This window comes from Zingiber officinale, unplaced genomic scaffold, assembly GCF_018446385.1.
Source record: "Zingiber officinale cultivar Zhangliang unplaced genomic scaffold, Zo_v1.1 ctg173, whole genome shotgun sequence".
Lineage (NCBI taxonomy): Eukaryota > Viridiplantae > Streptophyta > Magnoliopsida > Zingiberales > Zingiberaceae > Zingiber > Zingiber officinale.
The window spans coordinates 9,357-81,445 of record NW_024589863.1 but is presented as its reverse complement, the minus strand read 5'-3'; the positions used below and the strand labels follow the sequence as shown (position 1 = coordinate 81,445).

The following is a 72,089-nucleotide window of genomic DNA, read 5'->3' as shown; positions in this document are numbered from 1 at the left end:
TTAAAATAATTTTTAATGTTAATTTAATTTTAAAATAATTTTAATGTTAATTTAATTTAAAATAAATTAATCTAATAATTTTAAAGTTAATTTAATTCAAAATAATTTAAAGTTAATTTAATTTTAAAATTAATTTAATTAATTTAATTAAAGTTAATTTAATTTTAAATTAATTTTTAAAGTTAATTTAATTTTTAAAGTTAATTTAATATTTAAAATAATTTTTAAAGTTAATTTAATTTTAAAATAATTTTTAAAGTTAATTTAATATTTTTAAAGTTAATTTAATAATTTTTAAAGTTAATTTAATATTTAAAATAATTTTAAAGTTAATTTAATTTTTCAAAATAATTTTAAAGTTAATTTAATTTTAAAATAATTTTTAAATTAATTTAATTTTTAAAATAATTTTTAAAGTTAATTTAATTTTTAAAATGATTTTTAAAGTTAATTTAATATTTAAAATAATTTTTAATAAAAAAAATAGTTTTAAAGTTTTGATATTATAATTTAAATAATAATTTTTAAAAATAATTAATTTTTAAAAATGATTTTAGAGTTAATTTAATATTTAAAATAATTTTTAAAATTTATTTAATTTTCAAAATGATTTTTAAAGTTAATTTAATATTTAAAATAATTTTAAAGTTAATTTAATTAAAATTTTTAAAGTTAATTTAAAATTTAACATAAATTAATCGTAGTTCATTTTAATTATTTAATTCAATGTTTAATTTAATTAATTTAATTCAAAATTTAATTTAATTAATTTAATTCGAAATTTAATTAATTTAATTTGAAATTTAATTTAATTCATTTAATTAACTTAATTCAAAATTTAATTTAATTAATTTAATTCGAAAATTAATTAATTTAATTCGAAATTTAATTTAATTAACTTAATTTGAAATTTAATTTAATTCGAAATTTAATTTTGATCCTTAGTCATCTCACCCGATCTAAGTTTTCAATCAGGGAATCCTATAATTTTGTGAGATGAATTAGATTTAATTATAGAGTTTGGTTTAATTTGTGTTAGATTCAGGTTTAGCTTTGGTCTCAACAAATAGGCATTATTTGGATAAACTTCTAAGCTTGGTGAGTCACTTGGACATCATTAGAAGTATCAACCTTTCGAGGTTTTCCGAATAGTCCTATCCATGGAGTTTAGTACTAAATCTTGGTCTAACTAGTTAGGATCCATTTAAGGGTAGCTTCGGTTAGTTCCACTTGGCCAAATGCACCAGATCGAAGCCATATCTTTCTAGACATGTGATGCCCAAGCTTCCCTAACGTACTATCATCCAAAAACTTCACCAGTACCATGATTCAAGTTAAACTTGGTCTCTTTTTAACTAATCCTAATTACCCTGCCGGGTTAGTTTGTTTGGGTTACCCTATCGGGTAAGTTAGTTTTGGAGGTGTCAGCTATTACGGAGCCTCCCCTGAATCATTGGTCTTTAATTTAAGATTTTTGTATAATTAGAGTTGGTTTTAGTTAAGTTTTAATGTTTAATTTGTAATTTAAATTTAAGTTTTTAATTTTGAATTAATTAAATTGGTCAAATTATCTTTCTTTAAGAGAGTGTATTTAATATTTGAATGTTCTTTCAATTTCAATTTTATTGGGTTAATTGAATTATCTTTCTTTAATAGCTTATTTTTAAAGTTTAAGTTTTTATTTATTTTTAAATTTGAATTAACTAAACTGTTTGAATTATATTTTCTTAACGGTTTATCTTTTAGCTTTTTATTAATTGTTAATTTTGAAATTTCTAGATTATTTTTGTTTAATATGTTATCTTTAACATTTAATTTTAAGTTTGTTAAATTCCGTTTTGATTTTATCAAAGTGTTTGATTTTATCCTTACATTTTCTTTGCCTTTTAAATTGATATGGTTAATTGAATTTATTAGATTAGTTTTATCTTTAAAGTTTAATTTTTTATTAATTAAATTATCTTGGTTTTGGATAGCATTTTCTAGACTGATTTTATCTTGATTACTAAATATTTTATCAAGGTATTTATTGATTTTATCCATTTTCTCATTTTTAGCATTTAAATTCAAATTTATTTTAATGTTTGACTTATTTATGTCTAAATGCTCACCTAGTTTTAAATTTTCTGAATTGATTAAATTATTTGAATTGATTTGGTCATTGTTCTGTTTGACCAAGTCAAGGTTGATGCCAAATTGATCAGAGTCTTGATTGACTTGATCAGAGTCTAGATTATTTTGTGATTTTGAATCTAAATCATTTAAATCTAGATTATCATGCACCATACTTGGACTAATTTCATACCTATCATCATGTTGATTATTTAAACTACTATTAGCAGGGGTATTTTGGTAAATATTACTAACCTTGAGCGCAACCCCTAATTCAGTAGGCTTCTCCGTTGGATTTGACTCGAGTCCATATTTGACTTTAACTTGATCTTCTAGCTCCATCGGCGTCTCGTGAAGCTTGATCAACTGGGTCCACAGCTCATATGCATTCTTGTACTTTTCTAATCTGCATAAAATATTGTTAGGTAAAACATTACAAATAATGTTACTTACCTTTTTGTTCAGTTCCGAGTTTTGAGAAGGTTTCCTCAAAATTAGCATATAATCGATGTCTACGCTTCCTAAGAAGCATTCCATTAATCGCTTCCAGTAGTTGAAGTCTTCATGATCGTATGGTGGTGGTTCGCAGGGGTTCCGTCCTTCTAGAAGAGTCATAATTTCACGACAAGAGAAATAAACAAAAAAATCCCAAGACTTGGTCTTGGATTAGCAGTGCTAGAAAAGGAATATAATATTGCACTAATTTGAAAAAATAATAAAATATTAATAAAAAAAATATTATTCCAAAATTTTGAAAATGTAATATTTTATCAATACTAAGCAACGGTGAAAAGATGATGATGTGTTTTTCAAAAACGGTTTTGGAGGGAAAAAACGAAAGACGTAAGGTTTTATTTAAAATACAAACAATATCTAATTTTTTTTCTTTAAAACGACCCCCCTTTGCTTGATTGGTGGTTGCATCAAATCAGAGCGGTACTTGTTCTGATACCACTTGTTGGATCGTGAAACGTCGATAGAGGGGGGGTGAATATCGATTCGAAAAACAGCGTTAATACGAGTTAAGCGCAGCGGAATAAAAACTTAGACAAATGAACACAGTGTTTTTACTTCGTTCGGAGCCTGTGACGACTCCTACTCGAAGGCCCGTACTCCGTGAGTACTTTCGTTGGGCAATCACTATCAATTCGAATATTACAGAGTTAAGTACAAGAATTGACAGATAAAGAAAATACCGACAATAGAATTAAAACAAAACCAGCACTGAGTCGGAGAGCTTTTCGTGGCGTCGCAAGAGCACAGAGCAGCAGATCTTGGATTCTAAGTTCATATCGAAGCTCTACCCTTGCCCCTTCTTTTATATGAAGCTCAGGGCGCCCCGGATCCCTTCCAGGCGCCCTGGTGAGACGTGGCAGGTCCAACCAGTGAGCTCCACGTGGCGACGCGCAATCGGGATAAAACTTGCCTCCCGGGCGCCCGGATCCCTTCCGGGCGCCCGGACCACCTTTCTCCAGAACAGGTCCTTCTCCTGCAAGACAAGGTTAGTCCGAGGCAAGTATAATAAATTTCCTGCAAAACAAAGTGTTAGCACAGTTCATGAGTTTGACATGAAAAAGTATGACTTAGATTCCGTCTTTCCGAGACCGGAATCTAGTCACGATCTCGACTTAGATATCCGAAATGGATCTAAGCCGGATCGACGCCTAATGTTCCCTTCCCGGGAACGCGTCCTCACAGTCACTCCCTTCCAGTGACTTACCTTTACTCACCTGCCAGACGTCCGGTCAGCCCTTCGACCTGTCTGGACTTCTCGCCAGCTATCCGGTAAGCCCTTCGACCTCACTGGACTTCTCACCAAGCGTCCGGTCAGCCCGTCGACCCACTTGGACTTCTCCCCACCGATCCGGTCAGCCCGTCGACCTAGCTGGGCGTCGTGCCAGACATCCGGTCAGCCCGACGACCTGTCTGGGCTACTCCTGCACACTTGTTCAAAGTGTCAGACAACAACAAACTAACTTAACCTGATTTGTCATTCATCAAAACCTAGGTTAAATCATTTCGCTAACCGCACCAACAACATCATCTCCAAGGATGGTATTATGGTAGACCCCAGTAAAATAGAGGCTGTGAGTAACTGGAAAAGACCTAAGAACGCCAGTGAAATCAGAAGCTTCCTCGGACTAGCAGGCTATTACAGGAAATTTGTAGAGGATTTCTCCAGGATAGCCTCCCCACTGACAGCTCTTACCAGGAAGAACAGAAAATTTCAGTGGACAGAGGACTGTGAGAATAGTTTCATGGAGCTCAAAAGAAGATTGACCAGTGCTCCCATTCTGACTCTGCCAGAAAACACAGACAGCTTTGATATTTACAATGACGGCTCTAAATTGGGATTAGGAGCAGTACTGATGCAAGAAGGTAAGGTGATCGTCTATGCCTCCAGACAACTCAAGGACTATGAGAGGAACTACCCTACTCATGACCTTGAGCTTGCAGCAGTTGTCTTCGCCCTCAAAATTTGGAGACATTACTTGTATGGAGCTCAGTGCAAAGTGTATACAGATCATCAGAGTCTGAAGTACTTCTTCACTCAGAAGGATCTGAATATATGACAGCGCAGATGGCTCGAGCTAGTCAAAGACTATGACATATACATCATCTACCATCCAGGAAAAGCCAATAAGGTGGTAGACGCACTTAGCAGGAAGTCCAGTGCTACCTTACTATCCCTAGCAACCATGTCACCGCCCCTACAAAAGGAGATTATAGATTTTGGTCTCGAACTAATAGTTGGGCAACTCTTTACTATGACATTAGTAACTACCTTGCTTGGTGATATCCAGACAGCTCAAGATCAGGACCCTGAAATTCAGAAAATCAAGCAAGGGTTAGCAGAATCAGAAAGTGGAGAGTTTCGAATATCTGATAGTGGGGTATTACATTTTGGTGACAGGCTATACATTCCGGATCAGGAGGAACTACAGAGGAAAATCCTAGACGAGGCTCATAGGACTCCTTATGCGATGCATCCTGGCTCCACCAAGATGTATCAAGACCTAAAGAAACGTTTTTGGTGGCCGAGGATGAAAAGAGACATTGCTAGATATGTCAATACTTGTCTGACTTGTCAGAGGGTCAAGGCAGAACACCAGAGACCAAGAGGAGTTCTGCAGCCTATTCAGATTCCAGAGTGGAAGTGGAAGGATATTTCTATGGATTTCATAGTGGGACTACCCAGAACCACGAATGGTTTTGATGCCATTTGGGTAATAGTCGACAGATTGACTAAATCAGCCCACTTCTTAGCTATCAGGATATCCTACTCCATGGAGCAGCTAGCTCAGTTGTATCTCAAGGAGATTGTCAGACTGCATGGAGTTCCACGGACCATCATTTCAGACAGAGACGGTAGATTCACATCACACTTCTAGGAGTGTGTACAGTCAGCATTGGGCACCATTTTAAAGTTTAGCACAGCTTTCCATCCTCGGACAGATGGTCAAACAGAGCGAGTAAATCAGGTACTCGAAGATATGCTCCGAGCGTGCGCCCTAGACTTCAAGGGAAGTTGGTGCAAGTATCTGTGTTTAGCAGAATTTGCATACAATAATAACTATCAGACCACTATCGGTATGGCACCCTATGAGGCTCTTTACGTGTGGAGGTGTAGATCTCCAATCTGCTGGTATGAAAGTGGTGAACAAAAAGAACTAGAACTTCAGACAGATCTGGTAGCAAATACCACAGCAGCTATACAGCAGATCCGCCAGAGGATAGAGACAGCTTAGAGCCGTCAGAAAAGCTATGCTGATACACGGCGTCGACCCTTAGAGTTTTTAATTGGGGACACAGTATTCCTCCGAGTGGCTCCCATGAAGGGAGTAATGCGTTTTGGGAAGAAGGACAAATTAAGTCCCAGATATGTGGGACCATACCTTATCACTAGATGTAACGACCCAATTTTCCCCATTAGGAGTTCTAAAAGTTCTAAAAATATTTGGAAATATTTTAGAAATATTCTAGAGATTTTTAGAAATTTTTAGAGTATTTTTACGTAATTTTGGAGGTCGTTTGGTATTTTTACTAAATGAAGGAAGTTTCGACAAAAAAATGTCCAAGCCAAGGCTCGAACCGGCAACCCCTGACCCAAGCAAAACCTAACTAACCAACTGAGCTAGCAGTTGTTACTTAATTAAATAAGGGTCGAAATTGTACTTAAGCCGTAGTTAGGAAATCGAAATTAATTAAAATGAATAAAGGCTGGGAATCGAACCAGTGACGGTTTGATTTGATCAAGCGGTGACGGGTGATCCAACGGGAATTTCGTAATAAGAAGGAAGCGAAATAGTCTTAAGCTATAACGAAATATTAAGGTTATAAAGGGAGGAACTTAGGGTGGGATAATTACGGGTAACCTAGCTTTTCTCTTCCTCCTCTCGCGTGCTCGGTGATTTTGCCCGAGCGAAACCGAAGCCAAGATTAGGGTTTGCTCCGGCGTCGACTTGAGGTTCTCCGAGGGGTTTCTTCACCTCCTTAAGCTTTTCTCGTCGAGGAGAAGCGGAGAGCACAAAGAGGAGCCGGAAATTTCAAGCTTCCGAGCCCTAGAAGCACTAGAAGGTTTCTCCTTGGCTTCGATCAAGGGAGCGAAGGTAAGAGCTTCCTCACTGCAGTAGAGTAGCTCCGGATTCTAGTTTTGCCTTGTTTCGAGTTTTGCCGTGGAGATTTCTGGGTTAGGGCTTTTAGTGAGGTTTTGGATGGTTGCTAGATTGGATAGGGCTTGCTAATGGATTTTCGCAAGATTTTGGAGCGTTTATGATTGAATGTTCTTTCTGTTCTTCCCGAGCTAGCTACGATGTAGAAGACAAGCCCTTTAAATCCTACCTTGCTTTTCAAGAGTTCTTGCCTTAAAGGGGTGCCGTGACTCCTATTTGTTTAGATGAGATTTACGATGGGTTGTCTGTGTTGTTTTCATGATAATGTCTTACTTGGTCCTTTGAGTTTCTGTGGATTTTCTGGATCGGTTGAAGGATCTGAATTGGTTATTGTTGCATTCTATATTCGATTGCTTCTTTGTAATTTCTGTTGTAGCTTTGCTTGAAGAAGGCCTGATTGCTCTTTAGTGTCTGTTGTAGCATGTTTAAAGAGGATCAAGTTGTTTCCTTGTGGTTCTGTTATAGCAAGCTTAAGGAAGATTTGATTGGGTTCTTGAGGATTTGGATTTCGGGTTTTTCCTTCTGTACAGCAGTGGGTGGCTGCATTTCATTTGATTGGGTGTCTAGTAGCTTGCAAGAGATGAGTTTAAGAACACAAAACATTAGATAAGCGATGTTTAGAGTATTAGTGGTTATAACTTAACTTTAAATGACACAGAATATTGATAGGTTCTGTTGTAGAATAGAGAAGGGTAAGTTCAAGCATGCGGGCGTGTTACCTCCAAGCTTTGTAGTTCAGTTTGTAATGCGTTGAATATAGCTGTACCTACATCTTGAGTTGCAATTAGTGTTGCATAATTCAGTTTTAAGGTTGTCTTGGATTCTTGCTTGTTTGCTACCGTGAATCACAAAGAAAGGAAGCAAATAGTATAGTTTAAGCATGTGATTAGATGGTTCCTTTTTGTTAGATTTGCAGATTTAGTTTAGTTTATGTAGCCTTGTATTAATTCGGATTAATGTGGCTGGTAAGGTTTAGATTTTTCCTTGCTGTGCATTATGTTTTCATGTATGCAAATTTGGATTGGCATGTCATGAGTTTTATGCCTTAGTTTGGGTGCATGTGTTATAAACAGATAGTTTAGTTTTAGTTCTTAAAGTATGCAAATTTTTATGTTTTACAGTTTTAGTTTTGTTTAGCATTGCAGTTCTCGATTAAAACATGCAATTTAATATAGTGCAGATCTTTTTATAAGTATTGTACGCAAGATTTTTATAAGTATTGTTTGAAGATTTTGATAAGTGTTGCATGCAGAACTCTAATCTTAGAACGATTTTTTTTATTAAGCTTATATGCAGATTTTTGTTAAACATTTTAGTTTTAAAGAAGCATTCTTTTGTTAGAAGTATTAACAAGTATAAAGAAGATAAAGAAAAGAAAGAAAAAGGCCAAGGCCTTAAGTAGATCCTAAAGTCAAGACTTAGGGATGTTGGCACACAAGGTGCTAAAGAAAATGCCGAGGCATTATATAGAAGTATTAAAAGATAACAAGTATTTTACTTTTATCAGTGGCACTGTACTGGACTCTCAGTTGTCCTTGGGTTGGGCTCCCATAGTCGTCCCTAGGTTTAGATAACCTAGTAGTAACGGCACGGCCGACGGTCGACGGTCGACGACCCGAGGGTCGCCAAATGGGCCGCCAAATGGGTCGGGTCGTTACAAAAGTAAAAGCAAGTACAGTTGCCGGGCCCAAGAAGAAAGTTGATTATTATTTTAAAGTAATAAAGTATAAGTTTTGAAACAAATGAAACAAGCACCATTTATGCTTAGAGTTAGTAAGTTTAGTTTCTTTTAATTTGAAGCATGCAGTATTAGTTTTATTTGTTTTCTACTTAGTTATTTAGCATGATTAGCTTTATTTTCCAGCATGCAGTTTTATCTTGTATAGCATGAATCCTTAGTTTTCTTTGCTATTAGTTTGACATGAGCAGTTATGTTTTTGCTTTACTTTCTTTTAGAGCATATAGTTTCTAGTTCTTTCAGTATATTCACATGCATATCGAGTTTTTGTGAGTTAGATAGCGCTTACTAAGCATTTTGCTTATAGATTGCATTTCCTCTTACTGCAGATAAAGGAAGACGACGAGGAGGTGCGGATGGTGTGTGATGCCAGGACTATGGAAGAGACTTGGGACCTAGTTTAAAATTTTGTTTAGAGTAATTCTTTATTTAGATTGATAAGAAAATTTGGAGTAAGAAGTTGTATTTTATTTTGCTTCCGCTATTCATTACTTGCATGATTTGATTATACTGCGTGGTGATATTATTTCTTTTGTGTGTGATATATGTTCCACCACATGTGGCTGATGTATATTATGTTTGTATCTCGGTTTAAGGTCACGTACAGGGGAGATTCTGCGAAATTTTCGGTAGAGACTCCTCGTGGTTTCGATCATACAGAGTTAAGTAGAGTTAGTAGTTAAGTAACGGTCATCCTTAGAGTGTAATAGTATAGATAAGAAGGGTGGTCTTTCTGATTGATATCAGAGCAGTTCCCATTCTCCAGATCACACATCAGCACCATCTTTGTCGTCTTCAAGTAAGAAGGTATTTAATTTTCTTTTATATTGCGGTATAAAGTATTTGCTTATATGCAGTTAAGTAAGAAGAAAATTCTTGTTTCTATGTTTGGATACATATGCTTAGGGGGAATAGAGATGATTTTAGTTTTGTTTCTCTCCTACCTAATTAGATGTCAAGAAGAGGACGCCCCCGTTACCGTTCGTACCGAGGGCCGAGCACAGGAAGACGAAGAGCCCAGAATAGCTGAACCAAATCTCTCTGAAGTTGTTGCTCAACTCCAGAGACAAGTGGCGGAGCAGCAACAAGTGATCGTCAACCTGATGGCAAACCAGCATCCACCCCCCATCACTCCTCACACTATCAATGTGGAGACTCCAGTAGTGACTGAAGTTCCACCAGCCGCTCTGGAAGTCCCCACAGCACCTAGAAGACAAGAAGCCTACCTGATACAGTGGTTGAAGCTGAAGCCAGAAAGTTTCTCAGGCACGACTGAGCCCTGGGATGCTCAAGCTTGGTTTAAGACACTGGAGAGCACCATGGAGCTTCTTGACTGGCCAGAAGTTGAGAAGGTCAAGTGTGCCTCTTTCTACCTATCAGGTGATGCTCGTATGTAGTGGGAGAGAGTTAAGAGCATGAGGTTGGTCAATCAAATGAGCTGGGTTGACTTCGAGACGGAGTTTTACGAAGAATTCTTCCGTCAACGGATCACCAATAAGCATTTTGAGGAGTTTATAGAATTCAGACAAGGAGACCTGTCGGTGGAAGAAGCAGTACAGAAATTCAATAGGCTAGCTCGTCTCTGCCCAGAGCTAGTGAGTATGGAAAAGGAACGAGTCAGAATGATACTCAGGATGCTGAGACCAGTAATAGCACTTAATGTGAGTAGTGGAACTCACCAACCCCAGACTGGCGAAGAGCTGGTCAGTAGAGCATTAGTCGCTGAGTACTATCTGGACAGCATCAAGGCGCAACGAGAGCAACACAAGTCAGTCAAGATCGAAAACAAGACAGTGGGAAGCCAGAAACCTCAGTCAAGTGATCAGAATTGGAAGGGCAAGGATAATAAAAGGAAATGATGGAATACAGGGGATAGCCAAGAGGGAGGTCCAGCAAACAAGCAGACCAAGTTTCCTCCCTGCCCTAAATGTGGGAAGATACATCCAGGAGCCTGTCTTTTGGGAACAACCGGATGTTATTCCTGTGGCCAAGAAGGACATCTAGCTAAGGCATGTCCTAACAAGTTTAAGGCACCTCAGCCACTGTCAGTGCAATATGGAGACGAGCCTGCACAGTTACACCACATGACAACATCATTAGAGGGACCCTATCTCAGTCAAGGACAGTTGGAAGCCCCGCCCGTTCCAACCAATGCCAGAGTATTTTCTCTCACTAAGGAAGAAGCTGCCGGTACCCCACGGTAGTCACAGGTCAAATAACTATTCTTTAGCATTTAGCTACTGTCGTATTTGATACTGGTGCTGCCCACTCTTTTGTGTCAATTTCTTTTGCCAAATTTAACAAGTACCCACTGTCCAAAATTATTCTAAGTTCGAGGATGAACTTTTTATAAGGTATGGGGGATTGTAACGACCCAATTTTCCCCATTAGAAGTTATAAAAGTTCTTAAAAATATTTGGAAATATTTTATAAATATTCTAGAGATTTTTAGAAATTTTTAGAGTATTTTTACGTAATTTTTGGAGGTCGTTTGGTATTTTTACTAAATGAAGGAAGTTTCGACAAAAAAATGTCCAAGCCGATGCTCGAACCGGCAACCCCTGACCCAAGCAAAACCTGACTAACCAACTGGGCTAGTAGTTGTTACTTAATTAGATAAGGGTCGAAATTGTACTTAAGCCGTAGTTAGGAAATCGAAATTAATTAAAATGAAAAAGGGCGCTGCGGGGGAATCGAACCAGCGACGATTTGATTTGATCAAACGCGGCTGACCAGGTGATCCAACGGGAATTTCATAATAAGAAGGAAGCGAAATAGTCTTAAGCTGTAACAGAAATATTAAGGTTATAAAGAGAGGAACTTAGGGTGGGATAATTACGGGTAACCTAGCTTTTCTCTTCCTCTTCTCGCGTGCGCGGCGATTTTGCCCGAGCGAAACCGAAGCCAAGATTAGGGTTTGCTCCGACGTCAACTTGAGGTTCTCCGAGGGGTTTCTTCACCTCCTTAAGCTTTTCTTGTCGAGGAGAAACAGAGAGCACAAAGAGGAGCCAGAAATTTCAAGCTTCCGAGCCCTAGAAGCACTAGAAGGTTTCTCCTTCGGCTGTCAGTCAAGGGAACGAAGGTAAGAGCTTCCTCACCTGCAGTAGAGTAGCTCCGGATTCTAGTTTTGCCTTGTTTTCGAGTTTTGCCGGGGAGATTTCTGGGTTAGGGCTTTTGCCATGAGGTTTTTGGATGGTTGCTAGATTCGGATAGGGCTGCTAATGGATTTTCGCAAGATTTTGGAGCGTTTATGATTGAATGTTGCTGTTCTGTTCTTCCCGAGCTAGCTACGATGTAGAAGACAAGCCCTTTAAATCCTACCTTGCTTTTCAAGAGTTCTTGCCTTAAAGGGGTGCCGTGACTCCTATTTGTTTAGATGAGATTTCTGATGGGTTGTACCGTGTTGTTTTCATGATAATGTCTTACTTGGTCCTTTGAGTTTTACTGTGGATTTTCTGGATCGGTTGAAGGATGCTGAATTGGTTATTGTTGCATTCTAGATTCGATTGCTTCTTTGTAATTTCTGTTGTAGCCTGCTTGAAGAAGACCTGATTGCTCTTTAGTGTCCTGTTGTAGCATGTTTAAAGAGGATCCGGTTGTTTCCTTGTGGTTCTGTTATAGGAAGCTTAAGGAAGATTAGATTGGGTTCTTCAGGATTTGGATTTCGGGTTTTTTCTTCCTTCTGTATAGCATGTTGGGTTTTTCGGGCCGCGAAAACCGCTTTTTCGCGTCACGGAAACCCCGAAACCCCCTAGCCATTGGATCCGTGCGAAGAAAACTTTCGAAAATACGAGTACGAGTTTCAAACTATGATCTACAGTAGATCTACAAAGGAAAAACATTTTATACCTTCGATGTGTGCCCTTTGCGAATCCCGCTCGTCCAAGGTACGCCAGATCTCGTGATTGTCAACGTAGACAATCCTCTAGAAGTATCCACACGAACAAGATGTGTTCTCTAACACACAATGATGGAGAAGAGAGAACCACAAGTGTGCTAGCACTCTCTAGGGCTCTCGGGTAGGATTGGAAGTGTTGGTTGCTACTCGGAAAACCTATAGGTTCCACTGTACAAAAATTTTGTACAAAGGTCTGAACCTTTTCCTAGCTACCATGTGTTCTTTTAAATTAAATTTTGGATCGCCTGCGGAACTTTACACGTTTGATCCAAAACTTAATCTATTTGTTCTTTTAGGTTTTGACTTGGATCTCCTGCGGAACTTAACACGTTTGACCCAAGTCTCCTTAAGTTATTAATTCCATTAAATATTAATTTCCATAAAAGGTTCCCAGTACTGACGTGGCGAGGCACATGGCCTTCTTGGATATGGGAGCAACCACCACCGACTAGACAAAACCTTTAATAGAAAGCTAATATTTAATTTCCTAAAATAACTTTAGGTTAACCAAAGAGAACAATCAAATCACAAGGAAAAGAAAGAAACAAAAGAACACAACTTCGAAAAACCATATTCGAAACACTAGAACGTAAGCCTCTTGTATTTGGTATTATTTCCAAAAATAACTAGCATGATGCGGAAATAGAAATTACTAGTTATACCTTGTAGAAAAACCTCTTGATCTTCTATCGTATTCCTCTTCTTATCCCGGACGTCGTGTGGGCGACGATCTTCCGAGATGAGAACCACCACGCACCTTCTTCTTCTCCAAGCAAGGTTCGGCCACAAGAAGAACCACCTCCAAGGAAGAAGAACTTGATCACCACCAATGCTCCAAAGGATCTTCAAGATGAGGCTTCCTCCTCTTCTTCTTCTCCTTCCTAGGTCCGGCCACCAACAAGAGCTCCAAGAGATGTATGGTTCGGCCACCAAAAGAGAAGAAAGAAGAAAGCCTAGGGCCGGCCACAAGAAGAAGAAAAGAGGGAGAGAAAAATAAAAATATTGTCTCTCTTCAAGGCACCTTAACCCCTCTTTTATAATCCTTGGCCTTGACAATTAAGGAAACTTATTAAAAATAATATCAATAGCTTTCCTTAATATGAATTAATGAGGAATTAATAAAATAAAAACTCCCCATTAAATTCATATGGCCGGCCACAATTTAAAGAGAAGAAAAATTTCCAATCAACAAAAATTTCCTTATTTGTTCTTGTAAATTTAATTTCTCTTCAAAATCCCTTCATGGTTGATAAAAAGGAAATTTCTATAATTTTAATTTTATCAACATGTGGATAATATTTAAAGAGAAAATAAAACATCTCTACAATCTACAAATAAGGAAAGAGATCTAATCTTTTTCTTTAATCTTTTGTAGATCTATTACAAGAGAGATATTTTAATTTTAATTCTCTTTAAATTATATCTTCCACATAATAATAAAAATTAAAATTAAATTTCTTTTTAATTTATTTTGGCCGGCCCTACTAGCTTGGGTTCAAGCTAGGGCCGGCCACCCAATTTTATACCTAGGCCGGCCCTAGCTTGTTCCCAAGCTAGCTTGGCCGGCCCCTATTGGGTAGGTTTAGAAGGTGGGTATAGGTGGGTATAGAACTCTATAAATAAGAGGCTACGATAGGGACCGAGAGGAGGAATTGGTTTTGGTCTCCCGATAAAATTAAGCATCCCGTGTTCGCCCGAACACAACTTGATTTTATCAATGATAATTCATTCCACTAGAGAACTATTATTGAACTACCGCACCAATCCCAAATTACATTTTTGGGCTCCTTCTTATTATGAGTGTGTTAGTCTCCCTGTGTTTAAGATATCGAATGTCCACTAATTAAGTGAGTTACTGACAACTCATTTAATTAATATCTAAGTCCAAGAGTAGTACCACTCAACCTTATCGTCATGTCGGACTAAGTCCACCTGCAGGGTTTAACATGACAATCCTTATGAGCTCCTCTTGGGGACATTATCAACCTAGTATCTCTAGGACACAGTTTCCTTCTATAATCAACAACACACACTATAAGTGATACCATTTCCCAACTTATCGGGTTTATTGATTCATCGAACTAAATCTCACCCATTGATAAATTAAAGAAATAAATATCAAATATATGTGCTTGTTATTATATCAGGATTAAGAGCACACACTTCCATAATAACCGAGGTCTTTGTTTCTTTATAAAATCAGTATAAAAGAAACGACCTCAAATGGTCCTACTCAATACACTCTAAGTGTACTAGTGTAATTATACAGTCAAGATAAACTGATACCTAATTACACTACGACCTTCTAATGGTTTGTTCCTTTCCATTTTGGTCGTGAGCTACTGTTTATAATTTATAAGGTACTGATAACATGATCCTCTGTGTGTGACACCACACACTATGTTATCTACAATATAAATTAATTGAACAACTACATTTATCACAAATGTAGACATTTGACCAATTATATCTTTGGCATCTAAAGCTAGGTTATATTAACTTAAGTAGGATTCATTGGTAGCTGATGAACTTTTGTGTTCATTAGTAGTGGAAATCTTTCCAACCTACAAGTCTTACTTGAAAGGAAAAATAACCAAGAAGCTTTTAAGTCTAAGGGGAATGGAGTCAAAGATATATTGGAATTGGTTCATTCTGATTTGTGTGATCCTATGACAATCCAGACAAGAGGTAGTATCGAATATTTCGTCTATTTTATAGACAACTATTCAAGATACAAATACATTTACTTAATGTACCGCAAGACTAAGTGCTTTGATTAGTTCAAAGAGTACAAGGCTGATGCGGAGAAATGTTAAAGTAAAAGTCACTATGGAAAATCGTAGTGGCAAGTACCTCTTGAGAGATTTTAGGAGTCACTTATCAGAAGTTGGATTTCAATCCCAACTAACTGCATCTGGAACACCCCAACAGAATGGTGTAGTAGAAAGAAGGTATAGGACTCTTATGGAATAATTAGATAGATGATGAGTTATTCAGAAAATTACCAAATTTGTTTTAAGGATATGCTCTGGAAACGGAAGTGAACTTTCCAAAGTCAGAACTCTCTACTCATATAGAATTGCTGAATAGGTGAAAACCTATTTTGAAGCATATTCAGATTCGGGTAATCTAGCACATATGAGAGACAATGATAAGTTGGATAGGAGTTCACTTGTTTGTAAGTTATCCTAGATAAACAAAAGTAGGTTTATAGTCTTAAAATCAGAAAGTCATTGTTAGCATCAATGACTGATTTTTAGAAAAGGACTATATAATGAACCACGTGCTCATAAGTAAATTTGTTCTTAAGGAAATAATAAAGGACATGTCTAACCTAGTACCAACTGTACAAGATGAGATACCACAAGAAAACTGCAACACGTATCACAAATGATACACAATTACAGAAAGTGCCTTGTCGTAGTGGGAGGGTTGTTAGGCAACCTAAATAGGTCATGTTTTGAGAGAGTTTTTGGACTCGATCCCTGAAGGACATAAACCTGATCTCCGGACATATGACGAAGCACTCCAAGATAAATATGCAGCATCTTGGCAAAGAGTAATGAATAATAGAATTAGAATATATGTATTCTAATAAAATCTGGAAGCTTGTAAAACCACCAAGCGGTGTAAAAGCCTTTGGGTGTAAAAGGTCTAGAGGGATAGACAGGAAGGTAGAAACCTTCAAAGCAAGGCTAGATGAAAAAGGAAACTTTTTCACTGGTAGCCATGCTTAAGTCTATTCGGATTCTTTTATCTATTTGGCAAGTGGATGTCAAGACAACATTCCTTAATGGAAGTCTTGAAGAAAACATCTATATAAAGCAACCAGAAGGGTTCATTGCAAAGGGCTAAGAGCATCTTGTGTGCAAGCTCAATCAGTCTATGGACTGATACAAAGCTTCAAGGTCTTGGAATATCCGGTTTATCAAAGTAATCCAGACCTTTGGATTTATTGAGTAAACGGATAAGTCTTGTGTATACAAAAGATGTGATGGAAACGCCATATAAATAATGTCTACACAAAGAGATCTTTGAGACTCTTATGGTCGGTGAGAATCTCAAATGTAACGCCATATAAATAATGTCGCCAAATCTTCATGGCAAAAATAATGGCGACTTGCCCAGATCATGTACAGGGTAGATCTTCTCATGCTCCTTCAACTGACGAGAAGCATAGGAGACTACCATATCGTGCTGCATCAGAACAACGCTCAAACCCTGAATAGATGCGTCAGTGCAGAGGACATATCCGTCCTCTCTAGAAGGTAAAACCAAAATCGGAGCCGACACTAGTCTCCGCTTCACTCCGACTGGTCTTGCCATCCTCGGTCTAAGTGAACTTCACACCTTTCCGGTCAGGCGTGTAAGTATCATAGCAATCCGTGAGAAACCCTCAACGTATCTCCGGAAATATCGAGCCAAACAAAGGAAATTGCGAGCCTCTTCTATAGACTCCGTCTACTCCCAACGGTAACAACCTCGTTCTCCTGTGGAACCATGGTATATTCCTACTGGTGACAGTGTGTCTCCAACATCTCACAGAAGACAACCAAAATACGCACTACTAATCTTCACATCTAGACGTTTCCACCGAAACATCTCTAGAACTATGCAAAGCTGATGTGCGTGACTCACCGTAAATCCGAAATAGATCACAACATCATCAACAAAGACAAATGGAAACCGATCCAAACATCCTGGGAATACCAAAATCATCAAGTCTCCGAAAACATCTAAGGCTTCCCAAACCCTAATGGTAAAATCATGACCCATAGTGTATGTATCACGGACATGTCTAACCATAAGATCTCTGACAATAAGTCTGAAATATAATCACCAACAATACAAATCACCAAGAATAGATCCACCCGTGTGAGAGCAACGCTCCATCACAGAAAATACCACATATGTGGGAGCAACGCTCTACCACAAGAAATCCTCAATATGTAGAAATAACACTCCACTACAAATAATCCATAACATGTATCTGCAATAGATATGGGAGCAATGCTCCGCTATAAGCAATCCGAAATATGTATATGTGGAAGCTCCGCTCCACCACAAATGATCCCTAAGTGTCCAAGACACCTAACTATCCAACTAGAGGCTGCACGAGACCACTCAACCACATATCACTGTGGGCAGCCAAAGGTATAAACAACCTAGTCAACAAATCAAATCCATAGTCAACTCTATCATCATCCTAGTGGGTTGGTCACCCACTAATAAGAGAATTAGTTGACAGGGTTATACAACCAATAACATAATGTAGACACTCAGCATTCTACATTCAACATAGGTAGAATCATCATGATGCTACCAACAAGACACCTGGCATACGTGCACACACAACATAGGTATGATCGACATAATCATCCAATTAGTACATACCAAACACACTCATAGCACAGGTATAAATCAGTGTGATACTGCCAACAATACCTACCGAACCCGTGTGCATATATCAACATAGGTATAATCGACAATACACCTCAAACAACCTCACCTGGCATATATACACCTATGCCAAGAATATAATCAACATAATACTTCCAACAAAGCCTAATAAACACAAGTGCATCCACATATCAAATATAATAAACAAGATACCTCAAATATTACACCGAACGCATCTGCACATATCACAACTCAGATTAAATCGATAAAATACATCCAATGAAACACTCAAACATATGTGCACATTCCACAACATAGTTTTTAATTGACAAATACCTCCAATAAACAATCAGACATGTATGCCTATCCACTCGGGTATAATCTACTAAAAACCCACAATAATCCTATGTATAATTGTGTACGACCCAAAAGACAAAGTCAGAATTCAAGAACATCAAGATACTCTCATTTTTTTTTTATCATCTTGTTAACTAATCACCACTAACCAGATTTATTAAAATCTCATAAGCACACTCAACCGTAAACTCTCTAGCACTCAATTTATAATCTGATCACCAACTATAATCATCAAACCTGTGAATATCATACATGACACTTACTATGTCACCATCAAGGATAACTCAAATAATAGATCATCAAAATAGTTATCCACTAATAGATCATCAAAACAAATATCTAGTAATAGATCATCAGACAACCACGTAACCTTTACTCTCACAATTATTAGAAATCAACACATCACAATATCTGATCTCACAATATTCCTTAACCTCAAATCTTTCTCAACAATGATCAAACATGATAACTCCCCAAATGAACAATTTTCATCGTATCGGATACCCTAATATCCAAAAGATATGAGTATAAAAACTCTACTGGCTAATTCAACAGGATTATGTAGGTACCATCCATTAGCCAGCTAACAATAGCAGAGGCTGATATGTGTCTCCATCTCCTACTAGTAGTAACAGAAGCTAAAACTACTGATGGTATGATATGAAAAATCACCAGAGACTATAATCCTTGATCTCTATTAAGGTCAACCATGCTCAATGGCTAACCCATCACATGTAATATGTGTTACAACAACCAGATAGGTACTAAATAAAGAATGCTAATACATGTCATAAACTATAAAATAAACATCATACCTATATGCCGTCTGGAGATGTTCCATCGTGTCCGGTCCCCAATTTGACCTCAACATTCCGAACGAGAAAATCACCGGAAATCCATATAAATCCGAAACAGAAGTCCGAAGCATAAACATAATGGAAATTCATAGCTCCGAAATAAATACCCAAGTATACTAGTAAACTCGGGCTAACTCCAAAAATACAGAACACCATAAGCAGGTACCATAACCCGCTCTGATACCAATAAATTGGTATCAGATAAATCTCAAAATCCAACACACGGAAACCAACCAAGTATCGCCAAACTTTGGCGCTCTGATACCACTAAATTGGTATCAGGTTATCCCAAATATCCAAGATACAAAGACAACGATCGTAAAACTTAAGCTCTGATACCAAATAAATTGTCACGCCCCAGAGGAGTCCCTATCCGAAGAAATTTCGGCAGCATCTCCCCTGTACGGCGGACAATCTGAAACTTCTACATAACACATATACCTCAGCCACAGGCGGCTGGAATTATAACAATAAATAAAAACAATCACCACGCAGTTTATATAGATATTCAGCCTCTGGCTGTCACAACCACGCAGTTAATAATAGTAATCACAAACAATAGTACTCTGACTCGAAATCCACCCTACTCAACTACACCCATAAAGCTCAAATCTGACGAACTCACCTCTTCTGCCGTCCAGGCAGGCATGTAGTAGAATAAAATCCAAATCATACCAAAAGTCCATCAAACGGAAGGATTCCATAAAATATCCATATGTAAAATCCAAAACAAGACTAAAACAAAGTCTGATAGAGAAAAGCTAAAATAAAATAACAACTAAAAACTAGCAGAGGACTAGCACTACGTGCTGTGGGAACCAGCGATTGGAACTGCTCCTGACAGCCTCAACCTGAAAATATATCAACAATGGAAGCGGGGTGATTCCAACACTCAACAGGTACAACTGATATGCATAATAAAACAAATAACAGACAACACTAATCATGCGTACAGTCTCCTGAATATGAGAAGGATAAATGCAACTGAAACGAAATCAGGAGATAACTGTACTAACCGTAATCAAAGCACAAAGGTAACAGGGTCGTCAGACCGGGGAAGTCATAATCCTGTATGCTTGTCAATCATATGCATCCATATAAATGCAGCAAGTAAATGCAGCAATCACAAACAATAAATGCAATAAATGCATATGGTGACCGTACACTCTGACATCACTGCTCCTGATGAGCGACCGAGTGGACGGAATGCTGTCGGAGTACTCCTGTCCTCTGACCCCAAATCATAAATGGGGGAGCTCAATGCTCTCATCTCCCGATGCACGATGACAGGGAGGATATCTCTGCCGGCTACCACGCTGAGTCAACTGACCAACGGAGCCAAACAGAGTCCACCATCTGCCGGCTACCACGCTGCTACACTAAATGCCAACGGAGCCAAACAGAGCGGAACTGACTGCCGGCTACCACGCTGAGTCACCTGACCAACGGAGCCAAACAGCAGAACCGTCACACACCTGCCTGATATACCACTAATCTATGGGTGGTGGTGTGTGCAGTACATGTAACTGGCGATGGGCTCAACCATAGTGGAGTCGACAATCGCACAGCATGCAATCATGATGCATGACACTAAGCATGGCTATCTCATGAATAACATAGTAATGATCATATAAATAATACAAAGTGTGTACCACTGGAAGATGTATCAGATAGAAGGTACACAAATCAGATAGGGCATCAAATAAACCCTAGATCCAGAAGATAACATAGCATGTGGTTGGGTCACTACCTAAAGCATATATGATCAGGTAAATAATATGCAATGCAGAATAAATAAACAAGCAACCACGTAACTATCATATAGTGACCAACCGAACAAAATGATTACACAATCACTGCTATATGTTAAACATATTATTATGCATATCAAAGACATAAGTCAAAGTACCCGCCTCCAATAGGAAAAATAAGATCGGTTCGGTCCAACTCGGATGTCGAGATGCTCGTCTCGAATCAAAGTCCTGTATCACCAATACACATATATTTTTATTTAGCTACAATTCTTCTAAATAGCTAATTAAAATCTCTAATCATAAATTAGGGCAACACCCTAATCATATTACCATCATCCTTTCTATCAGAATTAATCTCCTCATGATGATCTAACTATAATACATATTCGAATTCCTAATCACATTAAGAAATCCCAAATTATTACACCTTACCTCAAAACCACAGTCGTGATCACTGATCCACTGCCAAGACTGTTGCTGCCAGCACAGATTGATTGTTGCTGGAACCCAAGAACAACCCACCGAACAACACTTCCTGGAACCCTTCACTGAACGAAATAGGAGATCAAAAATTCAACCAGATAATCTAACACCAACAAATTTCTAGCAATAATTACACACATTACCTCTTCCCTCTAACTGCTTGTGATGACCTAGGATCCAACAAAGTTGCTGCCGGCATCAAAACAAACAAACCAAATCAACAATTCATCAAGATCCTTGAACCTTTAGAATTTCCAACCAAACTAAACCTCACCGTGGATTTGATCAAGGGCATAGGGCACTAGGCAGCGGCGTCGGCACTGTACAGAGGTTCGGCGGGTCGTGAGCACAGGAATGAGAGGAAGTCGGGAGTCAGCCTGACCTAGAGCGGAGGAAGTCGCGGCAGTGTAGGCTGTGGCTAGGGCACAAACACCAGAAGGGAACTCGGACTGCCGACGGTGGAAGGAATTCGGCCAGGCAAAGTGGCAACGGCTGTGGCCTAAATCTAGGGCAGAGGGCGTCAGGAAGATAGTCTGCTAGGGCACTCGAGTTGGAGGAAGAGGAGGTTTCAGTGTCGGCAGAGGAGAAGAAGGTTGGCACTTCTCGGCGTCGGAACGACGGTGGCGCGCGTGAGGAGATCAGAGAGAACGTCGGCGGCGTCGGCACTTAGGGCTTGGCGTCGGAACAGCGGTGGAGGAGAGGAGGAAAATCACAGCGGCCGGCGGTTAGGGCTCCGGCACGCGGCATGCAGGGAAACGGCACAGTAACGGGGAAAAGAAAAAAAAAATAAGAGAAAGGATTTAGGAAAAGGAAATAAATAAATAAAACTTTTCCTCGTTTAATTGGGTAGCCTAAATAGGTTTTCTCGGGCCTCGTTTTTTTATCCTCGTTAACTCGTCCGTACGAGCTCCGAAAAATTCTCGAAAAATTTCCAGAAATTCCGAAAAATTCTCTTATCATTATTTCTCTATTTTTTCCGGTATTTTACACATTGGATCCGTTCGAAGAAAACTTTCAAAAATATGAGTACGAGTTTCAAACTATGATCTACAGTAGATCTACAAAGGAAAAACATTTTATACCTTCGATGCGTGCCCTTTGTGAATCCCGCTCGTCCAAGGTACGCCGGATCTCGTGATTGTCAACGTAGACAATCCTCTAGAAGTATCCACACGAACAAGATGTGTTCTCTAACACACAATGATGGAGAAGAGAGAACCACAAGTGTGCTAGCACTCTCTAGGGCTCTCGGGTAGGATTGGAAGAAGAAGAAAGGAAAAGAAGAGAACACACTCCTTTAAAATCTCTATTTGACTTTCACTAACCTTTCTTCTTGGATTAGATTCACTCTCCTTTCTTCTCCCTTGCTTGAAACCCACAACCAAGAGAAGAGAAGGAGCAAGAAGAGAGCTTAGGAGGAGGAAGATCACTTGAATGAGAGTTACCCTTGCAAAATGAAACTCTTTTCATCTAATTAAGTGGTTTGTAACTTCCATGGGATACCAAGAGTCACAACTCTTGGTAACTCTCATGAGGTGGCACTTCACTTAAGTAACCATGATGATGTGGAGAATCATCATTGGTCCACTTAATACCAACTCACCAATGAGCTGGCATAAAGTCAAGTCAAACTTGACTCTTCATCTTCCTCTCAAGTCAAGTCAAACTTGACTTAATCTCTCTCATAGTTGATCTAATCCAACCATTTAATTCAAGCCAATTTAATATAATGAATCTAATTCATTTAATTAAATTGATTCAATGAGTCATACTCTAAATTAGACTCATTGAACACATGAATCAACTTGAGTCCAACTCAATTAGCCCAATTAGGATTACTCTTAATCCAATTTGATTCATCAAATGAATCTAATCCTCTTGGTTCATCATATGAACCTAATCTCCATCCACTTGTTCTTTGTGTGTGACCCAATAGGTTCTTGTAACGTTGGCAATGCCCCTAAACTCATTTAGAAGCATAAGTAATGAGCGGTATCTAGCAATACATCATTACTACCCAAGTTACAAGAATGTTGAGATCCAACATCACCTTGTGACTACTAATTGTGACTCCTCACAATATATGACAAGTGTCCTTCTATCCTAGACATCTAGATTGATCAATATGAGGCATAGACCGTGTCATCCTCTACTCAATCTAAATCTTGAACTCCAAGTAGACTCACTATAACGCCCGAAAATTCTCAAAACTATATTAGAAATATTCTATAATTATTCTGGAATTTTTAGATGTTTTTCCGGAATTTTTAGAGTAGCAGAAGTAGCAAAAATAAATAGAAAATGAAAACGGCCTAAGCGGGGATTGAACCCGAGACCTATGGCTTAGGGATAATGCTAGTAACCAGTTGAACCCAGCAGGGCCGTGCTGAAAGGAAAGGGGAACATTTATATTTAAGTTTAAGTTGGGTCGAAATACCCACTTAATATAAATAGGAAATTAGAAGAGGAGTTATTAGATTTTTATTCGTGACTTTCTTCCCCTCACCCTAACTCACGCCGACTCCCCTTCCCTCTCCTTCTCTCAGCGCCAACCACAAGAAGAAACCTAGGGTTCCCTTCCTAGGGCTTCAAGGACACTTTCCGGCGACGACTTCGACACGAGGACGTTCCCCTTCGCGGGAGGAACGCTTAGACGCGAGAAGATCGTCGAAAGGATCGTCTCCTCCGGAAACCTAGCGATTAAAATCGTAAGAAATTACGAATAAGAGGTAAGAAACCCCTCACCTGCAGTATAAGTAGCTTTCGTGTGGTTTTCTATGCATTAGTTTAGTTATATGCAGATTTTTCGACACATAGGGTGTATTTAACCCTCCTCGCAGGTTTAGGGATTTAGTGAGTACCTTTAGATGGGCCGGACACGTCTTTCCCCCTTCAGTTGGAGGTCTTAGATGTTGTCGGGTGCCTAGAGGTAGTCTCCCTAAAAGAGGGGAGAGTTTAAGCACACTAGATGTTCGATTAAATGATTAGCTCAGTAAAATGCAACTTAGGCATTTTTAATAGCTTAGTAAATGCAATAGAAGCATTTAAAATAGCTTAGTTAGCCTTACTACAGCTTTCATGGGACTACGGTCCAATGGGTGGGCTCCCACAGTCGCCTCTAGGTTCAGACAACCTAGCACTAGGTTCAGATAACCTAGTAATAGCAAGATAAGTAAATTCAGCTATATCAGTATTTTATTTTCAGTGGCACTATACAGGATCAGATATCCATTGGGTTGGACTCCCACAGTCGTCCCTAGGTTCAGACAACCTAGTAACCCTACTAAATTAGGGACTTGCAAACCCGGGTCTAGTTAGGGATGCGCACACAGCACGTACAGTTGTCGGGCCCAAACAGCAGCATGATTACTATTTTCACTTATTATGATAATAGCTTTTAAATTCGCAACCTAGTTATGTGAATATAGTTTTAGCTCAGTTTTAGCTTCAGTTTCAGTTTAGTTCTCCTAGTTGATACCAGGAGATAGCTCCATGTTTAGATTTTATTATGCATGCCATGTTTCAGTGTTTATGCCATGTAATTTCAGTATGCCATGCTTTAACAAATTCAGTGCATGTTTTAAAATAGCATTCTTTAAAAACATGTTTGCATCATTGCATGTTTTAGTGAGGTAGCTGGTTTCTTACTAAGCTTTAAGCTTATAGATACTTTTTCCTTATACTGCAGATAAAGGTAAAGGGAAAATGGATTAGCAGAGGAAGCTGAAGGTCAATGCAAAGATGGTGTGTGTGGCAGGAACCTGGAATGAAGATCCTTAGGGAGTTTAGCAAATTAAGAACTTAGTTTCTTTTCTCAAGTACTTTTATGCACTTTTAGACCTTAGAATGTTTAAACCATGGAAGATTTGTTTTAGTTGTTAGTAATTATGTTGGAATGCTAGTTAATAGATGCTAGAACTTATTTCCATTGATTTTAGAACTCTTATATGAGATTTTGGCACGAACTAGTGCTGAAATCAGGGTTCTGATTCGAAATCAGAACCCAGATCGGTCTACAGACCGATCAGAGTGGGGGTTGTGCCGCTGGATCGGTCAGCTGACCGATCCAGATGCGAACAGAGAGTTGGCATATGTTATGGATCGGTCAGCCGACCGATCCAGATGCGAACAGTGAGTATCGAAGCTTACTGATCGGTCAGCCGACCGATCAGTGAGCCACTGGATCGGTCTGCCGACCGATCAGTGTACTCCTGGATCGGTCGGTAGACCGATCCAGACGCATACAGAAGCAATTGAGTTCAGATTGAAATACTCCGTGCCATGGATCGGTCAGCCGACCGATCCAGAGTCTTCTTCCGTGCCAGTATTAAGCTGGATCGATCACTGGATCGATCCGACAGCCCAATCGATTCATGGATCGATTGAAATGCCTGATTACAGCTAGCAGGACATCCGAGAGGCATAGATTATCTTCCCTAGCATGTGTACAACTCCTAGGTACACCTAGAATACGAAGTTCAGATTTTACAGTAATCAGTTTAGTAAAATTTTAATCAATCCAGATTTCCGCAATAGTAATTTAGCACAGCATAATGTAGCGATCGGCCTTACAACCTAGTAGTAGAAGGCGGGTCGTTATAGAGTGGTATCAGAGCAGTGTTCCATACTTCCTACACACACATCAGCATTGAACCTGCAGCTTCCAAGTAAGAATACCTCTACTTTATTTATGTATCTTGCTTTCTTGTTATAGCTCATGTTTATAGATATCTGATGCATGTTAGTATGTGATAATATATAACATGATAGCAATAGTTATACAATTATAATTGTATTAGTTATGCATGTCCTATCCTCCATGTCTTTAGAAATGGCACGAGGATGCCCAGCTAGAAGGACACCAGCTACTGAGCCTCAGCATGAGGCAGGCAGTTCAGTGCCTCCCCCAGACCTTACAGCGTTAGTGGCTCAGTTACAGCAGCAGCTAGCTGAACAGCAACAGGAGATAGCCACCCTCAGGGCTAATCAGCAGAATACCCCCACAGTCACCCCGGAACCAAATCTGACGACTCCAGTGGTCTTAGAGGTTCCACCAGTCCAGCCTACAGCACCAGTAGCCCCAGCAACAGAGGCAAGAAGAGAAGCCTATCTGATCCAGTGGCAGAGAGTCAAGCTAGAGAACTTCTCAGGCACTAGTGAACCATGGGATGCACAAGCCTGGTTCAAAACACTGGAGAGTACGATGGAGCTTCTGGACTGGCCAGAACACGAGAAGGTGAAGTGTGCCTCCTTCTGCCTGACAGGGGATGCACGCATGTGGTGGGAGAGAATCAGAGCGAAGCGCCCAGTGAACCAAATGTTGTGGGCTGACTTCGAGAAGGAGTTCTTTGAGGAATTCTTTTACATGCGGGTCACGAACCGCCATTACGACGAGTTCACAGAGTTTCGTTAGGGCAACCTTTCAGTGGAGGAAGCCATGAAGAAATTCAACAGGTTGGCTCGTCTATGCCCAGAACTAGTCAGCACAGAAAGAGAACGAGTCCGGTTGATGCTCAAGATGCTGAGGCCGGAAATAGCAATGAACGTGGCTGGCGGCATCCACAGGCCGCAAACCACCGAAGAACTAGTCAGCAGCGCCTTGACCACTGAGCACTACCAGAATAGTATCAAGCAGCAGAAGCAAATCCTCTCAGAACCTAAGGGTCAAGGAGGCTCAGGTACCCAGAAGCAGCAGGGCCACAGCTCTCATGGCTCTAACTGGAAAGGGAACTCCAGCAACAAGCGCAAACCAGGGAGTTACCCAAAAGGAGGACCAGCCAGCAAGCAGCCCAGTTATCCAAAGTGTGCTACTTGTGGGAAATTCCATCCTGGAGTTTGTCGTAAGGGCACACGAGGATGCTTTGAATGTGGACAGGAAGGGCACATGGCCAAGCAGTGTCCAAACAAGACCAGTCTTCCTCAGCCACAGCCGATTCAGTATGGAGGCCAGCCAGCTCAGTTACATCGGATGTAGGCCGCTTTAGATGGTCCACATATCAGCCAGGGTAGATTAGAAGCCCCTCCAGCTACGACAAATGCACGGATCTACTCACTGACCAGAGAGGACGTAGCAAATGCCTCGACAGTTGTTACAGGTCAGATTAGTATTTTACAGCAAAGTACAGCTGTCTTATTCGATACTGAGGCAACCCATTCATATATATCCAGGGCATTTACCGAGAAGTTAGCAGTACCTCCAGAGGTACTCAGCAGTCAGTTTCTGACGACACTGCCTTCAGGAGAAATTATGGCATCCACGCACTGGCTCAAAGTAGTGCCAGTCATTATAGCAGACAGAGAACTCTTTTGTGATCTGATAGTGCTAAATATGACTGACTACGATGTCATCCTTGGAATGGACTACCTGATCAGATACGGCGCTTATATAGAGTGTCGTAAACAGAAAGTCGTATTCCAACCTGAAGCAGAAGCACAGTTCGAGTTCGTCGGAGAACCGAACAGAAAGGCCAAGAAGTTTCTCTCAGCTATGAAGGCACAGAGGTTGATGGATTCAGGATGTACGGGGTTCTTAGCACACGTAGTCAGTACCAGTTAGGACAAGAACCAACAGCTAGCAGAGGTCTGAGTCGTATGTGACTACCCAGCAGTCTTCCCTAAAGAGTTACCAGGATTAGCACCAGACAGGGAGATTGAATTTGAGATAGAGCTCATCCCCGGTACAAATCCTATCTCCAAAGCACCTTACCGCATGGCTCCAGCAGAACTAAAAGAACTTCATGAGCAACTACAGGAGCTGCTTGACAAAGGCTTCATACATCCTAGTCACTCACCATGGGGAGCACCTGTATTGTTCGTGAAGAAGAAGGACGGGAGCATGCGCCTGTGCATAGATTACAGAGCACTGAACCAGGTTACGATCAAGAATAGGTATTCCCTTCCTAGAATAGATGACCTGTTTGATCAGCTAAAGGGAGCAGCAGTGTTCTCTAAGATAGACCTCAGATCAGGTTATCATCAGGTGAAAGTTAAAGAAAGGGATATACCCAAGACAGCATTCAGGACTAGATACGGACACTACGAGTTCGTAGTCATGCCCTTCGGCGTGACAAATGCTCCAGCTACTGTCATGGACCTCATGAACAGGATATTCAGGGAATATTTAGATAAGTTCGTTATCATGTTCATCGATGACATTCTTATCTATTCCAGAACTCAGGAAGAACACGCAGAGCACCTGAAGACAGTATTGCAGACCCTTCAGCAGAATCAGCTGTACGCCAAGTTCACCAAGTGTGAATTTTGGCTAGATCAGGTGTCCTTCCTGGGTCACATCATCTCAAAGGATGGTATCATGGTAGACCCCAGTAAGATAGAAGCTGTGAGCAATTGGAAAAGACCCAAGAACGCCAGTGAGATCAGAAGCTTTTTGGGATTAGCAGGTTACTACAGGAAATTCGTAGAGTACTTCTCCAGGATAGCCTCCCCACTGATAGCTCTTACCAGAAAGAACAGAAAATTTCAGTGGACAGAGGATTGCGAGAACAGTTTCAGCGAGCTGAAAAGGAGATTGACCAGTGCACCTATTCTGACCCTACCAGTGAACGCAGATAGCTTTGACATATATAGTGATGCCTCGAAGTTGGGACTAGGAGCAGTGCTGATGCAAGATGGCAAGGTGATCGCCTATGCCTCCAGACAACTTAAGGATTATGAGAAGAACTATCCTGCTCATGACCTTGAGCTTGCAGCAGTGGTGTTCGCTCTCAAGATTTGGAAACATTACTTGTATGGAGCTCAGTGCAGAGTGTATACAGATCATCAGAGCCTGAAGTACTTCTTTACTCAGAAGGATCTGAATATGCGACAGCGCCGATGGCTAGAACTGGTCAAAGACTACGACATAGATATCCTCTACCACCCAGGAAAAGTGAATAGGGTAGCAGACGCCCTCAGCAGGAAGTCCAGCGCTACCCTATTATCTCTAGCAGCCATGTCACCGCCCTTACAGAAAGAGATCACAGATTTCGATCTCGAGCTCATAGTCGGACAGCTCTCTACTATGACCTTAGAGTCGACCTTGCTTGGTGACATCCAGACAGCTCAGGAACAGGATCCTGAAATTCAGAAAATCAAGCAAGGGTTAGCAGGAACAGAAAGCGGAGAGTTCAGAGTGTCAGCTAGCAGGGTGTTGTATTTTGGCGACAGATTATGTGTTCCAGATCAGGAGGAACTACAGAGGAAAATCCTAGACGAGGCTCACAAGACTCCCTATGCGATGCATCCTGGCTCCACCAAAATGTACCAGGACTTGAAGAAACGTTTTTGGTGGCCTGGGATGAAGAGAGACATCGCTCGATATGTCAGCACCTGCCTAACCTGTCAGAGGGTTAAGGCAGAACACCAGAGACCAGGAGGAGTCTTGCAGCCCATCCAGATTCCAGAATGGAAGTGGGAAGACATTTCTATGGATTTTATAGTGGGATTACCCAGAACCACGAATGGTTTTGATACCATCTGGGTAATAGTCGACAGATTGACTAAATCAGCCCACTTCTTAGCTATCAGAATATCCTATTCCATGGAGCAACTAGCTCAGTTGTATCTCAAGGAGATCGTCAGGCTGCATGGAGTCCCACGAACCATTATTTCAGACAGAGACAGTAGGTTCACATCACACTTCTGGGAGTGTGTATAGACAGCCTTGGGCACGAAGTTAAAATTTAGCACAGCTTTCCATCCTCAGACAGATGATCAGACGGAGCGAGTAAATCAGGTACTCGAAGATATGCTCCGAGCATGTGCCCTAGACTTCAAGGGAAGTTGGTGCAAATATTTGAGCCTAGCAGAATTTGCATACAACAACATCTATCAGGCCACTATCGGTATGGCACCTTACGAGGCTCTCTATGGGCGGAGGTGTAGATCTCTAATCTGCTGGTATAAGAGTGGTGAACAGAAAGAGCTAGAACTTCAGACAGATCTAGTGGCAGATACCACAGCAGATATACAGCAGATCCGCCAGAGGATAGAGACAGCTCAGAGCCGCCATAAAAGCTATGCTGATACACAGCGCAGACCCTTAGAGTTTTCAGTTGGGGATTCAGTGTTCCTCCGAGTAGCTCCCATGAAGGGAGTAATGCGGTTTGGGAAAAAGGGCAAGCTAAGTCCCAGATATGTGGGACCATACCTTATCAACAGAAGAGTGGGCAAGGTAGCATATGAGCTAGAGCTACCCCAGGAAATGTCAGCTGTCCACAATGTATTTCATGTCTCTATGCGGAAGAAGAATACCCCAGATGCCACCCAGGTGATTGAGCCCCAGTCGGTACAGATCCGCGAAGACCTCAGCTATGACAGTCGACCTATTCAGATAATAGACCAAGCAGTTAAGAAATTACGGAACAACGAAGTACCATTAGTCAAAGTCATTTGGCACAGTCACACAGCAGAAGAGGCAACATGGGAGACAGAAGCCAGCATGAGACAGAAGTACCCAGAATTATTCTAAGTTCGAGGACGAACTTTTTATAAGGTATGGGAGATTGTAACACCCGAAAATTCTCAAAACTATATTAGAAATATTCTATATTAGAATACACAAGAAGAAGCAACAATATGAATGTAAAAAACAAACAATCTTGCCTTCTCGTCGGCTGTTGATGAAGCAGCAACTTCACGGGCCAAATACAACAGCAACTGTTGGAGACCCCAGCCGAGGAAGCTCACGCGAAGCTTCAGCTAAGAAGAGCTCAGCAAAGCTCAGCAACAACAAGCTCTTACAGAAGCAAGAGGTAGCAGCTGAGGAAAGGAAGAAGAAGAAGTATTTTATAGCAGCCCTCGATCTCCTTTATATATCCTGAACCTGCAACTGCAGCAAAGCAGACAGCGAAGAAGACGGAGATACCCGTTGAATCTCAACGGATATATCTGGACCGATCAGGCTCCACCCTGATCGGTCCGAGACCTCCCTGATCGGTCTTGGGGACCGCTCAGGACCTATCTTGATCGGTCCCGGACCGATCGGCACTCTTCTGAAGAACTCGCCCAACTCTCTTATCGTCTCACGATCGGTGCATGGACCGATCAGAGATGTGGATCGGTCCACGGGCCGATCCCTCCTTTCTCTTTGCCTTTTGGCTTTACGATGGTGCAGACCGATCGATAACATCTGATAGCATCTGTTTGGTTATTGATCGGTCACCGGCCGATCGAGATAACCATGTATCCGATCGATCCACGATCGATCCGACTCTTAATTTTGCCCAAACCAAGTCCCACGCCTTCAAACCAATATCCGGTCAACCTTGACCTATTGGTATCTCATGCTTAGCATCTGGTCACTCCCTTGACTGCTAAGACTCCCTACCAAGTGTCCGGTCAATCCCTTTGACCCACTTAGACATTTCTCTTCGTGCCAAGTAACCGGTCACTCCCTTGACCTACTTGACCTTCACATCACCGGATGTCCGATCGGCCTTGATCCATTTGGATTTTCCTTGCCGGCTTTACTCACCAGGACTTTCCCTGCCTGGCTTCACTCACTGGGACTTTCACTTTCACCTAGCTTCACTCACTAGGGTTTTCACCGGCTTCACTCACGAGATTTCCAATCTACACCGCTTCACTCACGGGACTTTTCGCCTGGCTTCACTCACGGGACTTTCTATCGCCTTCTGGTCTAGAGAGCGAGCTCGGCCCTTTCGACCTAGTCAGGAGGCAGGCTACCGAGCCCTCTCCGGTCCGGAGGCAGGCTACCAAGCCCTCTCGACCTGGTCAGGAGGCGAGTTACCGAGCCCTCTCCGACTTCCACATCCGGTCCAGAGAACGAGCTACCGAGCCCTCTCTGACCATAGTCTTGAGAACGAGCTACCGAGCCCTCTCCGACTTCCACATGCCAAGTTCCCATACTTGGACTTCTCCGTGCCAAGTCTCCATACTTGGACTTTCTCCCGTGCCAAGCTCCCTGCTTGGACTTTTCCCGTGCCAAGCTCCCTGCTTGGACTTTTCCGTGCCAAGTCAACTCACCTCGGGTGTAACGCCCGAAAATTCTCGAAACTGCATTATAAATATTCTATGATTTATCTGTAATTTTTAGATATTTTTCCGAAATTTTTCGAGTAGCGGAAGTAGCAAAAATAATTAGAACCGTAAAATAGCTTAGGCGGGAATCGAACCCGAGACCTATGGTTTGCGGATAATGTTAGAAACCAGTGAACCCAGCAGGGCCGTGCTGAAAGAAAGGAGAACCAAATATATTTATATTAGAGTTGGGTTCACTAAACCACTTAATATAAATTAAGAACTTAAAGAGGGTTTGGTTTATTTTAGAAGTTGGTTCGGCAATTCTCTCTTCACCGAAGCCCTCACGCCACTTCCTCTTCTTTCTCCTTCTCTCGGCGCCAACCACAAGGGAACACCTAGGGTTCCCTCCCTAGGGCCCTAAGAGCACTCTCCGGCGACGACTCCGACACGAGAACGTTCCCCTCCGCGAGAGGAACGCATAGACGCGAGCGAATCGTCGAGAAGTCGTCTCCACCGGAATTTCTAGCGAAAGGAATTCTAAGAAAATTAGCGTACGAGGTAAGAAACCCCTCACCTGCAGTATAATAGCTTCCGATTGAGTTTTTATGCTTTAGTTAGGATGTATGCAGATTTTTATCGATATCTAGGGTGTATTTAATTCTCTTCGCAGATTAGGGATTTAGTTGAACACCTCCAGATGGGCCAGACACGCTTTCTCTCTTCAGATAGGAGGTTAGACGTTGTCGGGTGCCTAGAGGTGGTCTCCCTAATAGAGAGGAGAGTTAGGACACACTAAGTGTTCGATAAAATAGCTAGTTTAGTAAAAATGCACCATATGCATCTTCAACAGCTTAGTTAGATACATTAGAAGTATCTATTCAGTATTCTCAGTTTATTACAGCTTATATGGATCAGATATCCAATGGGTGGGCTCCCACAATCGCCTCTAGGTTTGGATAACCTAGCTCTAGGTTCAGATAACCTAGAAACAATAGAATAAGCAAGTATTAGCTATTTCAGTATTTTATTTTCAGTGGCACTGTACTGGATAAGATATCCATTGGGTTGGACTCCCACAGTCGTCCCTAGGTTTAGATAACCTAGTTAACCCTACTAAATTCGGGACTTGCAAACCCGGGTCTAGTTAGGGATGCGCGCATAGCAAGTACAGTTGCCGGGCCCAAACAGCATGATTATGTATTTTCACTTATTATGATATTAGTTTTCAAACTCTTAATCTAATCCAGTGATTATAGTTTAAGATCAGTTTTAGCGCAGTTCAGTATCATGCTCCAGTTTAGTTTTTCCCTGTGAATATGCATGATAACTTTATGTGCAGTTGTTGTACATGTTTTTATGTTCAGGTTTAGATATGCCATGATTGTATGCTTATATGCCATGCCATGTTAGTTTATTCAGTATATTCAACATATGTTTTAAACAGCATGATTTTAAATCATATTTGCATCGTTGCATGTTTTTGTGAGGTAGATGGTTTCTTACTAAGCTTTTTAGCTTATAGATACTATTTTCCTTATACTGCAGATACAGGTAAAAGGAAAATGGACTAGCAGAGGAAGCTGGAGGGCAATGCAAAGATGGTGTGTGTGGCAGGAACTAGAATAAAAGACCCTCTAGTGATCTAGCATTTACTTTAGCACTTTGCAATGTATTAGTTCTAGTTTTCATGTTTTATGCACTCTTGAACCTTAGCAAGTTTAACCAATTAGAACTTTTAGAAATTTATACTTCCATGCACTTTAAGTTGTTAAAATGTGTTTTAGTGAGTAAAATGCCATGAACCAGTTTAGAATTGTTACTACATGTTATTAGAATAGTTTATTATGCATTAGGTAGTTGTTGTATGAGGTATTGGCACGAAGCAGTGCTGAAATCAGAGTTTCTGATTCGAAATCAGAAACTCCTGATTGGTCCGCGGACCGATCAGAGCTGGTTCGTGTCACTGATCGGTCAGCTGACCGATCCAGGCGCGAACAGAGAGTTGGCGTCGTTTATGGATCGGTCGGCCGACCGATCCAGCGGCGAACAGTGGGTTCAGAAACTCACTGATCGGTCTGCCGACCGATCAGTGAGCCACTGGATCGGTCCACAGACCGATCAGTGTACTCCTGGATCGGTCGGGAGACCGATCCAGCAGCATACAGAAGCGATGCAGCTTCTGGATCGGTCAGCTGACCGATCCAGGGTGTTCATCCGTGCCAGTAGCAGCCTGGATCGATCCGTGGATCGATCCAACGGAAAGCAATCGATCCAGTTCAGTTTGGATCGATTGGGAAGCTCAGTTTCGACCAAGAAACTCAGTAGATCAACTTCTAGTCCATGGGGGATGTAGGATACGCTTTGTGTTCCTCAGATTACATCCTTTAGCACATGTAGAACCAAGAACAGTCATCAATTAGTAGAAAAGTTTAAATTAGATCAGTTTTCCGCACAGTCAGTACAGTACAACTAGTAGTTAGAAGGCGGGTCGTTACAGAGTGGTATCAGAGCCGTGTTCCATACTTCCTACACACACATCAGCATTGTACCTGCAGCTTCCAAGTAAGAATACCTCTACTCTCCTTATTGTTCTTGCTTTCTAGTTACAGTTCATGTTTATATGCCTACTGCTTGTTAGTATGTGATAGTTTTAAATATGATATCAGTAGTTATATAACTGTGATTACATTAGTTATGTTATGTTCTCTATGTCGTTAGAAATGACACGAGGACGCCCAGCTAGAAGGGCATTAGCTACTGAGCCCCAGCAAGAGGTAGGCAGTTCAGTGCCTCCTCCAGACCTTACAGCATTAGTGGCTCAGTTACAGCAGCAGCTAGCTGAACAGCAACAGGAACCGAATTTGACTACTCCGGTAGTCTTGGAGGTTCCACCAGCTCAGCCTACAGCACCAGCACCAGCACCAGCAGCCCCAGCAGCTGAGCCAAGAAAGGAAGCCTATCTGATCCAGTGGCAGCGGGTCAAGCCAGAGAACTTCTCAGGCACTAGTGAACCATGGGATGCACAAGCCTGGTTCAAAACACTGGAGAGCACGATGGAGCTTCTGGACTGGCCAGAACATGAGAAGGTGAAGTGTGCCTCCTTCTGTCTGACAGGAGACGCACGCATGTGGTGGGAGAGAATCAGAACGAAGCGCCCAGTGAACCAGATGTCATGGGCTGACTTCGAGAAGGAGTTCTTCGAGGAGTTCTTCCACATACGGGTTACGAACCGCCACTACGACGAGTTCACTGAGTTTCGTCAGGGCAACCTTTCAGTTGAGGAAGCCGTGAAGAAATTCAACAGGTTGGCTCGTCTGTGCCCAGAGCTAGTCAGCACAGAGAAGGAACGAATCCGGTTGATGCTCAAGATGCTGAGGCCAGAGATAGCAGTGAACGTGGCTGGTGGCATACATAGGCCACAAACCACAGAGGAGCTAGTGAGCAGTGCCTTGACCACGGAGCATTACCAGAACAGCATAAAGCAGCAAAAGCAAGTCTCCTCAGAGCCCAAAGGCCAAGGAAACTCTCACGCTCAAAAATAGCAAGGCCATAGCTCTAACTGGAAAGGAAACTCCAACAGCAAGCGCAGATCAGGAAGTGACCCAAAAGGAGGACCATCTAGCAAGCGACCCAGTTATCCAAAGTGTGCTACTTGTGGGAAATTCCACCCAGGGGTTTGTCGCAAGGGCACACGAGGATGCTTCGAATGTGGACAAGAAGGGCACATGGCCAAGCAGTGCCCGAACAAGACCGGTCTTCCTCAGCCACAGCAGATTCAGTATGCAGGCCAGCCAGCTCAGTTATATCAGATGCAGGCCGCTCTAGAAGGTCCACTTATCAGCCAAGGCAGATTAGAAGCCCCTCCAGCTATGGCGAATGCGAGGATCTACTCACTCACCAGAGAGGACGTAGCCAATGCCTCGACAGTTGTCACAGGTCAGATTAGCATTTTTCAGTATAGTGCTACTGTTCTATTTGATACTGGGGCAACCCATTCATATATAGCCAGGATGTTCTCTGAAAAGTTAGAAATACCCTCAGAAGCACTCAGTGGTCAATTTTTGACGACACTACCTTCAGGAGAGATCATGGCTCAGAGCAGTGCCGGTCATTATAGCAGACAGAGAGCTCTTTTGTGATCTGATAGTACTAGAGATGACCGACTATGACGTTATCTTTGGAATGGACTTTCTGATCAAGTACGGTGCTACGATAGAGTACCGTAAACAGAAAGTCATCTTCCAACCTGAAGCGGCAGTGCAATTTGAATACAGCGGGGAACCAAAGAGAAAGGCCAAGAAGTTTCTCTCAGCTATGAAAGCACAGAAGCTACTGGATTCAGGATGTACAGGATTTCTAGCACACGTGGTCAACGCCAGCCAGGACAAGAACCAACAGCTAGCAGAGGTTCGAGTCGTATGTGACTACCCAGCAGTCTTCCCTGAAGAGCTACCAGGCTTAGCACCAGACAGGGAGATTAACTTTGAGATAGAGCTCATTTCCGGTACAAATCCTATCTCCAAAGCGCCATATCGCATGGCTCCAGCAGAACTGAAGGAACTTCAGGAGCAACTACAGGAGCTGCTTGACAAGGGCTTCATACGCCCTAGTCACTCACCATGGGGAGCGCCTGTACTGTTCGTGAAGAAGAAGGATGGAAGCATGCGACTATGCATAGACTACGTGCCTTGAACCAAGTCACGATCAAGACAGGTATCCTTCCAGGATCGATGACCTGTTCGACCAGCTGAAGGGAGCGACAGTGTTCTCTAAGATAGATCAGGGGATATACCCAAGACAGCATTCAGAACCAGATACGGACACTACGAGTTCGTAGTCATGCCCTTTGGCGTGACCAATGCTCCAGCTACATTCATGGATCTCATGAACAGAGTATTCAGGGAGTATTTAGATAAGTTTGTTATTGTGTTTATCGATGACATTCTTATCTATTCAGGAACTCAGGAAGAACATTCAGAGCACCTGAAACTAGTATTGCAGACCCTTCAGCAGAACCAGCTATACGCCAAGTTCACGAAATGTGAATTTTGGTTAGATCAGGTGTCCTTCCTGGGTCACATCATCTCAAAGGATGGTGTCATGGTAGACCCCAGCAAAATAGAAGCAGTAAGTAACTGGAAAAGACCGAAGAATGCCAGTGAAATCAGAAGCTTTCTGGGATTAGCAGGATATTACAGAAAGTTTGTAGAGGACTTCTCCAGGATAGCCTCCCCACTGACAGCTCTTACCAGGAAGAACAGGAAATTTCAGTGGACAGAGGACTGTGAGAACAGCTTCAGCGAGCTAAAAAGGAGATTGACCAGTGCTCCCATTTTGGCTCTACTAGACAACACCAGCAGCTTTGACATCTATAGTGATGCCTCTAAGTTGGGACTAGGAGCAGTGCTGATGCAAAACGACAAGGTGATCGCCTATGCCTCCAGACAACTCAAGGATTATGAGAAGAATTATCCTACTCATGACCTTAAGCATGCAGCAGTAGTGTTCGCCCTCAAAATTTGGAGACATTACTTATATGGAGCTTAGTGCAGAGTGTATACAGATCATCAGAGTCTGAAGTACTTCTTCACTCAGAAGGATCTGAATATGCGACAGCGCAGATGGTTAGAGCTGGTCAAAGACTACGATATAGACATCCTCTACCATCCAGGGAAAGCCAATAAGGTAGCCGACGCACTTAGCAGAAAATCCAGTGCTACCTTATTATCTCTTACAGTCATGTCACCGCCCCTACAGAAGGAGATCGTAGATTTCGGTCTCGAACTCATCGTTGGACAGCTCTCTACTATGACCTTAGAGTCTTCCTTGCTTGGTGATATTCAGTCAGCTCAGGAGCAGGACCCTGAAATTCAGAAAATCAAGCAAGGGCTAGCAGAATCAGAAAGTAGAGAATTCAGAGTGTCCGATAGCGGGGTGTTGTATTTTGGTGACAGACTCTGTGTTCCAGATCAGGAGGAGCTACGGAGACAGATTTTAGATGAGGCTCACAAGACTCCCTATGCGATGCATCCAGGTTCCACCAAAATGTATCAAGACCTGAAGAAACATTTTTGGTGGCCCGGGATGAAGCGAGACATCGCTAGATATGTTAGCATCTGCCTCACCTGTCAGAGGGTCAAGGCAGAACATCAGCGGCCAGGAGGAGTTCTGCAGCCTATACAGATTCCAGAATGGAAGTGGGAGGATATCTCTATGGACTTCATAGTGGGACTACCCAGAACCACGAATGGTTTTGATGCCATCTGGGTAATAGTCGACAGGTTGACTAAATCAGCCCACTTCTTAGCTATCAAGATATCCTACTCCATGGAGAAGCTAGCTCAGTTGTATCTCCAGGAGATCGTCAGACTACATGGAGTCCCACGAACCATCATTTCAGACAGAGACAGCAGATTCACATCACACTTCTGGGAGTGTGTACAGTCAGCGTTGGACACTAAGTTAAAGTTCAGCACAGCATTCCATCCTCAGACAGATGGTCAAACGGAGTGAGTAAACTAGGTACTCGAAGATATGCTCCGAGCGTGTGCCCTAGACTTCAAAGGAAGTTGGTGCAAATATCTGAGTCTAGCAGAGTTTGCATACAACAACAGCTATCAGGCCACTATCGGTATGGCACCTTACGAGGCTCTCTACGGGCGGAGGTGTAGATCTCCAATCTGCTGGTATGAGAGTGGTGAACAGAAAGAACTAGAGCTTCAGACAGATCTAGTAGCAGATACCACAGCAGTTATACAGCAGATCCGCCAGAGGATAGAGACAGCTCAGAGCCGCTAGAAGAGCTATGCTGATACACGGCGCAGACCCTTAGAATTTTCAGTTGGGGATTCAGTATTCCTCAGAGTAGCTCCCATGAAGGGAGTAATGCGTTTTGGGAAGAAGGGCAAGCTAAGTCCCAGATATGTGGGACCATACCTTATCAGCAGAAGAGTGGGCAAGGTAGCATATGAGCTAGAGCTACCCCAGGAAATGTCAACTGTCCACAACGTATTTCATGTCTCTATGCTGAAGAAGCATACCCCAGATGCCACCCAGGTGATTGAGCCCCAGTTGGTACAGATCCGCGAAGACCTCAGCTATGATAGTCGGCCTATTCAGATAATAGACCGAGCAGTTAAGAAATTGCGGAACAAGGAAGTACCATTAGTTAAAGTCATTTGGCACAGTCACACAGCAGCAGAGGCGACTTGGGAGACAGAGGCCAGCATGAGACAGAAGTACCCAGAATTCTTTTAAGTTCGGAGACGAACTTTTTATAAGGTATGGGGGATTGTAACGCCTGAAAATTCTCGAAACTGCATTATAAATATTCTATGATTTTTCTGGAATTTTTATATATTTTTCCGGAATTTTCCGAGTAGCGGAAGTAGCAAAAATAATTAGAACCGCAAAATAGCTTAGGCGAGAATCGAACCCGAGACCTATGGTTTGCGGATAATGTTAGAAACCAGTGAACCCAGTAGGGCCGTGCTGAAAGAAAGGAGAACCAAATATATTTATATTAGAGTTGGGTTCATTAAACCACTTAATATAAATTAAGAACTTAAAGAGGGTTTGGTTTATTTTAGAAGTTGGTTCGGCAATTCTCTCTTCACCGAAGCCCTCACGCCACTTCCTCTTCTTTCTCCTTCTCTCGGCGCCAACCACAAGGGAACACCTAGGGTTCCCTCCCTAGGGCCCTAAGAGCACTCTCCGGCGATGACTCCGACACGAGAACATTCCCCTCCGCGAGAGGAACGCATAGACGCAAGGGAATCGTCGAGAAGTCGTCTCCACCGGAATTTCTAGCGAAAGGAATTGTAAGAAAATTAGCGTACGAGGTAAGAAACCCCTCACCTGCAGTATAATAGCTTCCGATTGAGTTTTTATGCTTTAGTTAGGATGTATGCAGATTTTTATCGATATCTAGGGTGTATTTAATTCTCTTCGCAGATTAGGGATTTAGTTGAACACCTCTAGATGGGCCGGACACGCTTTCTCTCTTCAGATAGGAGGTTAGACGTTGTCGGGTGCCTAGAGGTGGTCTCCCTAATAGAGAGGAGAGTTAGGGCACACTAAGTGTTCGATAAAATAGCTAGTTTAGTAAAAATACACCATATGCATCTTCAACAGCTTAGTTAGATACATTAGAAGTATCTATTCAGTATTCTCAGTTTATTACAGCTTATATGGATCAGATATCCAATGGGTGGGCTCCCACAATCGCCTCTAGGTTTAGATAACCTAGCTCTAGGTTCAGATAACCTAGAAACAATAGAATAAGCAAGTATTAGCTATTTCAGTATTTTATTTTCAGTGGCACTGTACTGGATCAGATATCCATTGGGTTGAACTCCCACAGTCGTCCCTAGGTTTAGATAACCTAGTTAACCCTACTAAATTCGGGACTTGCAAACCCGGGTCTAGTTAGGGATGCGCGCACAGTAAGTACAGTTGCCGGGCCCAAACAGCATGATTATGTATTTTCACTTATTATGATATTAGTTTTCAAACTCTTAATCTAATCCAGTGATTATAGTTTAAGATCAGTTTTAGCGCAGTTCAGTTTCAGTTCAGTATCATGCTCCAGTTTAGTTTTTCCCTGTGAATATGCATGATAACTTTATGTGCAGTTGTTATACATGTTCTTATGTTCAGGTTTAGATATGCCATGATTGTATGCTTATATACCATGCCATGTTAGTTTATTCAGTATATTCAGCATATGTTTTAAACAGCATGATTTTAAATCATATTTGCATCGTTGCATGTTTTTGTGAGGTAGATGGTTTCTTACTAAGCTTTTTAGCTTATAGATACTATTTTCCTTATACTGCAGATACAGGTAAAAGGAAAATGGACTAGCAGAGGAAGCTGGAGGGCAATGCAAAGATGGTGTGTGTGGCAGGAACTGGAATAAAAGACCCTCTGGGGATCTAGCATTTACTTTAGCACTTTGCAATGTATTAGTTCTAGTTTTCATGTTTTATGCACTCTTGAACCTTAGCAAGTTTAACCAATTAGAACTTTTAGAAATTTATACTTCCATGCACTTTAAGTTGTTAAAATGTGTTTTAGTGAGTAAAATGCCATGAACCAGTTTAGAATTGTTACTACATGTTATTAGAATAGTTTATTATGCATTAGGTAGTTGTTGTATGAGGTTTTGGCACGAAGCAGTGCTGAAATCAGAAACTCCTGATCGGTCCGCGGACCGATCAGAGCTGGTTCGTGTCACTGATCGGTCAGCTGACCGATCCAGGCGCGAACAGAAAGTTGGCGTCGTTTATGGATCGGTCGGCCGACCGATCCAGCGGCGAACAGTGGGTTCAGAAACTCACTGATCGGTCTGCCGACCGATCAGTGAGCCACTGGATCGGTCTACAGACCGATCAGTGTACTCCTGGATCGGTCGGGAGACCGATCCAGCAGCATACAGAAGCGATGCAGCTTCTGGATCGGTCAGATGACCGATCCAGGGTGTTCATCCATGCCAGTAGCAGCCTGGATCGATCCGTGGATCGATCCAACGGAAAGCAATCGATCCAGTTCAGTTTGGATCGATTGGTAAGCTCAGTTTCGACCAATAAACTCAGTAGATCAACTTCTAGTCCATGGGGGATGTAGGATACGCTTTGTGTTCCTCAGATTATATCCTTTAGCACATGTAGAACCAAGAACAGTCATCAATTAGTAGAAAAGTTTAAATTAGATCAGTTTTCCGCACAGTCAGTACAGTACAACTGTAGCGATTCGCCTTACAGCCTAGTAGTTAGAAGGCGGGTCGTTACATCGGGTCAACCAGGTCAACCTTGACCACGGGTTGCACCAACAATATCCCATCAAAATACAACTCTTCTGTTCTTGTCAAACATCAAAATACAACTCGAGTCAGGTCAAGGTCAACCTTGACCTAAGGTTGCACCAACATCTATTTCCTCTTCTGGAGGTATCAGAAGAGGTCTTTAGTGGTATACCCGTCGATAGATCTGCGGGACTTGGGTCTTGGAGTAGGAGTCGCTAAAGGCTATGAACCAAGTAAACCGCTCATGTCTTCTAGTGTGGTTTTCATTTTAATTTTTCACTGCACACTTTACTCTGAGTTCTTAAATCCGAACAGAATAGTTTTGAAAACCACGTGATTCACTCCCCTCTCACATGTGATCGATCCAACATTTAGGATCCATTCTTCTAGTATCTAGAGACACGGATCAAGTTCAAGTAGTGCTTAAACTTCTCTATGGTCACTAACTTGTCAACATATTTGTAACATTATCTGTAATGCCATCCTTCTCGAGTTTAATTTTCCCTGAAGCAATCAACTCTCTAATCTTGTAAAATTTCACATCAATGTTCTTGGTCCTCACATGATACACATTATTCTTCACCAAATAGATAACACTCTAACTATCACACAACAACTTGAATCCACCTTGTTGAACCCTAGTTCTCTGATCAATCTTGTAAGTCATAAAGATTCCTTCTCTATTTCAACTACTGTCATATTCTTCGACTCTGTAGTGGATAATGCAATAATAGCTTGTATCATAGACTTCCAACAAATAGGTACTCCTGATACAATGACCACGTATTCTATAGTAGACCTCCTTCCATCTAAATTTCTTGCATAGTCTCCATCCACATACCTATTAATTAAAGGATCTTCTAGTTGTCTACTGAACATAATGTCATAATCAATTGTATTCCTCGAATATCTAAAAATCTATTTCACTGCATCCCAATAAATTCAAATAGGATTTGGGAGAAACTTGCTCATCAAACTAACTATGTGCGCCAAGTATGGTCGTATACAAACTATGACATATATCAGACAGCTACCTACACTAGCAAAAGGAACCTTTGACATGTCTTGAATCTTTTTATCCGTTCTTGGGAACAGTGTACTGGATATCTTGAAATAATATGATAATGTGTGCTCAACGACTTCACATTACTCATATTGAACCTATCCAACACCTTCTTTGTGTAGCTATGTTGAGACAACTAGAATATCCTTGCAGCTCTATCCATTACAAGAAAATTGAGATTACACAACACTTAAAAGACAACATTTTTTTTAAAAGAGTGTTGTCTTTTTTTTTCACAACGTGTTTAGTGAAAAGAGTTATCTATATTAAAGACAATGTTTTTTTAAATAAGCATTGTCTATTATTTAACTTTATGGGTCAAAACAACACTTTTTAAAAAGCATTGTCTATAAATGTTTTTTTAGTGTCTATAAAGATGATTTTTTAACAAGTGTTGTCTACAAAAACCTTTATCTCCACTAAAACTTAGCCTCCACAAAAACCTCTCTGCCCGTAAAAACCTCCATTTGTCTGCCAAAACCAAGCCTCCACGAAAACCTCCCCCAGCTCAATCCACCAAAACCTAGCCTCTGTTAGGCGAAAACCTCCCCTACGTTGCATTTGCCCACTAAAACCTACCCTTTGTCGAAACTTAGCCTATGCTCCGTGAAAACCTCCCCCATGAAAACCTACATCTGTCCACCAAAACCTAGCCTCCACGAAGCAAAAACCTCCATCTCTGGCCAAAACCTAGCCTCCACAAAAACCTCTATCTCCTCCAAAACCTAGCAGCCATGAAAACTTCCCCTTTGCCAAAACCTCCCCTCCAACAAAACTCCACCAAAAACCCACGCAGCCTGCGACCTAGCTTCCTCCGCCACTCCTCCATGTCGCTCGTGACCTAGCCTCCACCACTCTTCCATGACTGTGAGGTGTTCAAGACAGTTGCCATTGATGGAAATGTCTCTTCTCGTGTGAGTAGTGAGTCGTACGTCTTTCCCATCAAGTGGTGTCTACTACAAGGACCGGTAAAGCTAAACTATCCCTTCTTGTTTCTTAAGATGTGCATAGATAGGGATTTCTAATATCATGCTATAGGGTTAGTGAGAAGAGATTATTATTAATGATGTAAAAGCTTCATATGTTGGTTCAATATGATATTGATTTAAGTGTTCATCATGTAGTGATGCAAACAAATTAGGTTATTTTGGATGAACAGAGTAATGCAATTATTTATTGCCAAGAGAGTTGATATATTCTTATGAGAATAGGTAGTTATGTAACGCCTGCCCTCCCTGCTACCCTAAGGGACGGGGCTACGATACTCTACATATAAATTTTTTTTTCTTTTTAAAACAGCGGAAGACTTAAAATAATTTTCATAGTTTTAATAAAACTTTTCTTTTAAATTTCTTTTGAACTATACTATCACATGGCATCAAAATCATAACATCAAATCCAGTGGAACCATAATGTCAAGCCACACATGTTTAGGTATCACAAGTCATAAAATACCAATGCATAGTTCTTTCAAGAAACTTTAAGCAGGTTCTTATTTATTTGGTTGCCTAGCCACTGCCACACACATCTTCGTTGCCCCTCCTGCTGCTCCTCTAACTCATCCAGCATTTTCCATTATCTGTGGTACAAGGAAAGTAAGCTATGAGCACTCATGGCTCAGTAAGTTCCTTTCCTACTCACTAAAACCAACAATCAGCACATAATCAAGAATGCATCAACAAGTCATAATCTCAACTAATCATGGCATAACATAGCATTCTATTCAAACATATCATGCATCATAATATAATCACAACTAGTCATAGCATATCAAGCATCACCATGGCCGAAACATATACATAGTGCATTGCATAAAACATAGCTAGACATGGCATAACAAACAAGTATCATGGTATATCAAAGCATGGCCGAAACATGTATATCAAAGCATCATACTATGGCCGAAACATGTACATCAAGGCATCATCATATCCATGGCCGAAATTTATATATCAAGCATCAACAAATCCATGGCCGAAACATGTCTATAAGGTATAGCATGAACATAACATAATCATACCTTATCATGGCATATCATAATCAAGAGCATAACATGAAACATAGCATAATCATAAGGTGTATGCAATATGATTTTGGAAAACATGTATCCGAAAAACATGTGTATGTCTCATGATCTTTAAAACCATTTTCTTTTACATATATACTTAAAAATAATCTCAACATAAGGGGGATCCCGGCTATGTACCACTTACATATTGCGCGCAACCTTGTAGGTCCAAGGTAGCAAGTCTTGAACCCTACGAGGCAAACATACTAGGCCCTTAGTCCTAGGGGCACTTAGGAGCTCATCCCTAACGAGGTCCTTAGTCCCCGGGGCGCTTATGGAGCCCACCCTTGGTACAAGTCACTCACATATAAAGTAAAATACATGTCATACATATCATGTATCATAAAAGCATGCATCACTTAGGCACACATCATATCATAAAAGTATGCATCACTTAGGCATACATCATGTCATAAAAGTATGCATCACTTAGGCATACATCACTTCATAAAAGTATGCATCACTTAGGCATACATTACAGCATCAAATCATGCATTTTTAACCACATATCATAACATAAAGCATGCATTCTTTTAAACACTTAGCATATCATCAAAGCATGCATATATTAACCACATATCACATTCTAAAGCACGCACATTTTTAAGCACTTAACATATCATCAAAGCATGCATATATTAACCACATATCACATTTTAAAGCATGCACATTTTTAACATAAAGCATATCATATCATAAAAGCATGCATATCATATCATAAGTCATAAATCACAAGCATACATTTTAAGCATAAGGGTGTATCTTGTGATTATCCTATCATAGGAAACATGGTATCATATTTATCTTGGTTTTAAGCTTCCTAAACCCTTGTGGCCGAAACCCTTTAGAGCTCAATTTAGGTTAAACACAACATCCAAGCATGTGGCACCTAAATTATCATCATAACATTTTCATAGGAAGCATTATAAACATGATTAACTTAGTTTCTAAGTTCCTCAAGTCCCTAATTCCATATGGCCGAATCCTTAAGGTGTGAAACAAGGTTCCATATGACATAAAAGCATGGAGGACTTTAAATCATATTTATAACATTTTTACCAAGGAACAAGGTAAACACATTTGACACATTTGAATTAGTTCCTAAGTTCTTCAAACCCTTAACATATGTCATGGCCGAAATTTAACAAGTTCTCATTAGGGCTACAAACAAGCATACAAGCATGTGAACTTGGACTAACATTCTGTATAAATTCATACAAGGCATCATACAATAGTTATGGCCGAAACATACCCTAGCATCATTTTAGGTCACAAAACAACATATAGCAATTGAACCTTGACTTTCTACCTATCATATTTCATGTAGAGTGATATGAGCATATTTAATTTAAGTCCTAGGGTTTCTAGGGCATCTAAACCTTCATGACTGAAACATTCAAGGGTTCATTTAGGTCATGGAAAAATCATACAAGCATGTGAAACAATCAACACATTATCCTATTTTCATAAGAAGTACTTTTAACACATTTGGTTTCATTTCTAAGGCCTCTAGGTCTTTTAAACCCTACTTGGACAAAACTCACAGAATATAAACTTGCTTCAAATAGCCTAAAAGCATGAGAATTTATACAAGTTTCATAGCATGTATAAAGACAAGTATAATGAGTATACATATGAATTGTGTCTTAGGCTTTCTAGGTTTCTTTTTCTCTTTTTCTTTTATTTTTTTCTCATGGCCGAAACCTACCATTCTTTAGCTAGGTTCTTAAGTAGCCTAAAGCATGAAACACCTAAGTAAGTTTCATGGCAAAAGTTACTAAAAAACATATATACAAATTGGTTCATGAATAAGCTAGGACCCCTTGTGGTCATACATGTTATATGTCATGCAACTAATTTTTCTACACCCTAATTAAGCATGAGGGCATTAAACAACTTTCATATCTAAATAGTACAGAGGTCTTGAGCATATTAAAATTTTGTTTAAGCTTTTCTAAGCTATCCATCTCATCATGGCCGAAAAACCCTAAGAAGGAGTTCATGGAATTCTAGCAATATTCAAGCATACCAATCCTTTAAGATCTTTGTATTCTAACACATGAGCATGGTTATTTAAATTTAAAAGTCTTTCTAACCCTAAACCCTTTCTTGGCCGAAACATATAAGAGGTTTTATTTTAGTTTCAAATATCTTTTAAGCAAGAAAACTAATACAAGATCCTTAATATTTCATAGGGAGAATCTTGTACTAATTTGGTAAAACAATAATTTCCCTAGCCTCCTTAAAATATTTTTGGCCGAAATTCTAGGGTTAAGTACCCCACTGATCAAGTATCATATAGGTATAAAAACATGAAGAAAAACCCTTCTACATAGCATAGAAAATCTATCATGAAATGAAGACTAGTTTTAAACATCACTAGATTTTGAAAGCTCTTCTTGGCCGAATTTTCTTAAACTTGTTTCTAGGTTTTAAAAATCCTCATAAAATCCAAAAAGCACATAAAAGCCTTGTACCACAGGTGAGGGGAAGCTTACATCCTTTTTCGCTTGTGGATCTAAGGTATGAAGAAGAAGAAGTAGCCTCTTCTTCTAGTTCCTTTCCCTTGATTCCTTTGCTAAGTCCTCCTTGTATCTTAGGTTTTCTTAGGAGAAAACCTTGGCTTGGGGCTGAAGATGGAGGAGAGGGGACTGTGGTTTCGGTGAGGGAGAGGAGAGAATGAGAAAAATGAGAGAAAATAGAATTTTCCCTTTACATATTCTCTTTTATGTTAAGGGGGAAGAGGTAGCAAACTTAGTTTTTGCTTTCCTTCTCCCTTAGCCCTTTTTTCTATTTTATTTTTATTTTTATTTGTTTATTTATCCTCATCATTCATGGTGAAATAAGGGGGAATGAATCCCCTTAATTCCCTCTTAATTGGCACGGCAAAAGAAGAGAGGAAGAGGGAGAGAAAGGGAGGAAGGCAAGTTGCCTTTCTCTTGTTCTTTTCTTGTTTTCTTTTGGCTAGCTTTTACTCTCATCTTTATCATGAGTTTCCTTCCTTTGCTATCAATATATTATTCCTATCCCAACTGGTCATTACTCCTAAATCCTATTATTTACATCATGAGAGGTTCAAGGTTCAATCCTTGACCACTCCCTATTTTTATTTCTTTTCATTTCTTTTTGGTTCAATATTCCACTAATATTTTTCTAAGGCAAATTTACCATCCTCATGTTTATCTTTAATGAAGCCATGTCCTCATTCATCCCTCATGAAATGGAGGAGGGGGAAAGGAAGGAAATTTGCCTTTTTCTTGCTCCCTCTCTTAACCATGAAAAAGAGGAAGAAGACTACTTGTTCTTTTCTTGCTCCTTTACTAAATTATTCTCTTACCTTTAACATGAATTTTTCTTCTTTTCTATCCATCTATTATTCCTTATCCTAGTGGTTATCATTCATAAATTTAATTCTATTATTAGTGGGAGGTTCAAGGTTCAAACCTCAACCTCACCTTCTTTTTCTTTCATTTTGGTTTCCATTCCCATTTCCCTATTTTATTTTATTTTATTTTATTTTCCTTTTATCCTAAGGAAAATACTCTTAGGTATAGCTTAGCATATCGTGGGTGTTACAGTAGATTATAGCTCATAAAAAGTTGGTCCTCGAGTTTCACCGACAAGAGGGGGTGAACTGCCTGCAAGATAGAATTTAAAGCTTCTATTGCCTTTTATCTTAGCAATGAACACACATTAGTTAAACAAGTAATAAAAGTATAAAAAGGAAGTAAGGGACATAAGGAAATAACTTGGTTTGAAACTTGGGTGGTTGCTAATCTATGGAAGAATTGAGCTCACTAAAAGTTTCCTTTCTTGGAGGCGGAGAAGCCCGTTACAAGGTTGAAAGCACAAACAATTACAAACAAAGATTTCATAAGTTAAAGCAAGTGTGTTGTTTTCAACTCCTAAGACTGGTAGAAAATAGTCGTTTGCTGATGTGGCATCTCTAAGTGTCTGGACATGGACCGGGCACCGCCAACTATGCACTTTATATGCTTGCAACAGCTACACAAAGGTTCGATGATAAAACTTCATCCTTGCTCAGGCGCCTGGACTGATTCGGGCACCTGGAGTGCTGCTGTCGTGGACTCAAATATCATCCATAGCAATGTCTCTTCGTCGAGGCCCCCATACTATGCCAGGGAGGTCCTGGCACTCAAACCCTATCCGAGTGGCTGGAGTTCGAGCATTTGGACCATGTCCAGGCTCCTAGATAAGTCAACTTCATGTTGACTTGTTCGACTTTTGCTCCGGTCGCTTGGGTGATTCTCTAGCCATCCAGAGTTGAGCTCACCCGAACTCAACTTCGGCCTTCTCCTCGAGTAATCTTCCGCTCCATCTTCTCATCCCTTTGAAGTGTCACGTGTGTCCTTCTCGCTCCATCGGTGTACTCTTTCGTAGCTTTTCGTTCTTCGGATGCACCAAGTCTGTTGACTCGCTTTCCGTGTCATCCTTTCCGTCTGCTACATCTTTCACTTGACTTCTTATATTCCAAAGTTTCTGCACACTTAGACACAAGGATCAAAATACAACATGACCTAACTTGACTTGGTTGATTACATCAAAATCAACTCCGGATACTTACAATCTCCCCCTTTTTGATGTGCATTAACCCAAGTTAAAGTTAGGGTAAAATAAACATAGAATTTATTTGAAAAATAAATTGATAATTTAAACATGAATTTTGCAATTATCTCCCCTCTAACCCCCTACATTTATCTCCCCCTTTGATCACATTAAAAAAAATAGAATCTGAAAATTTTACTAAGGGTGATTGAAACAGTGATCAATATCATTTTTTTTTAAGAATTATTTTTCAATTTTCATAATTTTTCAAAATTAAAGGCCAGATCTGTCAAAAACTTTAAAATTATTCTAAAACATTGAAAAATTCTAAAAATTTTATCAACGTTAACCAAAAATATTCGGATTAGGATAAAGATTTTCATAAAAAACATAAATTTATTTTAACATAATTAATTCATTTTATGTAAAAACATGTATTATTTTGCTAGAATAAATATTAAAAATAAATTTTAATCTTGAAAAATCTTGCTAAGTTTTTTGAGTATGTAAAATTGGATGTATATTTGCATAAAACTTAAATTTTTAAAAATTCAAATTTCAAGAATTTTTAATATTAATTAATTTTTAGTACAAAATTCATAGAAAATTAAAAAAAAATTAATCTAAACATGATTTTAGAACCCAATATAGATTCCTATCTATTGGATTAACAAGATAATTATTTAGAATATTTTTTCATGTTACTTTTCTAATCTAGCCCCTATGATTCCTGATATACCAATTAAGTCCACTATAATTTTTGAAATTTGAAATTGGCAAAAAAATTCTAACATGCATCATTCTTTTTAAGTAATTCTATTTGTTCTTTTAACGTTAAATTTTCTATTTTTAATTTTTTAAAACTTTCTAGTAGACATGTATAATCTTTCTTTGATTTTAAATATGTATATCTAGTTTTCCACAAAGATCTACTGAACATTTTAATATACTCATGCAGTTGATCTGGAGGAAGCTTACTTACCTGACTTACCATGTTGTACTCATCGGTAGAGGCTCCCCCTTCATTAATGCTCTTCTCAGAAGTGACTTCATCTTCAGGTAAGTATTCAGCTATTAATGTTATGTCAGTGATTTCCTCAGTCTCGGATTCATCTGATGATGAAGTGGTTCCCATAGAAGAGTCTGATTCTTCTTTTTTTGATTCTTCATGGAGTTCCAAGAACTTTTTCCAAAGTTATTTTGCACATTTGTAGGTGTCAATTCTTTCGAGTTCTTGAGCAGGTAGCACACTCAAAATATGGAAATCAACCTTATCATTTTCCATAAATTCTTCCCGTCGCTTGGTAGTCCAATAATGTTCCTCAAATTATTTTCTATTTTTACTTTTGGGCACTTCAAAACCAAATTTAATTGTTAATAAAATATTGGAGTTATTTTTGCAAAATACCTTCATGTGTTTCTTTCAAAACGTGAACTTCCCCTCGAATGTTGATGGATAGATGCTAGATCGGGCCATCTTTTTTTATTTTACCTGGCATTTAGTCCTTCTAAAGTGAGTCTTGCTCTGATACTAATTGTTGGTCCTAGTTTGGCCAGCAAGAAAAAGGTGAATTGCCTGTAAGTTAGAATTTAAAACTTCTATTGTTGGATCGAGAAGTGCTAGAGGAGGGGGTGAATAGTGCTCGTGGCTATTTCGTTCATTTCGGAATCGTAAAAACAATCGAGTGAATAAACGCAGCGGAAAAATAAAAGAGCACACAGAAAAACGCAAGGGATTTACTTCGTTCGGAGCCTGTGGCGACTCGTACTCGAAGGCCCGCAATCCTTGATCGCTTTCCGTGGGCAACAACTATAAGCACGAAATTATTACAAGCTAAATACAATTTAAAATAGTAATTAAAAATACCAACGACACTTAGGAAATATCAAATTTGGAGCTCCGAGTCGTCGGGAAGTAGTCGCAACACTTCTGGGTCATCTCGTTGATAGCACATTGAAGAAAGGTTGCTTGGAATTCGTTGATCGAAGGTGCTGCTCGAAACCCCCTTTTAAACAGTGCTCAAGGCGCCCTAAAGCCCATCCAAGGCACCTTAAACTAGCCGAGTCGCCTGCGTGGATCAAGCCTGAACTGGTCGTGACTTATCCCTTCAAGGCGCCTTCTGTGCTCTCCAAGGCGCCTTCATCCACCAGTCCAAGGCGCCTTGAGCTTCCTTCAAGGCGCCTCCAAGCTTGCTTCGTGGACAGCTCAACTTTGCATCTGAGGCGCCTCCAAGCCCTATGGAGGCGCCTCGGACACTATTCATCCGAGGCTAAGTTGTGCTCCTTTGGTCCTGCAAAAAGTGTTAGTCTCAAACACATACCCTGCAAAACAAAGTTAGCACAAAACAATATAGATATGATAATAGAATATGATGACAGTCTCCGGACTGTCCGGGTCTGACTTCAGATTTTCGACCGAAAACCCTAGGTCGACCCGACGCCTACTGTTCCCTCTACGGGGAACGTGTCCTCACCTACTCCACTTAGGAGATTTACTTGTTGCCAGTGCGATCCTCCAGATCGACTGGACTTTTGCTCGGTGCTCAATGCTTCCGAACTTTCTGCTGGACTTCCGCTTCCGGTGGTCCAGTCTTTCACCCGGTTCGCGACACGGGACTTTCCACCTAGGGTTACCCCCTTGGACTTTTGCTGAAGCACTCGACCCACCAAGACTTTCTGCATAGGGTTACCACCCCTATGACCTAGGGTTACCACCCTTAGGATTTTCACCTTACCTAACCATAGTTAGGGTTTTTGCCTAAGTACACTTAGGTCTTTCTTGCAATCTCATTCAGACTGTTAGATCACCACATACCTTAACTTTAAATCCTTTGCCATTATCAAAACTCAGGTTCGATCGTCGGATGCTTCCCACACCAACATCTATTACTTTTCAACTTAGCAATGAACACACATTAGTTAAACAAGTAATAAAAGTATAAAAAGGAAGCAAGGGATATAAGGAATTTACTGGATTTACAACCTGGGTGGTTGCTAATCCAAGAAAGAATTGAGCTCACTAAAAGTCTCCTTTCTTGGAGGCGGAGAAACCTCTTATAGCGTTGAAATCATGAACAATTAAAAATGAAGATTACATAAGTTAAAGAAAGTGTGTTGTTTTTAACTCCTAGGACAGGGCTCTATTTATAGTCCATTGGGCAAAAATAGTCGTTTGCTAACGTGACATCTCTAGGTGCCTGGACCTAGTTTAGGTGCCCCCTATTGTGCATTTTATCTTCTCACAACAGCTATGCAACGGTCCAATGATAAAACTTTATCCTTGCCGGGGTGCCTCGACCGGTCTGAGTGCCCAGAGTGCTGCTTGTTCGATCACTTAGGTAATTCTCCGATCATCCAAAGTTGAGCTCACTCGAACCCAACTCCAGTCTTCTCCTTGAGTAGTCTTCTGATCTAGCTTCTTATCCCTCATAAGCACCCCACGCATCCTTCTCACTCTACTGGTGTACTCTTCAGCAGCTTTTCATCCCTCAGATGCACTGAGCCTGTCGACTCACTTTCCATATCATCCTTCTCATCAACTAAGTCTTCTGCTTGAATTCTTGTGTTCCTAAGTTTTTTCACACTTAGACACAAGTATCAAAATATAACGTGACCTAACTTGACTTGGTTGACCACATTAAAACTAATTCGGGCTACTTACAAAGACATGGTGGTTATAGAACATAACCTAACATAGCACTTAATATTCTACTTGTAAATGAGGGCTTTTGAAGAATGATGGTCGTTAAGGATATTCTACTTGTAAATGAGGGCTTTTGTAAATGAGGGCTTTTTGAAGAATGAGGGTTAAGAATGTTGATTTTAGCGCAATGACTGTTGGATAATTGTAATAGAAATATTTGGATAAAAGCAAAATAACCTATAAATGAATCTTTTTATCCAATTACTATTATTACAATTATAGTTAAATCTATCTTACTTCTAATGATGTTGATTTGGCTTGATTTTTATAAAATTTAGTTAGTTGCTATGTGCTTTGTTTTATAATATCAATTGTTACATTTTTCTGATTCTAGAATCTTGAAATTATCTTGATTAATTGTTTTGATCATATTGCTACATACGGTTAATCATATTGCTACATGCAATTTTACTTAATTGTTTGACTTTTTTTGTTATTATTTTAGAATTGTGTTTGTGTTAATATTTTGTTATATTATTTATAACTATTTTGAAGGTGTTAGCTCATTGTTGGTTGATTAGTTGTAACAAAAATGGATGTCAATGAATGGATATCAAAGGATAGACTCTTTCTTGTAATTTGCAATGAAAAATATTAATGATTCGAATGCAATACCTCGCCCATGTGCTAAATGTGGTAATCTAAAAAGAAAAATATATAAACTATAAGGGCACATATGTATTGTAATGGTATAGATTTGACATATCATACATGGATATGACATGGTGAATGATCTATGATAGGGAACTCAAAGAATGACGGTGATCAAGTAAGGTCAAATGAACAAAAATATATTATTAAGGAACCAATAGATATGGTACATGCCCATATGATAGTTATGTTGAGAATTCAATCCAATTCAATAAGCTACTTGAAGATGTCTAGAAACTTTTATATCAAGGTTATGTAGTTGTGAAATTATTCAACTAGAAGCCCAAATATAGTTTGAGTGATAAAAGTTTCATGGCCTACTCAGTTTGCTAGGAAAATACTTCCAAATGACAATGAATTACCTTTATATTTGTATGAAGCAAAGAAAGATTATGTGCATTAGGGATGGATTACATGAAAATGTATGCTTGCCCTAATGATTGTAGCATATATTAGAAGGATTATGAGGATTTTACCAATTTCCCTACTTACGGGATGCCAAGGTGGAAGTTGGACCAAACAAATACTATAAATGAAGGAGTTCCTATAAAAGTTCTATGGTACTTCCCCCCTATTCCAAGATTTTAAAGAATATTTCAGAATAAAGAAATATCCAAGGAGTTGAATTGGCATATTGATAAAAGACTTCGTGATGGATACTTATGTCATCCAAATGATGCACTATCTTAGAAATTAGTTGATCGCAAGTAGTCGATTTACTATTGAGGCAAGAAATCTTAGATTGTCTATATCGGTGACGGGATGATTCCATGGTTTGATGAATCTTTCATATAGTTGTTGGCCAGTTTGAATGATCACTTACAGTCATCCTCCATGATTGTGTATGAAGAGAAAATTTATGATGCTCACATTGTTGATTTCCCATCCCAAATAGCTAGGAAAAGATATTGATGTTTACTTAACACCTCTAATTGATAACTTAAAATACTTATGGGATATAGGTGTTGAATCTTATGATGCATATCGACAAGAAACTTTCTTGCTTAGAGCTATCTTTGTAACACCGAAAATTCTCAAATTAATTTTAAAATATTCTATTATTTTTCTAGAATTTTAGAATTTTTATAGATTTTTTGGAGTAGCAGAAGTAGCCAAATTAAATAAAACATAAAACAGCCTAAGCGGGAATTAAACCCGAGGCCTACTAGACCCTACGACTTATAGATGACTCTAGTAACCAAGGGGCCCCAGTAGGGTGTCTGAAAGAAGAGGAGAGAAATTATATTTAAGATTTAGTTGGGCGCATTAACCACTTAATATAAATAGGAATTTTAGTGGGAGTTATTATTTTGATCGGCAACTCTTTTCCCTCGCCCTCACCGCGACCCCTCTCCCTCTCCCACACTCTCTAGGCGCACAAAGCCCAAGAAGCCTAGGGTTCCATCCCAAAGGTCGTAGGAGCACCTCCCGGCGACGTCTCCGATATGAGGTGCTCCTCCGCGAGAAGAAAGCATAGGCGTAAGAGGATCGTCGAAAAGATCTCTTTTCCGGAAACCTAGCGATCGGATTGTAAGAAAATTTAGCGCAGGAAGTAAGTAACCCCTCACCTGCAGTATAAGTAGTTAATCGTGCATTTTTTATTCTTTTAGTTCAGCCTTATGCATGATTATTCAGTTAAGGAGATTTAGAGCACACCAAGTGTTCGATAGAATTACTAGTACAGTTAAATGCCACAGTAGGCATTCTAATAGCTTAGTTAAATGCCATAGATGTATTTAAATAGCATGCTAAACCTTGCCTCAGTTGATATGGGACTACGATTCAATGGGTGGGCTCCCATAGTCCCCTCTAGGTTCAGATAACCTAGTAAAAGGCAAGATAAGATAAATCAGTTTATAAACAGTATTTTACTTTTATAATTGACACTGTACTGGACTTTCAGTTGTCCTTGGGTTGGGCTCCCATAGTCGTCCCTAGGTTTAGATAACCTAGTAACCCTACTAGATTCAGGACTTGCTATCTCGGGCCTAGTTAGGGATGCGCACATAACAAGTACAGTTGTCGGGCCCATCAGCAGCATGATTAGTATTTTTATCTATTATGAAAATAGTTTTCAAACTTCACAAACCAGATATGTGAATACAACTTGGCTCTAGTTTAGTTTACTTAATGTTATAACAAATAGCTTAGCTTATGTATCGATTTAGTTAGCTTGTTGATACAAAGATTAGTTTTCCTTGTTCAATAATTGTTAGCATGACTTAATTGTCGATATGCTATGTTTGACACTTACAGCATGATCAACAGCATGTTCTTCAAATAGCATCTTTTGAAAGCATGATTTCATTGAATGCATGTTTTTGTGAGGTAGATGGTTTCTTACTTAGCTCCCAAGCTTATAGTTTCCTTTTTTCCTTATGCTGCAGATAAAGGTAAAGGGAAGATGGAATAGCAGAGGCTGGAGGGCAATGCAACCAGATGTGTGTGAGAAGGAACTTGGAATAAAGACCCTTGGAGGCTAGCAAGTCTAAAGACTTATTATTTCTTATGGTGTTACTTTCCGCACATTTAGATGTTTAAGCGTCTTGAATTATAAAAGTTATGCTTAGATTACTTGTTGTTGAATATTAGATAGCTAACCATGAGTAATGACATGCCTAGTGGTAGTGTAGTAGTTTTTGTTGATTTCTGGAAGTCCTGTAAGAGGTTGGGTGCAAATTCTACAAAAATCAGAAACCTAATCGATCAGCCGATCAATTGAGCAATCCTCAATCGATCAGTCGATCAATTGGAAGAAGTCCCTATGTACAGAACACTATGGAATTGATCCGCTGATCGATTGAGGAGCCCTTAATCGATCAGCCAATCGATTGAAACGCGACTTCCGCGTACAGAGAGCTGATGAGTCGATCAGCTGATCGATCGGCCATGGATCGATCAGTCGATCGATCAAGAATTTAAACCTTGCGAACAGAGAGCTTCTGAATCGATCTCTGGATCGATCAGCCAATCGATCCAGACGGGACTTCCGTGCACAGTAGCACGTTGGATCGACCAGTGGATCGATCAAACCACTCCAATCGATCAGCCGATCGATTGGAAAGCCTGAGTTCAACTAGAAGTGTCTGATTTCAGTTTTGATCAAGTAGTAAAAGGTTAGGTTTCCTTCTTAGCATATGTACAACTTCAGAAGTGTAGTCTGAATATAACTTTCAGACTTTATAGCAAATAGCAGAGAGTTTTGATTAGTTCATCTTTTCTACACCGTAATATTCAGTGATAGCCCAAGAATAGTTTAGCATAATGTAACCCCCGGGCTTACAGTCTAGTCAGTAGAAGGTAGGGTGTTATAGAGTGGTATCAGAGTAAGTTCCATACTTCCTCCACACACACATCAGCATTGAACCTGCAGCTTCCAAGTAAGAATATCTCTCACTTTAACTATGTTTCTTTCTTTTATGTTTATAGATAACTAAAGCATGTTTATATATGACAATATCTAACATGATAATAGTAGTTATGTACCTATGATTGTATTACTTATGTATGTCCTTTATTTCCTTAGAAAATGGTACGAGGACGCCCAACTAGAAAGACACCAGCTACTGAGCGCCAGCATGAGGCAGGCAGCTCAGTGCCTCCCCCAGACCTTGCAGAGGTAGTGGCTCAGTTATAGAAGCAACTAGCTGAACAGCAATAGGAGATAGTCACCCTAAGGACTAATCAGCAGAACACTCCCACTGTCACTCCAAAACCTAACTTAGCAACCCCAGTAGTGATAGAGGTTCCACCTGTCCAACCTACAGCACTAAAAGCCCCAGCAGCGGGGGCAAGGAGAAAAGCCTATCTGATCCAGTGGCAGAAAATCAAGCCAGAGAACTTCTCATGCACCAGTGAACCATGCGAAGCCCAAGCCTGGTTCAAAACACTGGAGAATATGATGGAGCTTCTGGACTGGCTAGAGTATAAAAAGGTGAAATGCACCTCCTTCTGCCTGGCAGGAGATGCACGTATGTGGTGGGAGGGGATTAAAGTGAAGCGCTCTGTGAGTCAGATTACATGGGCCAACTTTGAGAGAGAATTCTTTGGGGAGTTCTTTCACATGCGGGTCACAAACCGCCACTACGACGAGTTTACGGAATTTCGTCAGGGCAACCTTTCAGTTGAGGAGGTCGTGAAGAAATTCAACAGACTGGCTCGTCTATGCCCTGAACTAGTCAGTACTGAAAGAGAACAAGTCCGGTTGATGCTCAAAATGCTAAGGCCGGAAATAGAAATGAACGTGGCCAGTGGCGTTCATAGGCCACAAACCACAGAAGAACTGGTAAGTAGTGCTCTGACCACCGAGCATTACCAGAACAGCATCAAATAGCAGAAGCAAGCCCTCTCAGAATCTAAGGGCCAAGGAGGCTCGGTACTCGAAACACCAGGGCCACACTCTTCTGGAAAGGGAACTCCAGTAACAAACGAAAGCCAGGGAGTTACCCAAAAGGGGGACCAGCTAGTAAACAACCTAGTTATCCTAAGTGCTCTACTTGTGGGAAATTCCACCGGAGTTTGTCGTAAGGGCACGTGAGGATGCTTTGAATGTGGTCGGAAGGGCATATGGCCAAGCAATGCCCAAACACAACCAGCTTTCCCGCACCATAGCAGATTCATGCGGAGACAAGCCAGCACATTTACACCATATGCAGGCTTCTCTAGATGGTCCACACATTAGCCAGGGCAGATTAGAAGCCCCCTCAGCCACAACGAACGCAAGGATCTACTCACTCACCAGAGAAGACGTAGCGAATGCATCGACAGTTGTTACAGGTCAGATTAGTATTTTACAGCAAAGTGCAACTGTCTTATTCGATACTGGAGCAACCCATTCTTATATATCCAGGGCATTTGATGAAAAGTTGGCAATACCTCCAGAGATACTCAGTGGTCAATTTCTGACAACACTACCTTCAGGAGAAATCATGGCATCCACGCACTGGCTTCGAGCAGTGCCAGTCATTATAGCAGACAGAGAGCTTTTTGGTGATCTGATAGTGCTAGGTATGACTGACTACGATGTCATCTTGGGAATGGATTTTCTAATCAAGTACGGTGCCTCCATAGAGTGTCGTAAACAGAAAGTTGTATTCCAACCTGAAGCAGAAGTACAGTTTGGGTATATCGGAGAACCAAAGAGAAAGGCTAAGAAGTTTCTCTCAGCTTTGAAAGCACAGAAACTATTGGATTCAAGATGTATGGGGTTCTTAGCACATGTAGTCGGTGCCAATCAGGACAAGGACCATAAGCTAGAAGAGGTCCGAGTTGTAGGTGACTACCCAACAGTCTTCCCTGAGGAGTTACCAGGCCTAGCACCAAACAGGGAGATTGAATTTGAGATAGAATTCGTCCCCGGTACGAATCCCATCTCCAAAGAACCCTACCGCATGGCTCCAGTAAAACTAAAGGAACTTCAGGCGCAACTACCGCATGGCTCCAGTAAAACTAAAGGAACTTCAGGCGCAACTACAGGAGCAGCTTGACAAGGGCTTCATACGCCCTAATCACTCACCATGGGGAGTGTGTGTATTGTTCGTGAAGAAGAAGGACGGGAGTATACGCCTGTGTATAGACTACCAGGCACTAAACCAAGTCACGATTAAGAACAGGTATCCTCTTCCCAGGATAGATGACCTGTTTGATCAGTTAAAGGGAGCAGCAGTGTTCTCTAAAATAGACCTCAGATCGGGATATCACCAGGTGAAAGTTAAAGAAGGTGATATACCCAAGACAACTTTCAGGACCAGATACGGACATTATGAGTTCGTAGTCATGCCCTTTGGCGCGACGAATGCTCCAGCTACTTTCATGGACCTCATGAACAGAGTATTTAGAGAATATTTAGATAAGTTTGTTATCGTATTCATCGACGACATTCTTATCTATTCCAGAACTCAGGAAGAACATGCAGAGCACCTGAGAATAGTATTGCAGACTCTCCAGCAAAACCAGTTGTACGCCAAGTTCACGAAATGTGAATTCTGGCTCGATCAGGTATCCTTTCTGGGTCACATCTGTTGGATCGTGAAACGTCGATAGAGGGGGGTGAATATCGATTCGAAAAATAGCGTTAATAAGAGTTAAGCGCAGCGGAATAAAAACTTAGACAAATGAACACGGTGTTTTTACTTCGTTTGGAGCCTGTGACGACTCCTACTCGAAGGCCCGTACTCCGTGAGTACTTTCGTTGGGCAATCACTATCAATTCGAATATTACAGAGTTAAGTACAAGAATTGACAGATAAGAAACAATAGAATTAAAACAAAACCAGCACTGAGTCGGAGAGCTTTTCGTGGCGTCGCAAGAGCACAGAGCAGCAAATCTTGGATTCTAAGTTGATATTGAAGCTCTACCCTTGCCCCTTCTTTTATATGAAGCTCAGGGCACCCCGGATCCCTTCCAGGCGCCCTGGTGAGACGTGGCAGGTCCAACCAGTGAGCTTCACGTGGCGACGCGCAATCGGGATAAAACTTGCCTCCCGGGCGCCCGGACCACCTTTCTCCAGAACAAGTCCTTCTCTTGCAAGACAAGGTTAGTCTGAGGCAAGTATAATAAATTTCCTGCAAAACAAAGTGTTAGCACAGTTTATGAGTTTGACATGAAAAAGTATGATTTAGATTCCGTCTTTCCGAGACCGGAATCTAGTCACGATCTCGACTTAGATATCCGAAATGGATCTAAGCCGGATCGACGCCTAATGTTCCCTTCCCGGGAACGCGTCCTCACAGTCATTACCTTCCAATGACTTACCCTGCCAGACGTCCGGTCAGCCCTTCGACCCGTCTGAACTTCTCGCCAGCTATCCGGTAAGCCCATCAACCTAGCTGGACTTCTCGCCAAGCGTCTAGTCAGCCTGTCGACCCGCTTGGACTTCTCGCCAGCTATCCGGTCAGCCCGTTGACCTAGCTGGGCTTCGTGCTAGACATCCGGTCAGCCCGTCGACCTGTCTGGGCTTCTCCTGCACACTTGATCAAAGTGTCAGACAACAACAAACTAACTTAACCTGATTTGTCATTCATCAAAACCTAGGTTAAATCGTTAGTGCTAACCGCACCAACAATCTCCCCCTTTTTGATGGAATGACAACCTGGTTAAGTTAGTGAAAACATATGCAAGTAACAACATGCATTTATGTGGTTTTAAAGTTAGTTTGTATTTTCAAATTGGTTTAGCTAACTTAACCACCTAACCCTCCCCCTTTGTCATTCATCAAAAGAATAAATGTCAAGTAAACATAAAGTAAGAAATTGTAAGAAAAGATGTCAAGTTAACTTGGGGGAGTTTAAACTTTTGAAAACTTGTTTTCAAAGTCAAACAAGTTTGAAAATCAAGATTCCAAAACTAAGTTTGAAAACAAATCTATTTTTCAAAACTGATTGAAATTTTCAACATTAAGTTTGTAAAAGATTCAATTTTTAAATTTTCAAAATTAAGGAAAATGATTTTGAGAAGCTTAGTTTGTAAACTTAAGTTTTAAAAAATCTAATTTCCATAATTTTCAATAACAAAGCAATTTTTAAAACTAATTTTTGTAAAATTTAACTTTCAAATCAAATTGTCAAAATTAAGTAAAATCAAATTTTAAGAACTAGATTTTTAAATTCAATTTTCAAAACTAAGTTAAATCTAATTTTCAAAATCAATTTTCAATAAAAAAGTAAAACCCAATTTTTTTTAAAACAGCTTAGTTTTATAAGAGTTAGTTTTCAAAAATAGGTTTAAAAAAATTTTAAGAAAACATTTTTTAAACACAAATTTTAAAATAAAGGGAAAATTTTAATTAATTCCTCCCCCTGAACCTAACATAAAATGTTGAAAATATTTGCTAAAAATATTCAAACTAGAATTTTTTTTTTTAAATGAGGTAGAATTTTCTAGAGAGATTTTAAAGAGAAGATTAAAAAATAACACTTAAGGAGATAATTAACAAATAAACCTCCCCCTGAATTTGATACTCCTTTAATTTATTAATCCTCCTTATTTATTACTCCCCCTTAATATAAAATTTTACAACCGTAACATATTTTCGTACCTAAGTGTTTTAGGCGATTGTATAATTATCTTTATAAAATTGTTCATTTAAATTTGACTAACCGTAATTAATGTTAGATTCAGTTGAAATAAATTAACCTTTAGTGTAATGTTAAGTAAGATAAGTTGTTATTAATTCAATAATTGATCAATATTAATAATTTATTGATTAAATTTTGCTATAATCTAAATTTTGTATTAATTGATGAAGGTGTTAGTTATAATTTAACTTTTCATTTACTTCCTTTTAAGTTGGATTAACTTAGTTTAAAGTTGGTGGTAATTTGAAGTTAAACTCGTTATTAAACAAGGTTAAGTAAGGTTCAATTTAAGTCAAACTTTAATTATGTTTTAATAAAAATAATTAATATTTTAAAGGTTGATTAAAAAAATGACTTAGAGTAATTTTAATATTTTTAATAAGGTTAAACTTAGGTTCTAATCAAATCAAGCTTAGTTCTCAAATAAGGTTAGATTTAAAGAATTAGTTATTTACTTATTAATTACTTGATTAAGTTTAAAGTCAAAGTTTTTAGTTTTAAGTTTCATCTTAGGTATGAATTTAAAGTTTTAATTCTAAGTTATATTAAGTCTTAAATTTAGGTTTTAAATTTAAGTTTTAAGTGCTTAGTATTAACATAATAATTTAAAATTTATTTTTTAAAAGTTTTGAAAGAATTTTTAAAAGTATTTTTTAAAAAAATAATAATTTTGAAATAATTAAAATAATTTTTAAAAGAATTTTTAAAATAGTTTTAAAAAATAGTTTTTAAAATATTTTTAAAATAGTTTTAAAGTAATTGTTTAAAAAGTCTTTAAAAGAATTTTTAATTTTTTAAAAGAATTTTTTAAAACAATTTTTAAAAGAGTTTTTAAAATAGTTTTGAAGAATAATTTTAAAATAATTTTTAAGTTTAGAATAAAATGTTTAAAGTTAAATTTTTAATTTAAATTAATTTTTAAAATAATTTTTAAAGTTAATTTAATTTAAAAATAATTTTTAATGTTAATTTAATTTTAAAATAATTTTTAATGTTAATTTAATTTTAAAATAATTTTTAAAGTTAATCTAATAATTTTTAAAGTTAATTTAATTTTCAAAAATAATTTTTAAAGTTAATTTAATTTTAAAATAATTTTAAAGTTAATTTAATTAAAGTAATTTTTAAAGTTAAATTAATTTTTAAAATGATTTTTAAAGTTAATTTAATATTTAAAATAATTTTTAAAGTTAATTTAATTTTAAAATAATTTTAAAGTTAATTTAATATTTTTAAAGTTAATTTAATAATTTTTAAAGTTAATTTAATATTTAAAATAATTTTTAAAGTTAATTTAATTTTTAAAATAATTTTAAAGTTAATTTAATTTTAAAATAATTTTTAAATTAATTTAATTTTAAAATAATTTTTAAAGTTAATTTAATTTTTAAAATGATTTTTAAAGTTAATTTAATATTTAAAATAATTTTTAAAATTTATTTAATTTTAAAATAGTTTTAAAGTTAATTTGATATTTAAAATAATTTTTAATGTTAAAATAATTTTTAAAGTTAATTTAATTTTTAAAATGATTTTTAGAGTTAATTTAATATTTAAAATAATGTTTAAAATTTATTTAATTTTCAAAATGATTTTTAAAGTTAATTTAATATTTAAAATAATTTTAAAATTTAATTTAAAAAAAATTTTTAAAGTTAATTTAAAATTTAACATAAATTAATCGTAGTTCATTTTAATTATTTAATTCAATGTTTAATTTAATTAATTTAATTCAAAATTTAATTTAATTAATTTAATTCGAAATTTAATTAATTTAATTTGAAATTTAATTTAATTCATTTAATTAACTTAATTCAAAATTTAATTTAATTAATTTAATTCGAAAATTAATTAATTTAATTCGAAATTTAATTTAATTAACTTAATTTAATTAATTTAATTCGAAATTTAGTTTTGATCCTTAGTCATCTCACCCGATCTAAGTTTTCAATCAGGGAATCCTATAATTTTGTGAGATGAATTAGATTTAATTATAGAGTTTGGTTTAACTTGTGTTAGATTCAGGTTTAGCTTTGGTCTCAATAAATAGACATTCTTCGGATAAACTTCTAAGCTTGGTGAGCCACTTGGACATCATTAGAAGTAACCAATCTTTCGAGGTTTTTCGAATAGTCCTATCCACGGAGCTTAGTACTAAACCTTGGTCTAACTAGTTAGGATCCATTTAAGGGTAGCTTCGGTCAGTTCCACTTGGCCAAATGCACCAGATCGAAGCCATATCTTTCTAGACATGCGATGTCCAAGCTTCCCTAACGTACTATCATCCAAAAACTTCACCAGTACCAGGATTCAAGTTAGACGTGGTCTCTTTTTAACTAATCCTAATCACCCTGCCGAGTTAGTTTTGTTTGGGTTACCCTGTCGGGTAAGTTAGTTTTGGAGGTGCCAGCTATTCTGGAGCCTCCCTCTGAATCATTGGTCTTTAATTTAAGATTTTTGTATAATTAGAGTTAGTTTTAGTTAAGTTTTAATGTTTAATTTGTAATTTAAATTTAAGTTTTTAATTTTGAATTAATTAAATTGGCCAAATTATCTTTCTTTAAGAGAGTGTATTTAATATTTGAATGTTCTTTCAATTTCAATTTTATTGGGTTAATTGAATTATCTTTCTTTAATAGCTTATTTTTAAAGTTTAAGTTTTTATTTATTTTTAAATTTGAATTAACTAAACTGTTTGAATTATATTTTCGTAACGGTTTATCTTTTAGCTTTTTATTAATTGTTAATTTTGAAATTTCTAGATTATTTTTGTTTAATATGTTATCTTTAACATTTAATTTTAAGTTTGTTAAATTCCTTTTTGATTTTATCAAAGTGTTTGATTTTATCCTTACATTTTCTTTGCCTTTTAAATTGATATGGTTAATTGAATTTATTAGATTAGTTTTATCTTTAAAGTTTAATTTTTTATTAATTAAATTATCTTGGTTTTGGATAGCATTTTCTAGACTGATTTTATCTTGATTACTAAATATTTTATCAAGGTATTTATTGATTTTATCCATTTTCTCATTTTTAGCATTTAAATTCAAATTTATTTTAATGTTTGACTTATTTATGTCTAAATGCTCACCTAGTTTTAAATTTTCTGAATTGATTAAATTATTTGAATTGATTTGGTCATTGTTCTGTTTGACCAAGTCAAGGTTGATGCCAAATTGATCAGAGTCTTGATTGACTTGATCAGAGTCTAGATTATTTTGTGATTTTGAATCTAAATCATTTAAATCTAGATTATCATGCACCATACTTGGACTAATTTCATACCTATCATCATGCTGATTATTTAAACTACTATTAGCAGGGGTATTTTGGTAAATATTACTAACCTTGAGCGCAACCCCTAATTCAGTAGGCTTCTCCGTTGGATTTGACTCGAGTCCATATTTGACTTTAACTTGATCTTCTAGCTCCATCGGCGTCTCGTGAAGCTTGATCAACTGGGTCCACAACTCATATGCATTCTTGTACTTTTCTAATCTGCATAAAATATTGTTAGGTAAAACATTACAAATAATGTTACTTACCTTTTTGTTCAGTTCCGAGTTTTGAGAAGGTTTCCTCAAAATTAGCATATAATCGATGTCTACGCTTCCTAAGAAGCATTCCATTAATCGCTTCCAGTAGTTGAAGTCTTCATGATCGTATGGTGGTGGTTCGCAGGGGTTCCGTCCTTCTAGAAGAGTCATAATTTCCCGACAAGAGAAGTAAACAAAAATCCCAAGACTTGGTCTTGGATTAGCAATGCTAGAGAAGGAATATAATATTGCACTAATTTGAAAAAATAATAAAATATTAATAAAAAATATTATTCCAAAATTTTTAAAATGTAATATTTTATCAATACTAAGCAACGGTGAAAAGATGATGATGTGTTTTTCAAAAACAGTTTTGGAGGGAAAAAATGAAAGGCGTAAGGTTTTATTTAAAAGACAAACAATATCTAATTTTTTTCTTTAAAACGACCCCCCTTTGCTTGATTGGTGGTTGCACCAAATCAGAGCGGTACCTGCTCTGATACCACTTGTTGGATCGTGAAACATCGATAGAGGGGGGGGTGAATATCGATTCAAAAAACAGCGTTAATAAGAGTTAAGCGCAGCGGAATAAAAACTTAGACAAATGAACATGGTGTTTTTACTTCGTTCGGAGCCTATGACGACTCCTACTCGAAGGCCCGTACTCCGTGAGTACTTTCGTTGGGCAATCACTATCAATTCGAATATTACAGAGTTAAGTACAAGAATTGACAGATAAAGAAAATACCGACAATAGAATTAAAACAAAACCAGCACTGAGTCGGAGAGCTTTTCGTGGCGTCGCAAGAGCACAGAGCAACAGATCTTGGATTCTAAGTTCATATCGAAGCTCTACCCTTGCCCCTTCTTTTATATGAAGCTCAGGGCACCCCGGATCCCTTCCAGGCGCCCTGGTGAGACGTGGCAGGTCCAACCAGTGAGCTCCACGTGGCAACGCGCAATCGGGATAAAACTTGCCTCCCGGGCGCCCGGATCCCTTCCGGGCGCCCGGACCACCTTTCTCCAGAACAGGTCCTTCTCCTGCAAGACAAGGTTAGTCCGAGGCAAGTATAATAAATTTCCTGCAAAACAAAGTGTTAGCACAGTTCATGAGTTTGACATGAAAAAGTATGACTTAGATTCCGTCTTTCCGAGACCGGAATCTAGTCACGATCTCGACTTAGATATCCGAAATGGATCTAATCCGGATCGACGCCTAATGTTCCCTTCCCGGGAACGCGTCCTCACAGTCACTCCCTTCCAGTGACTTACCTTTACTCACCTGCCAGACGTCCGGTCAGCCCTTCGACCTGTCTGGACTTCTCGCCAGCTATCCGGTAAGCCCATCAACTTAGCTGGACTTCTCACCAAGCGTCCGGTCAGCCCGTCGACCCACTTGGACTTCTCACCAGCTATCCGGTCAGCCCGTCGACCTAGCTGGGCTTCGTGCCAGACATCCGGTCAGCCCGACGACCTGTCTGGGCTTCTCCTGCACACTTGTTCAAAGTGTCAGACAACAACAAACTAACTTAACCTGATTTGTCATTCATCAAAACCTAGGTTAAATCGTTACTGCTAACCGCACCAACAACATCATCTCCAAGGATGGTATCATGGTAGACCCTAGTAAGATAGAGGCTGTGAGTAACTGGAAAAGACCTAAGAACGCCAGTGAAATCAGAAGCTTTTTGGGACTAGCAGGCTATTCCAGAAAATTTGTAGAGGACTTCTCCAGGATAGCCTCCCCACTGATAGCTCTCACCAGGAAGAACAGAAAATTTCAGCGGACAGAGGATTGTGAGAACAGTTTCATGGAGCTCAAAAGAAGATTGACCAGTGCACCCATTCTGACTCTGCCAGAAAACACAAACAGTTTTGATATTTACAGTGATGCCTCTAAATTGGAACTAGGAGCAGTACTGATGCAAAATGACAAGGTGATCGCCTATGCCTCCAGACAACTCAAGGACTATGAGAGAAACTACCCTACTCATGACCTTGAGCTTGCAGCAGTTGTTTTCGCCCTCAAAATTTGGAGACATTACTTATATGGAGCTCAGTGCAGAGTGTATACATATCATCAGAGTCTGAAATACTTCTTCACTCAGAAGGATCTGAATATGCGACAGCGCAGATGACTCGAGCTGGTCAAAGACTATGACATAGACATCCTCTACCACCCAGGAAAGGCCAATAAGGTGGCAGACACACTTAGCAGGAAGTCCAGTGCCACCTTGCTATCCCTAGTAGTCATGTCAACGCCCCTACAAAAGGAGATTGCAGATTTCGGTGTTGAATTAATAGTTGGGCAACTTTCTACTATAACACTAGTATCTACCCTGCTTGGTGACATCCAGACAGCTCAGGATCAGGACCCTGAAATTCAGAAAATCAAGCAAAGGTTAGCAGAATCAGAAAGTGGAGAGTTCAGAGTGTCCGATAGTGTGGTATTACATTTTGGTGACAGACTATGCATTCCGGATCAGGAGGAACTACGGAGGAAGATCCTAGACAAGGCTCACAGGACTCCATATGCGATGCATCCTGGTTCCACCAAGATGTATCAAGACCTGAAGAGATGTTTTTAGTGGCCTGGGATGAAAAGAGACATCGCTAGATATGTCAGTACCTGTCTGACTTGCCAGAGGGTCAAGGCAGAACACCAGCGACCAGGAGGAGTTCTGCAGTCTATTCAGATCCCAGAATGGAAGTGGGAGGATATTTCCATAGATTTCATAGTGGGACTACCCAGGACCACGAATGATTTTGATGCCATCTTGGTAATAGTCGACAGATTGACTAAGTCAGCCCACTTCTTAGCTATCAGGATATCCTACTCCATGGAGCAGCTAGCTCAGTTGTATCTCAAGGAGATAGTCAGACTGCATGGAGTTCCACAGACCATCATTTCAAACAGGGACAGTAGGTTCATGTCACACTTCTGGGAGTGTGTACAGTCAGCACTCGGCACCAAGATAAAGTTTAGCACAGTCTTCCATCCTCAGACAGATGGTCAGACGGAGCGGGTAAATCAGGTACTCGAAGATATGCTCCGAGCGTGCGCCCTAGACTTCAAGGGAAGTTGGTGCAAATATCTGTGTTTAGCAGAATTTGCATACAACAATAGCTATCAGGCCACTATCGGTATGGCGCCCTACGAGGCTCTCTACGGGCGGAGGTGTAGATCTCCAATCTGCTGGTATGAAAGTGGTGAACAGAAGGAACTAGAACTTCAGACAGATCTAGTAGCAGATACCACAGAAGCTATATAGCAGATCCGCCAGAGAATAGAGACAGATCAGAGCCGTCAGAAAAGCTATGCTGATACATGGCGTCGACCCTTAGACTTTTCAGTTGGGAATACAGTATTCCTCCGAGTGGCTCCCATGAAGGGAGTAATGCGTTTTGGGAAGAAGGGAAGTTAAGTTCTAGATATGTGGGACCATACATTATCACTAGATGTAACGACCCAATTTTCCCCATTAGGAGTTCTAAAAGTTCTAAAAATATTTGGAAATATTTTAGAAATATTCTAGAGATTTTTAGAAATTTTTAGAGTATTTTTACGTAATTTTGGAGGTCGTTTGGTATTTTTACTAAATGAAGGAAGTTTCGACAAAAAAATGTCCAAGCCAAGGCTCGAACCGGCAACCCCGACCCAAGCAAAACCTAACTAACCAACTGAGCTAGCAGTTGTTACTTAATTAAATAAGGTCGAAATTGTACTTAAGCCGTAGTTAGGAAATCGAAATTAATTAAAATGAATAAGGGTGCGGGGGAATCGAACCAGTGACGGTTTGATTTGATCAACGCGGTGACCAGGTGATCCAACGGGAATTTCGTAATAAGAAGGAAGCGAAATAGTCTTAAGCTATAACGAAATATTAAGGTTATAAAGAGAGGAACTTAGGGTGGGATAATTACGGGTAACCTAGCTTTTCTCTTCCTCCTCTCGCGTCGTGGTGATTTTGCCGAGCGAAACCGAAGCCAAGATTAGGGTTTGCTCCGACGTCAACGAGGTTCTCCAAGGGGTTTCTTCACCTCCTTAAGCTTTTCTCGTCGAGGAGAAGCGGAGAGCACAAAGAGGAGCCGGAAATTTCAAGCTTGAGCCCTAGAAGCACTAGAAGGTTTCTCCTTCGGTGTCGATCAAGGAGCGAAGGTAAGAGCTTCCTCACCTGCAGTAGAGTAGCTCAGGATTCTAGTTTTGCCTTGTTTTCGAGTTTTGCCGTGGAGATTTCTGGTTTAGGGCTTTTGCCGTGAGGTTTTGGATGGTTGCTAGATTCGGATAGGGCTTGCTAATGGATTTTCGCAAGATTTTGGAGCGTTTATGATTGAATGTTGCTGTTCTGTTCTTCCCGAGCTAGCTACGATGTAGAAGACAAGCCCTTTAAATCCTACCTTGCTTTTCAAGAGTTCTTGCCTTAAAGGGGTGCCGTGACTCCTATTTGTTTAGATGAGATTTAGATGGGTTGTACCGTGTTGTTTTCATGATAATGTCTTACTTGGTCCTTTGAGTTTTCTGTGGATTTTCCGGATCGGTTGAAGGATGCTGAATTGGTTATTGTTGCATTCTAGATTCGATTGCTTCTTTGTAATTTCTGTTGTAGCCTGCTTGAAGAAGGCCTGATTGCTCTTTAGTGTCCTGTTGTAGCATGTTTAAAGAGGATCCGGTTGTTTCCTTGTGGTTCTATTATAGCAAGCTTAAGGAAGATTTGATTGGGTTCTTGAGGATTTGGATTTGGGTTTTTTTTCCTTCTACAGCAGTGGGTGGCTGCATTTCATTTGATTGGGTGTCTAGTAGCTTGCAAGAGATGAGTTTAAGAACACAAAACATTAGATAAGCGATGTTTAGAGTATTAGTGGTTATAACTTAACTTTAAATTGACACAGAATATTGATAGGTTCTGCTGTAGAATAGAGAAGGGTAAGTTCAAGCATGCGGGCGTGTTACCTCCAAGCTTTGTAGTTCAGTTTGTAATGCGTTGAATATAGCTGTACCTACATCTTGAGTTGCAATTAATGTTGCATAATTCAGTTTTAAGGTTGTGCTGGATTCTTGCTTGTTTGCTACCGTGAATCACAAAGAAAGGAAGCAAATAGTATAGTTTAAGCATGTGATTAGATGGTTCCTTTTTGTTAGATTTGCAGATTTAGTTTAGTTTATGTAGCCTTGTATTAATTCAATTAATGTGGCTGGTAAGGTTTAGATTTTTCCTTGCTGTGCATTATGTTTTCATGTATGCAAATTTGGATTGGCATGTCATGAGTTTTATGCCTTAGTTTGGGTGCATGTGTTATAAACAGATAGTTTAGTTTTAGTTCTTAAAGTATGCAAATTTTTATGTTTTACAGTTTTAGTTTTGTTTAGCATTGCAGTTCTCGATTAAAACATGCAATTTAATATAGTGCAGATCTTTTTATAAGTATTGTACGCAAGATTTTTATAAGTATTGTTTGAAGATTTTGATAAGTGTTGCATGCAGAACTCTAATCTTAGAACGATTTTTTTTATTAAGCTTATATGCAGATTTTTGTTAAACATTTTAGTTTTAAAGAAGCATTCTTTTGTTAGAAGTATTAACAAGTATAAAGAAGATAAAGAAAAGAAAGAAAAAGGCCAAGGCCTTAAGTAGATCCTAAAGTCAAGACTTAGGGATGTTGGCACACAAGGTGCTAAAGAAAATGCCGAGGCATTATATAGAAGTATTAAAAGATAACAAGTATTTTACTTTTATCAGTGGCACTGTACTGGACTCTCAGTTGTCCTTGGGTTGGGCTCCCATAGTCGTCCCTAGGTTTAGATAACCTAGTAGTAACGGCACGGCCGACGGTCGACGGTCGACGACCCGAGGGTCGCCAAATGGGCCGCCAAATGGGTCGGGTCGTTACAAAAGTAAAAGCAAGTACAGTTGTCGGTCCCAAGAAGAAAGTTGATTATTATTTTAAAGTAATAAAGTATAAGTTTTGAAACAAATGAAACAAGCACCATTTATGCTTAGAGTTAGTAAGTTTAGTTTCTTTTAATTTGAAGCATGCAGTATTAGTTTTATTTGTTTTCTACTTAGTTATTTAGCATGATTAGCTTTATTTTCCAGCATGCAGTTTTATCTTGTATAGCATGAATCCTTAGTTTTCTTTGCTATTAGTTTGACATGAGCAGTTATGTTTTTTGCTTTACTTTCTTTTAGAGCATATAGTTTCTAGTTCTTTCAGTATATTCACATGCATATCGAGTTTTTGTGAGTTAGATAGCGCTTACTAAGCATTTTGCTTATAGATTGCATTTCCTCTTACTGCAGATAAAGGAAGACGACGAGGAGGTGCGGATGGTGTGTGATGCCAGGACTATGGAAGAGACTTGGG

At 39.4% G+C, this 72,089-nt stretch overlaps 1 long non-coding RNA gene across 1 annotated transcript; it reads left to right on the top strand.

The window, feature by feature from the left end:
• The first annotated feature begins 44,016 nt into the window (after window positions 1-44,016).
• On the top strand, window positions 44,017-56,685 carry LOC122036545. The gene is made up of 3 exons (XR_006127405.1): window positions 44,017-44,091; window positions 50,716-50,816; window positions 56,499-56,685. It is a non-coding gene; the product is annotated as an uncharacterized LOC122036545 (long non-coding RNA).
• Window positions 56,686-72,089: the final 15,404 nt, after the last annotated feature.